The following is a 70734-nucleotide window of genomic DNA, read 5'->3' as shown; positions in this document are numbered from 1 at the left end:
TGGAACTGTTCACAGTGGTGTGTCTCTGGGAAGGGGGACTGGGTATCAGGGTAGAAGGGAAACTTACCTATCTCCATGTAGCCTTTGTACTGTAAAAAAAATATGTTTTTTTCTGAGTGTGTGTGTGTGTAATCTTACTCAAAAAATAAATCAAAAGCAAGAAAAAATATTCATAGCTAATATTTATTGGGCATTTATTATGAGCTATGCTGCTTGTCACAGTGAACCCTTATGATTAATTAAGGTGAGCCAGTCCATGAAAGTGGCCAGCAGCGTGGCCCACACCACCCAGCCAATGCCTTTTCTTCTGTTGAGCTGCCCCAGGTGGGAGAGTGGAGAGGCCCAAAGTAGGCATAAAAGAAAAAAAGGGCAGAGCTACCAGCCTCACAGCCGTTGGATCTCTGAACCACATCCCCAGCCAGACTTTGCTTTATCCAGTTTCTGCATTTTTGCCAGGTGAATGGATTTCAAGCAGTGTCTCTTTGCTATTTTAATGCAGTCCCATTTTTCTGATTTCTAATGGGTTGAGGATCTCTTAATAGAAGGCAGGCTTTCTCAGCTCATAATCATTGTGCTGGACAGTGCCCCAGTGATGGCTCTTAACTGAAGCAACAGAGGCCAACTCTACCTAATTTAGGGATTATCTGATAAGATGTTGGATAGCTTAGAGACTTGTCAGCAAGGCTGGAGAACCAGGCTTGGAGAATAAATGAAGCTGTGCAGCCAGGACCACATTAAAAGTCATGCCTTTGACCCAGTCCAATGAGGATACAGGAGCCCTTCCCCCAAACACACACACACACACACACACACACACACACACACACACACACACACACTGAACCTTGGGCCCCAGAGCCACATTCTGTTCACACCACTACTGCCTTCCTTTTCTGTACCACTTTGTAGCCTCAGATTCAGAATTTGGACTAAACATAGCATAGCAGGGCTGCTCAGAAAATAAGGGCCCAAAACTATCAGCTTCTCCAGTGGGAGCTGGGCTCTGCTTCTCACCAAGATTCAAGATTTGTATATGGGCGGTTTCCTAAACACGGGAAGGGTTTCAGATGCTAGGCAACCAAAGGATGACCAGAGGCTTACAGCAGAGCCTCTCAGAGGTCAGGATGGTCCAGACCACTTCCATATTTAGAGGTTCCCAGTATATGAAAAAAAAGTGGCAAAATGCCCAAATGGGATTTAATAGTGGGGCAGCATTCCTAACAAGAAATAAGAAATATAATTGTACCATTCACAAAATAGGTTTCGGATTTTGGTTTTTTGACGGAATTCTTCACAGTATAGAGCCAGAAATGGGCCACAGGTTTAAAGATGGGTCCTGTCAAGATATTCCTGCAACTGTGTATTTATCTTATTAAGTGTTCACATCAGAAGAGTAAGTATGAGGCCTGGGCCAGATGCCCTCCAGGCTGGCACTTCCACAGGCCCTGGTGCGGGCAGATGGTCCAGAGCTGCTGTGCTCCAAGTACAAGATCTGCTCCCAGTAGCAGCTCCTCCCTTCAAGGGCAATCTGGTCGTGCCGGCCTCAGACAAGAGCTGCCCTAGATGCTGTGCAGAGGCTACACACCAAAGACGCAAGTTACTGCGCCCTGGGGCCATCTAAAGTGAATATAACCATGTTATTCAATGAGCTGGGCTTGACAAGCTCGAGTAAACCTTAACTTTATTCTTCCCCTTCACCCCTTCCTCCTATGGCTAACATGGCTCCTTGGGTGCCATGGCTTCTTCAGACACTCTTAGACAATGACAAGTCCAGTCCAGTTAAATAATCTCATAGCTCCAGGCGAGTGTAACATCAAAATTCCCAATTCTGTTTTTTTTAACAGATTTATGTTATGTTGTGTTATTTTATTTATTTATTTAATGGCTGCATTGGGTCTTCGTTGCTGTGCGCGGGCTTTCTCTAGTTGCGGCGAGTGGGGGCTACTCTTCATTGTGGTGTGCGGATTTCTCATTGCGGTGGCTTCTGTTGTTGCAGAGCACGGGCTCTAGGCATGCGGGCTTCAGTAGTTGTGGCTCGCAGCCTTAGTTGCTTCGCGGCATGTGGGCTCTTCCCGGACCAGGGCTTGAACCCGTGTCTCCTGCATTGACAGGCGGACTCTCAACCACGGTGCTACCAGGGAAGCCCTCCCAATTCTACTCTAAGTAGCACTTCTCCCCCCAGCTCTGCAGTGCCTCGGGCTCATAGCCTGCAGAGGTGGGCCGGACACGGTCCTGTTTCTCTTCCTTCACTCCACCTTCTCTCATCTTCTCTCCTACTTGTTAGCTCTGCTTCAGATCCACTTAGGGTCCCGCCCTGTGGGCAGAGAGGAGGCGCTAGGGGCGGCAAACGTCTGGCTGGCGTGGTACATTTATGACCTGGAGCAATGCCCTCTGGATGGGACAGACATCTAGTGCCAACTCATTCTCCCATAGGGACCTTTTGCAGGTTCTTGGACCTCCCTGGTCGGCACCTTGGATGGGGGGTGCCTCCCCCCGCCTTGGCCACATTTGACCCATTCTCAGCCCCTGGGTATCCCCTCTGTAGTATTGCATTGCTCCTCTAGGCTGACCCTTGGATAGGATCATTTATAAAATGACTTTAGGCTGGTTTCTCAGCAAAGGGCCTTCATTTGGTCCAAGGGAGCCACACACATTTAAAGGTCCCATTGTTGGTAGAACAGCAGCTCACTCCAGTGTAGCCTACTCTCCCGTTTTGCTCTGCCAGACCCAGCGAGCCTCTTAGGTTTTGATTTCTCCCAGCAAGCATCTGGCACTAGCCCTTGTACCCCCTAAACTTCAGGGGCATATCCAGCTCTGCCAGTGGCTGTCTTGAAGTCCCTCTATTGTTATTTCATCAGTGAGTAGGAAGCTCCCCCTCTTCTTGACACTGGGGTCAGAACAGGGCGCACTCACAGCTCTCCCAAACAGTCCTCACTGTCTGCCTCTTCCACTTCCCAGCTCCTGGTATTTGGCCAGGGGTGAGTCTTGAGCTACCGCTCACGAAACCAGTTTCCAGAGTCTGCATGGAAGGTCTAACACCATCGGGCTGTGGCGATACTTGGTATCCGTTGATGGACTTTGGCTGAAACTGAAACAGCTTAGGTCCTCCTTTTTATGCCCTGTATTCAACTCATAGGTGTGATCCTCCATTCTGTCGTCTGTAAAGAAAGCAGAATGATGCCAACCCCTCAAGATTATTTTACAAGTTAAAGAGATCATCCCTGGGGGAAAGCTTTACCAAACTGTGAAGCACTCCACCTGCTCTGCTGTTGTGCTTCTTTGCCAGACAGCCTCACAGGCTAGGGCAGTGCTCTCCATCTTTTTTGGCCACACTGTGCAGGAGGAATGACGCTCCTATCTGTATGTAACACCTGCCTTCAGGGAGAACAGTTTTGAGCAATCCCTAGTGCACCAGTTATAACTTCACCTCTTCTCGCTCACTGAAGAGTGAGCCAGACTCTCGGCACTTACAGGGACAGCCTTGGCTCTGTGCGTTTTTTTTTTTTTTTTCCTAAGTTACCATTTTAAAATTCCACTATCTAGCTGTTGTGATAGGAGGCTCCTCCCCCAAAAGCACGACACTGTACCTCAGAGGCTGTTGCCATGCATCTCAAGGCTTCACAGGAGCCCTTTAATTTGGGGGAAATCCTGTGCCTGCTCTTTGGGGGCGCCCAGAGACCAGTCTGGGAAGGGACCGATAGAGCATGCCAGAAACCTGATTGCCTTTTGAACTCATTGCTGATGATTCCGTGTGACTGTTCCCAGGAGACAAGGCAGACAGGGCTCTGTCTGGGTGTGATTATCCTGATACTCACCCTGGGGGTGCATTTTCTATATTATATCAGTGGGAGAAATGGCGGTGCCCAAGGGCATGTGCCGGCCCCTCCCCGCACAGGAGGTAATGACCCTCCCAACACACATCTCCTGTGCCTCTGCCCTGGTGGTCGGATTTTTTTTTTTTTTTTTTTGCGGTACGCGGGCCTCTCACTGTTGTGGCCTCTCGCGTTGCGGAGCACAGGCTCCGGACGCGCAGGCTCAGCGGCCACGGCTCACGAGCCCAGCCACTCCGCGACAGGTGGGATCTTCCCAGACCGGGGCACGAACCCGTGTCCTTTACATCGGCAGGCGGACTCTCAACCACTGTGCCACCAGGGAAGCCCGGTCGGATTTTTAATGGCCTGCCCTGCTCACATTCTCCCAGTGACACCACACCCATTTTTCTTAGAGAAAACACTTCTGCCTTCCCTGCTTGAGGTTTGAGAGCAGCGTAGCCACTTCACCCCTCCTCACTCCAGGGGTGGACACTTGGAGGCCTGAGTGGGTGACATGATCCATCCCCATAATCCCAGCTGACCTCACAGTGGCCCTTGTGAGTTTTCAGGCAGCTTGAATCTCTGCGCCCTCTTCCCTGTTCTAGCTTGGTCAGAATCAATGTGATGAATGTTCTTCCAGTACTATTTCTTTATTTTAAAAAATTGCATAATAATACATGAATATATTCTTATTGTAAAAGAATCCAACAATACAGAAGTAAAATGTGAAAGGCAGCTTCACTTCCCCCTGACACTTTTCCCTTCCTAGTAACCTCTTTTATTTATACCCATATGTGTACATATATAAATATATAGTTCTAAAAAGTGCATAAATGGAATCATGCTATATGTAATGTTCTGAAACTTCATGTTTCACCATGTAATATGCCTTAGTAATCTTTCCATGTCAGTACGCATAGATCTACTGTATTCTTTCTGATAGTTACATGGTATTTTATTTTAGGACCATCCTATAATGTATGCAGTCATTCAGGGTCCATTTTCACTTTTCAGTTCCTTTGTTATAACAGATAGTGTTTTGGTGAATACCTATCTATCTATCGACCTATCTATCTATCTAGACCCGTGTGAGTATTTTGGTTAGATGGAATTTTTAGAAATGTAATTGATATAATTCCTGGGTCGAAGAGAGGCACTTCTTTAAATCTTTTGATAGATATTTTCATATTACCTTCATGAAAATGTTCAGTAATGTACATTCCCACCAACTGTGTATGAGATTACCCATTTCCGTGCAGCTTCTCCAATACTGGATTTTTTTTTTTTGGCCGAACTGTGCGGCATGTGAGATCTTAGTTCCCTGACCAGGGATTGAACCCGTGCCCCCTGCAGTGGAATCACAGAGTCTTAACCACTGGACTGCCAGGGAAGTCCAACACTAGATATTTTGAATCTTTAACATTTTTGCTCATAGGATGAGTAAGAATGATGGTATCTTGTTGTTTCCGTTTACATTTTGAGGATTCTTTCAACTTAGGTGGTCCAAGTCCATTTCATATAAATATGGGAAATGATGGAGTATTCGGTAAATAATACTGGGGTAGTTGACTGTCTATTTGGAAAAGTTACAAATAGGCAACAAAAGTAAATTCAAGTGTTTTAAAGATTGAATATATTTTTCAAAAATATAGAAGCTGTATAGACATTCTATAATTTCTTAAGCTTTGGAAAGGAGAAGGCTTTTTCCTAGTGTGATATAAACATAGAAGTCATCAAAGAAATGACAACCATGAGCACATTAAAAATATAAAGCTATGGAAAAATTATTCACAAAATAAGACCACTGTCTTTCTACATATATAACTGATAAAGGGTTGATATACTAACATTCAAAGAACTTCTGCAAATCAAATAAGAAAAAACCAAGTATAGAAACATAAATTACTGGACTTCCCTGGTGGCGCAGTGGTTAAGAATCCGCCTGCCAACGCAGGGGACATGGGTTCGAGCCCTGGTCCAGGGAGATCCCACATACCTCAGAGTAACTAAGCCCGTGTGCCACAACTACTGAGCCTGTGTGCCACAGCTACTGAAGCCCACATGCCTAGAGCCCACGTTCCACAGCAAGAGAAGCCACTACAATGAGAAGCACGCACACTGCAATGAAGAGTAACCCCCGCTCGCCACAACTAGAGAAAGCCCGTGCTCAGCAACAAAGACCCAACACAGCCAAAAATAAGTAAATAAAATAAATACATTTATTTTTTAAAAAAAGAAAGAAACATAAATTACTATATACAATATGTAAATATTTTCTACCTCAATTTTCATCCAAGAAATTAAAATAGTATTGAGTGTGATGTTTGATTTTATGTTTTCCACTTTTCTGGGCCACAGTGCCCATATATTTGATCAAACATTGTTCTAGATGCTTCTGTGAGGATGTTTTTTGGGTGAGATTTAGGTTTAAATTGACAGACTTTGAGTAAGCAGATTCCCTTTCATTAATGTGGGTAGGTCTCTTCCGATTAGTCAAAGGCTTGAATAGAATAAAAAGCTGACCTCTCCTGAGCAAGAGGGAATTCTCCACCAGACCGCATCTGCATCATCAGCTCTTCCTAGTTTCCCAGCAGACAGCCTTTGGAGTTGAACAGCAACTTCTTCCTGAGTCTCCAGCCTACTGGCCTCCTCCATCAGATTCTAGACTCACCAAACCACCACAGTCATATGAGCCAACACCTTAAATAAATCTCTTTCGATGTATATACACTTTGGTTCCATTTCTCTGGAGGGCCCTGACTAATACACTGATTTATTCAATTTTAAATGTTAATTTTTTTAAAAAAATTAAAATATATTTTTCCTTGTTGGCAGGATTATGGAGCCTCTTATAGACTATTAGGAGAGAGAAGGTTGATTCAGCCAGGGAAGGTAATTGGTCAATATTTATAAAAATTTCAAATGTATATACTATTTAATACAGCAGTACCACTTTCAGGAAATGTACAAATGCACAGCATTTATGTGAAAGGATGTTCCTGGTAGCATTATTTATAATAGTGGAAAATCAGAGGTTCTTTTTATTATTCATTCATTTATTTATCAAATACCAAATGCCTGCTCTGTGCTAGGTTCAGTTTTAGGCACCTGGCTATACCGTAATGAGTAAAACAGGCGTGATGACTGCTGTCAAGGGCTTCTCGGTCTGGAGGGAGGAATCACAGGCGAAACGAACAGACAAGTATGTAAGTCAAACTGTCACAGCGCCTCAAGGGGGTGAGGGCTACTTGAAATGGGGTGATCGGGGAACGTCTCTCTAAAGAACGACACCGGAGGGCCTCCCTGGCGGCGCCGTGGTTGGGAGTCCGCCTGCCGATGCAGGGGACACGGGTTCGTGCCCCGGTCCGGGAAGATCCCACATGCCGCGGAGCGGCTGGGCCCGTGAGCCATGGCCGCTGAGCCTGCGCGTCCGGAGCCTGTGCTCCGCAACGCGAGAGGCCACAACAGTGAGAGGCCCGCGTACCGCAAAAAAATAAATAAAATAAAATAAAAATAAAGAATGACACTGGAGAGAAAAACTGAAAGAAGGGGGTCAGCCAGCCAAGCAAAGTGTGAAGGAAACTGTGTGCAGAGATTAAGAGCTTGAGGCCAGGCCAGCAGATTGATATCAGAGAAGGCATCGCAGGAGCCTGGAGAGAGAGTCAGGGCCAGATGGGCCCAGGGCCTGGTAGGCCAGGAAGCGGGGATCAGAACAGGAAACCAGTGAAAGGTTTTATTCAGGGCAATGACATGATCTAGTTTATGTTCTTCAAAGGTCCCTCTGGGGGCTTCCCTGGTGGCGCAGTGGTTGAGAATCTGCCTGCTAATGCAGGGGACACGGGTTCGAGCCCTGGTCTGGGAGAATCCCACATGCCACGGAGCTACTAGGCCCGTGAGCCACGACTACTGAGCCTGCGCTCCGCAACGAGGGAGGCCGCAACAGTGAGAGGCCCGCGCACCGTGATGAAGAGTGGCCCCCGCTTGCCACGACTAGAGAAAGCCCTCTCACAGAGACAGAGACGCAACACAGCAAAAATAAATAAATTAATTAATAAAAACTCCTACCCCCAACGTCTTCTTTAAAAAAAAAAAAAAAAAAAAAGGTTCCTCTGGCGTGGTGTGAACTGATCGGGATGAGAACAAAAAGAAAGACTGGGTTCGAAGCTTTTGCAGTAGGCCAGGTGAGAGGTAATGGCTGCCGTGGAGTTGGAGAGAAGTAGATTCATACAAGATATATTCTGGAGACAGAACCAGGAGGACTTGATGGTGAATTGTATGTGGGTGGTAAGGGAGAGGACATCCAAAATGGCTTCCTGACCACTCTACGCCTATCGAGAGGGCTAAAATAAAAATGCTAAAACACCCCCAAGTGCTGACAAGGATGTGGAGCACCTGCATCTCTCATAGATTGCCAGAGGGAATGCAGAGTGGTACAGCCTTTCTGGCCAACAGACTGAAGGTATCTTAAAAAGTTAAACATACAATTACCATATGACTCAGCCATCCTTCTCCTGGAGATTTGACCTAGAGAAATGGCAACTTATATCCACACAGAAACCTGTGCATGAATGTTTAGAGCAGCTCTGTCCATGATTGCCCTAAACTGAAACAACCCAAGTGTGCTTCAGTGGGTGTATGAATAAGCAAACTGTGGTGCAGTCATACAGTGGAACAAAGTACTCAGCAATAAAAGGAAACAAACTGTGATAGTATCAGCTGGGGTGAATATCAAAGACCTTATGCTGAGTGAAAGAAGCCAGTCTCTAAAGGTTAAAATTATAGGATTTCATTTTCGTGACATCCTTGGAAAGGTGAAACCATGAGGATAGGGAGCAGATCTGTGGTTGTCAGTGGTTAGGGGTGAGGGGAAGATGGGACTCCGCCCCCTTTTTGTCTTGATCGTGGTGGTAGTTATTGGAATCGATGTGTGTTAAAATTCACAGAACTGTACAGCTCTCCCTGAAAAAAGTTCTTTTTTAAAGTATGATTATTTTAAAAATAAGAAAATTAAATTGTTAAAAAAAAATGACTCTCGGGTTTCTGGCATGGGCAGAAAGGTAGATTCCACCATTTACAGAGGTGGAATAGGCTGGGCGGTGGGACCAGATTTGGGGGATGGCATGAAAAGTTCGGTTTGGACTTGTGAAGTTGGGATGCTCCCTGGACACAGCTGGATACACAGGAGTCTGGGGCCGGAGATAGAGATTTGGGAGTCATTAATGATTAAAGCCATGGTAGTGAATTAGAACACCTGGGGAGGACTTCCCTGGTGGTCCAGTGGCCAAGGCTCCAAGCTCCCAATGCAGGGGGTCTGGGTTCGATCCCTGGTCAGGGAACTAGATCCCGCATGCATGCCGCAACTAAGGAGTCCGTGAGCTGCAACTAAGGAGCCAGTGAGCCGCAACTAAGACCCAGCGTGACCAAAAAAAAAAAAAAAAAAAAGAACACCTGTGGAGAGGGTGTAGGGCAAGAACAAAAGGGGAGAACCTTCCAGAACAATAAACAATGCCTTCCAGAGAGTGGGGGCAGGAGGAGGAGCCAGGGTCGAGATGGAGGGATCCGGGGATCGTGGGGTGTTAGGAGTGCGTCTCCTCTGACTATCCTCCAGGGACCTTCCCTGTGAGGAGGGCTGCTGAGGTAGACAGGGACTTCTAAATGAGAACGAGGGACTCGTAAGAATGATTTTAGAAAGTCAGCAGGTCTTTGTGGCTGTTTGCCATCAGATCTGGGAAAAATTTTCTCTGAGCCGCGCTTGTGGCAAAATGACACTTCCTCCTGCTTCCTTCCCTACCCATCCATCCTCAACATCTGAACCCTCCTCAACCTCCACTGCTGCAGAGGCCATAAACCGGGAGCCTAGGAGCCGTCCACAGCCCTCAGTTCTGGTTTGTTTTCACCACACACAATCCTTTCACATTTTGAATTGGTTATCAGCTTAAAAGAATATAAAATTTCAAAAACAGCAGCAACAGCTGGATATCCAACTTGAAAAACTGGAAGGTATGGCAACATGGAGTCCACAGCCCTGCGTGGTACCAAGACAGGAGCTGAAGTCAGATGGGCCATGCACTCTCCAGGCGGCCATGGTCCTTACTACTCCCTGCGGATCTCCAGCATCAAGAGCTGGTTGCCATTTATCACCGGTTTGCACCATGGTTTCTGCCCTTTTGTGTAACCTGGGTTGTTCCACAGCCGTCCAAACTTCTGCAGAGTGGCACAGTAAAAGCAGACACCTGCTTGGCTTATTGAAACTTGAGAAGATTTTTTTGATGATGGTATGTACATCTATCATATGGGCCCAGAGGTAAGGTGTTACCACATTTTTAATCAACTTCTTTTTATTGAGGCTTAATTTGCATTTTAGCATCCATTTTAAGCATAGAGTTCACTAAGTTTTGACAAATCTGTGTGACTCCTACCCCAATCAAGTTATAGAAGATTTCCATCACCCTAAAATGTCCCTCTGGTATCCCCCCAACCAATCCCCTCCCTGTCCCATCCCCAACCCCTGACAACCACTGATATGCTTTCTGTCACTTAAAGGGGTTCTTGTACCAATTCCAACCTGGGGTGTCATTTCCCCCACATCACCAAGCAGTTCCCCTGATACCAGCTGAGTGTCCTACAATTCAACTCAATTCTGATACTGTCTACCCAGAGAGCGTGAGTCACTTCCATGCCCTTTCCCAGAACACCGCTTTCCCCAAGTTGCCACCCAGAAGCTCTCCAAAATCCATCCTTTCTGGTTTTTATGGTGGCTTCATTTACAAAGGTAAGATGGATTAAATCATTGGCCATTGGTGACTGATTCAACCTCTAGCCCCTCTCCCATCCCTGGAGGTGAGGGGTGGTAGGACTGAAAGTTCCAACCCTCCAATCACATAATTGGTCCCACTGGCAATCAGCCCTCATCATTAGGTGGGGATCCAAAAGTCACCTTATTAGCATAACAAAAGACACCTTTGTTGCTCTCATCACTTAGGAAATTCTAAGGATTTTAAGAGTTCTGTGCCAGAAATGGGGATGAAGACCAAATATGTATTCATTATAAATCACAATATCACAGTCAGAGGCTATACTGTTATCTATATGGGCAGGTTGCTACTTTTTATTGCCGAGTAGTGTTCTGTTGCATGGCTACATCACAGATTTAAAATCCATTCTCTTTTGATGGACTCCTGGGCCGTTTCCAATTTGGGGCTATTATGATTAAAGCTGCCCTGAATATTTGCGTGCAGACTTTGTGTATATAGAGAGGCTCTCATCCTCCTGAGTAATACCTAGGAGGACCCTGCTGCTCGTAACCTCAGAAGTGATGCCTCCAAAGCCCTCCTGTGTTTTTGAGCTGGGCGATTCCTCACCAGGCTGGTTGGCATGTGGTCGGCACGCAGCAGCAGGGGTGCTGCTGGTACTGGCAATCGGTGCCAAAGCTTGCTGGCCTGTTTGTTCAGTTCACTTTGCAGTGAACTTTCCTGCTTACATTTTTTTTTTTTCTGGCTGACCTCTTGATTTATAGCAAATAATTTGATTGTTTTCCAAAGGATAAGCAAACAAGGAGTTATTTTAGTGGAGGCTTTTAGGGAACACCCTAGAAGAGTGGGTTGTGCTCTAAGCATAGAGAACTGCTAGAAAACAATGATTAGGAAGGGGGGAGGGGACAAGGGAATCAGTGACTTGCAAGCCCATGATTGTGCATAAATTATAAGTAGTAAATTAGGCATCCAGGAACACATCTCCTCATCTTCATATGGGCAGGGCATGTGTGATGGTGACTCCATGGGTAGGAAGACTGGGTTGCTCTCCTGCTTCTAAGAACACTGCGCAGGGCCAAGTACCCTTCCACAGGGCAGCATCGTTCATGATCTCCACCCTACTCATTCAATCCTCTCTCTCTTTTTTTTTTTTTTTGCTGTACGCGGGCCTCTCACTGTTGTGGTCTCTCCCGTTGCGGAGCACAGGCTCCGGACGCGCAGGCTCAGCGGCCGTGGCTCTCGGGCCCAGCCGCTCCGCGGCATGTGGGATCTTTCTGGAACGGGGCACGAACTCGCGTCCCCTGAATCGGCAGGCAGACTCTCAACCACCGCGCCACCAGGGAAGCCCTCAATCCTCTCTTGTTTCCATGGCAATCAAGATCCCATATTGGAGAACAGTATGGAGGTTCCTTAAGAAGCTAAAAATGGGGCTTCCCTGGTGGCGCAGTGGTTGAGAGTCCGCCTGCTGATGCAGGGGACACGGGTTCATGCCCCGGTCCGAGAAGATCCCACATGCCGTGGAGCGGCTCAGCCCGTGAGCCACGGCCACTGAGCCTGCACGTCCGGAGCCTGTGCTCCGCAACGGGAAAGGCCACAGCAGTGAGAGGCCCACGTACCACACACACACACACAAAAAAACCAAACTAAAAATGGAGCTACCATATGATCCAGCAATCCCACTCCTGGGCGTATATCCATAGAAAAACATGGTTTGAAAGGATACATGCACCCCAGTGTTCATTGCAGTGCTGTTTATAATAGCCAAGATATGGAAGCAACCTAAATGTCCATCAACAGATGAATGGGAAAAGAAGATGAGGTACATATATACAATGGAATATTACTCAGCCATTAAAAAGACTGAAATAATGCCATTTGCAGCAACATGGATGGACCTAGAGATTATCATACTAAGTGAAGTAAGACAGAGAAAGACAAATATCATATGAAATAGTTTATATGCGGAATCTAAAAAAATGATTCAAATGAACTTATTTGCAAAACAGAAACAGACTCACAGATTTAGAGAATGAATTTATGGTTATCAGGGGGGAAGAGGGGGTGGAGAGATAGATTGGGAGTTTGGGATTGACAGGTACATAGTGCTATATTTAAAGTAGATAACAAACAAGGACCTACTGTATAGCACAGGGAACTCTGCTTAGAACTCTGCAATAACCTAAATGGGAAAAGAATTTGACAAAGAATACATACATGTGTATGTATAACTGAATCCCTCTGCTCTACACCTGAAACTAACACAACATTGTAAATCAACTATACTTCAATATAAAATTTTTAAAAATCTGATAACAAGCATGGGAATTTTTATCAATAAAAGGAGGAGAGCTTGCAGTGGAGACTATCAGTCAGATGATACTCGACCTTAGAAAGTGCCCATCCAGTAGTCTGTTCTTTGTCTTGTAGTGCTATGTCCACGTAGCCCCAGCCAGCCAGCTCTCAAAAGCCCCTTTCTGAATGATGGGGTGTCCCAATATTTTGATGCCAGAGCTACTGACTGGAACCATAAGAAATCTCCCCTAAGTACAGCCATAATAGGTAGGATAAACACTAAGATTTCATAACTCCTACAAAGCAAATAGAGTTTAGAAATTCCAGGATCATAAAACAATTTAAAATAAAAGAAGACATCACTGGGTAGTTTTCAGTAGGATATAGGATGCTGAGGTACAGCATCTTATCCATTAGAGTTAAGATGCATTTGGCTGCAAGTTAGAGAATATCTGGCCAATAGTGAGTCAGCCATAGGGATGACTGAGGTGGTAATCCCAGCTCAACAAGCTCATCAAGGGCCCAGGCCCTTTCCATCCTTCTTCTCTGCCACCTTTAGCTTGTTACCTTTCTTCTTCAAGTATGTGGTCTTATGGCCCCCAAACGGCTGCTGTAGCTCCAAGTATCATATCCTCACATAAAATCTTCCAAACCAGGAAGGGAGAGGGCAGCTCCTCACACATCTATCTCTTCTATTAAGAAGGAATATCTTTCCCAGAGACGCTCAGCAGACTTCTTACCATTTTTTGGCTAAAATTGGGTCATGTGTCCATCCTGAGACCAGTCACCTATAAAGGGGAACAAGATTGTCATGACTAGTTCCAATTACGATTCAACCCCTGGGGCTGGGGGATCTGCAACAGGGGATGATTGATTTAGTTTTCTCATTGTACCCTTCTAGTCCGAATTCAGTAAAATCACTCTCTTCCAAAAATATTTCTCTACCCCATTTCCTCTTCTGTAACATTTTCTCTCCCCTAGTTCCGTGCCTCCGTGGGGATCAACTTCATGCACCTTCCCACTTCCAACAGCGTTTATCAGATTTCATTCATTCTAGCCCATTCTTCTTCTGGTATGTGACCCCAGCATCCTTTTCCCAGAACATGGGCCACCATCTTGATGCCTTGATCTCCCTCCATATGATTTTTCAGAATTGGCCTTAAAGGGAACTCAGCAAGCTTCTCACTTCTCTTTGCAGAGTTTTAGCTGCCACAACTACCTGTATTGCTTTGGTCTTTTTTTTTTTTTTTCAACCAGAGGGGTCACATCAGAGAGAGGAAGGTAAAAAGTTGAACACTTTCTCACACTATTTTACTCTATTTGTTCCCCCCCACCCCGCCCAGCCTCTGTCTTTCACCTCTGATTCTCCTCTCACAGAATCTATGGCCTGACTTTTCGACCACATCTCTTTCTACTTCTTTTTTTTTTTTTTTTTTTTTTTTTTTTTTTTGCGGTACGCGGGCCTCTCACTGTTGTGGCCTCTCCCGTTGCGGAGCACAGGCTCCGGATGCGCAGGCTCAGCGGCCATGGCTCACGGGCCCAGCCGCTCCGCGGCATGTGGGATCTTCCCGGACCGGGGCACGAACCCGTGTCCCCTGCATCGGCAGGCGGACGCCCAACCACTGCGCCACCAGGGAAGCCCTCTTTCTACTTCTTATTGGTACTCTGCTTCTTCCCTTAGGATGATTCTTGCAACTAATTTTGCAGACTCCCAGTCTTCTTGTTCCTAATACCCCCATCTGTTCTTCACCTTCCACCCCCGTCCCCCAACCCTAACCTGGTCTACTTTTTGCCCCTTCCCAGGGTCCAAGTGAAGCAGATTTATTTCTCCTGCTTTGCATCACAGCTTCCCTTGCCCCACCAGGCACAAACACAGACTTGCTAAACTATCCTGAGATTCTGGTCACAGGTGATGTATTCAGCTCAGGAAAAGTTATCAAGTCAGCCACCTCCCTGTGCCTCCCTGCTTCCTGCCTGCCCCTCTGCCCTACTCTGACTGACACTGGTTCATGGATAGTCTGAGCTGCAGTGGTTTCAACACTCACTACCTTCAGTCAGGCTGCAGTGGACCATCTTTGCCAATTTCTTAATGACTTCTTGAGTGGCTTCCCTAGGTTTCTGGTCACGCTTGGTGATTTAAAACTCCTAGCCTCCTCCCCATTCTCCTACAAGCTGAGACTTGACCTGTGGCCCAGGGGACCTATGGCAGAGATTAATGTAGTCTACACTTCCTCCCATCCTTCTGGGTTACACTGCCCTAGGTTTTGGGGGGGGACACTTCCTCCTAAGAGGGAAAGGTTCCTACTCCCATGGCCATCAAGGACTCCCTTTTATAAACCTTTAAAAACTCGTTTTGTTAATTAACAAAATTTTACTGCTAAGGAATCTAGTTCTCTAAAAATCACAGACTGGGAACTCCCTGGTGGTCCAGTGGTCAGGACTGCGCACTTTCACTGCCGGGACCCAGGTTCGGTCCCTGGTCAGGGAACTAAGATCCCACAAGCCGTGTGGCATGGCCAAAATAATAATAATAATAAATTTAAAATAAATAAATAAAATAAAATCACAGACTCTCAGAAACGTGGCTGTTTGAAATCCCATCAGTGAGAATGGAACATTCCTCTGCTGCTTGCAGGCTCTGGGCAGGAGCCTGTGACACAGAGGAGCAGCCTTGCTTTTCAGCCCCCAGAGCTTCAGATAAGGAGTTTTCAGGCACGAAATTCTACCTTTAACTTTATTTTGTGTTTTCCAAAGAATCGGACCCTGGGTCTGCTTCTCGGCCCAGGCCTGAAATTGACCTCTTTCCACCCAGGCCTGCTGTGCTTTGAGCCCATCAAATACTACTTCATCAAAGCATCACCTAAACGTCACCCTTACCCCAAACCTCTAATAACCCTGTCTCTTCTTTCGTGAGATGCCCCACGCTTCCTCTGGAATGTGGTCTCCTTTGCTCCAGCAAGAAAATAAACGTAACTTTGTTGGGCTGCAGTTGTGTGAGACAGGCTTCATCACTCTGTGAGTGAGGAGACCTGTTATCTAGCTCATGCGTTCTCAGCACAGGCAGTATTGCTCCCAAAGATGTGAAAATTAGTTCTGGAGGAGCCCAAAAGTCTTACAGTGGTTTGTGGCCTTCCAAAAGGCACACACATAAACAGATACATAGTATGTCTGTTGTACTAAAATTTCATGGGCGGGCTTCCCTGGTGGCGCAGTGGTTGAGACTGTGCCTGCCAATGCAGGGGACACGGGTTCGTGCCCCGCTCCGGGACGATCCCACATGCCGCGGGGCGGCTAGGCCCGTGAGCCATGGCCGCTGAGCCTGCGCGTCCGGAGCCTGTGCTCTGCAACGGGAGAGGCCACAACAGTGAGAGGCCCGCGTACCGCACAAAAAAAAAAAAAAAAAAAAATTTCATGGGCAGGGAGGGGAAGGTACTGAGTAGAAAGGCTCCTTGAGGGAACAATGATACAAAAACTTGAGAAACAGTGCTTTAGCTAATACTGAATAGCTTTTGGTGTCTGCTGTGAGTCAGGTACCCGGGTTCTGGCTCTCTTTGGCAGCTAGAATTGAGTTCTTCTGACCTCAGTCTTGGGAGACCCAATCTGGTTCGACCTCTCCCAGCACTCCAGAACTCCCCCACTCAGCCCTGTTCCTGCAATGCCCTCATCCATGGGAGCCTCATACCTGCTTTCTCTGCCAGATGGGGAGAGTGCCTGGTGCCCCGTCATTCACACATACGTGCCCACACCGTCTCTCTGCCCGTCTCCCTCCTCTGCTTAGATGGGCACATGGCAGCTGCCCCAGAACACGTGCTCCACTCCTTGAGCACCCCTTTCCCTTGACTTCCGAGAGATATGGAGAACACCACAACTCTGCCCTCACCGCCACCCAGCCTCTGATGACTTTTCACCCTCCCCACCCGTCAGCCTTCAGTCCACACAGGCTGGGGTAGGGGTGGGGTCCTGGGTGACGGCTGGGGGCAGCAAAGCCAGCTGAGTTGCCTCTTCTTCCTCGGTGTAAACTCTGGGGGAGGAGTCAGACTCCTGTTCTTCATGGCTCTCTCTGGAATGCGGGGTTTCCAACTCCTCTCTGTCCTCACTCGTGGGCCCTTGCTACCACTCCTGGAGCTGCAAGACTCCACGTCACCACTGTGCCCTTTCTGCACCACGCAGACCCACGTTCACATCAAGGTCTGAGTGCCTTAGGACAGACAGATGAGCCATGGGACAGAGGGACAGCTCATGCCTTCATCTCTGTACAGAGACGATGTCTCTGTCCCTCCACCTGAGACCCAGTCCCCATCCACAGCCAGTCCTCATTCCCCAGCGACCTTAATCTCAGGAAGAAAACAGATGCTAAAGACATTAGTATTGAAATCCCGGAAGTTCTGAGCACAGCCATCTGCACACAGTAAGTGCACCGTAAATGTTTTCGAACTAAAGCTGACCGGGACTTCTCTGGTGGTCCAGTGGTTAAAACTCGGAGCTTCCACTGCAGGCGTCGCAGGTTTGATCCCTGGTCAGGGAACTAAGATCCCACATGCTGTGCGGTGCAGCCAAAATAAAAAAATAAAGTAAGAGACTTCTTGGTTTGTCATTAAAAAACAAAAGCAAATTAAAAAAGGAAATAATAAAGCTGACAGTGCAAACAGGTGCCAGCATTTCTCTGGTTGCTTTCCCAGGGGAGGAGGCCCTGACCAACTCTTTCTCATGCACCACCCCTCAGTGGAAAATGAAAAATTACTAAGTGATCACAGTTTGATAAAAATAGCTCTTAAGAACACACATTTGTCTTTGTAGTAACCCGAAGTCAACTGGGCTAACTAATTCTCTTCATTTATTTTTTTTCCAAGAGGGTTTCTTTACTGGGAAGAGGATGTATCCACACAAATAGTCGATCTGCTTTGCATCTAGTTCTGTTTCTCATTGTGGCCTGTTTACATTTGTCCTGGTCAGACTCCCTCAGCCGACTCTAGAAGTTTGACTGGGCCCAGTCACGGCAGATGACACACAGCTGGTGGCAGAGTGGCTCAGGGACCCGAGTTTCAGAGTCAGCTAATTTCAGCTTCCAGTCCTGCTTCAATCACTTATTGGCTATGGGATCTCAGGTGAGAGACTTCACCTCGCCGGGCCCATTCCCTCACCTGTAAAATGGGAATAGTAATAGCACCTGCCTCACGGCTACTGAGAAGATTGAAGACAATGTCAGGCGAAGCCCTTAAGATAGGTTAGCTATTATTTTTATTCTCCCAATCCAAATCCTCTCCCAGCAACTAGGCATCTTATAGTTTAACACTTTTCCTTCAGAGTCTTCGTGTTTTATCCTTCCATCCATCAGCACCACCTAAGATACACTCACATACACCACCCACACACACCATAAAAAAAAAAAAAGATTAAGAAAAAACCATTCTCTTTTGCTTGCTACCAAATTTATTTAGGTAATTTTTCTTCTGTCATTTTTCATAAATGTCCCTGAAAGTCTGAATTTATTGAACAGTGGAAACTTTCTGGAAGAGCGCATGTGACAGCAGGATGCTCCCTCATTCCTGGAGTCCTGTGTCCCCATTTCTGCCCAGCTGAGTCAGTAGTTCTGAAGGACGGATTCTTCCTCTCTCCTGTCCCAAGTCACTGGGCAGCTCCCTCAGACCCTGGACACTGCTGTCAACCCCTCCTTCACCTTCAGCAAAGCACAGGAGCCCGCCTGCTGCCCTGGGGAGCTCCTTATTCTCCAGAGTTCTCTCTCACCTCGACCGCTCCCTGAGCATGTTGGGGGACGCAAAGGGAGGGCAGTGTGGCGAGATCAAGAGCTGGGCTCTTGTGGGCACATCCTGAGGAAGCCTGGGTACCTGCTCTGACCCAAACAGTGCCAGTCCCCAGTCTGCCTCTCCAAGGTTCTGCCTGACTTGAGCTTGGAACTGCCCCAGGGATGATCCGCTTTGCAGGCCAGTCCACCTAGCCACCTGCTCCAGAGCCCTCCTAGAGTTCACTACCTGGCCTCTATGTTAGACAGCTCCTGTGGCGGCCCCTCTCCTGCACTCTTCAGTGTCACGCTGCCTTCCTGCCACCAAGGGCCACAGGCTCCAGTCAGCCTCCCCAGCAGCCCCTGGAAGTCAGCTTGGAACCCAGATGATGAGAAACAGTAGACAAGGGGGTCGACACAGGAATTCAGGGTGTTGAGGGGCAGCACGTAACTTCTCCACTTCGGGCTTTCACCCTGGCTGTAGCCCACAACATGGGACACGTTGTAGGGCCCAGAGCAGATGAGGAAGTTGAGCAGCATGGCTGCTGCGAGCCTGCCACCCTCTTCCGCCGGCGCTGGCTGGCTCCCTTACCAAGTATGCACGCCAGGCGGCTATAGCAGTAGCTGGTGATGAGCAGGGGCACCCCAAAAAGGACCGCAGCCGTCTCCAGCTGGACGGGCAGGAGAAAGGCCAGCTGATCCTTTCGGAATTCCAGGTAGCAGGTCCCGCCAGCTGATCCTTCCAGAATTCCAGGTAGCAGGTCCCGTTGATACCCTGGGTGGGGGAGGAGCGCCCCGAGAATTCAGTGACATAGACCACCCTGCAGTGAGCGGCGGCCAGGAGCCAGCAGGCCCCGCTGACCAGGCCAGCCTGCCCCGGCCTTGGCCGGGTCTTGTACCAAACCGGGTAGGCCACGCTCAGGAAGCGCTCGTCGCTCACAGCTGCCGGGAAGAGGGATGTGAGACAGATGGTGGTGAAGAAGAGGAACCTGGAGATGGGGCAGACGACGAAGCGCGGGGACCAGCGCGTGCCACTCGCTGCCTTCACCGCGCGGAACGGCAGGAAGAGCAACAGGGAGCGGGGCCGATAGGGTCAGGTTCAGCGAGAACATGCGCACGGCCGCCGGACAGCGCTGCAGCTTGTCCACGAGGATCACCAGGGCCTCCAGCTTGAGGGGAAGCCCCACGAGGAAGGTGACGAGGTACACGGAGAAGTAGAGCCCGTGATCGCCGAGGAAGAAGGACCGGCCTGAGCTGGTGTTCACGGTCGCGGCCACTAGCAAGAGAGGGACAGAGATGGCAGTCTGGGTGGGCATCTTGCACCATCCGCTTCTCAGAAGGGAACATCGTCTCCAGCCTCATTCCCTCATGCCCCCAGTGCTCTCCCCAGCGGGGTCAGCCTGCCTGTCTTCCTGGTCATAGCCTGTCTCCTGTCCCTTTCCTGTCCCTCTCTTCCTGGTCACACCCTGTCTCCTGTTTCCTTTCTCTAAGCACCAAGGTGCCGTCCACAGAGCCCCTCAGGGTCCCGCGCTTACCTGTTGGTTTGAGAACCCAAGTTCTCTGCCGTTCAGCAACTTGCTGGCTCCTCCAGAACAAGTCCGGTGAGCTATGATCTGGCAGAACTGATAAAAACCTGGCAGTGCCCATGATGTCACTCGCTGCTGAGCAATGGCACAAAAGATGCCTTTAGCTCTGTTAGCAGTGCCGGCCCAGTCCACAAAATGAGGGGCAAATTCCACGACTGCCTGCGTGCCTTGCTCCCCAGCAGCCTCAGATGGGATGAGCAGACTTCGTCTTCTTCTCTCTGATCATCTACTTGAATTTTATCTGCTCCTCTAGAATGGCACTCATCCAGTTTGCCTTGTTGTAAGGGTAGGAAGTGTGATACAGTGATGTAGAGCTTGGGCTCTGGAGCCTGGGCTTGGGTTCAATGCTGGTCCTATCACTTACTGACTCTGTGATTTGGGGCAAGTGACTTAAGCCCTCTGCATCTCTGCTTTCTCGTCTATAAAACAGGGATAATCATAACCAATCTCATAGGCTTGTGTACATTAAAGCGTTAATACGTGTCAAAGGCTAAGTTAAGTGGTGACTATGGTGAGCCCTTGACAGATGCCGGCTGTCACCACAGATGCCGGCTGCCAGTCACTCGTGTGGGCTTGTCTCTGGGCTGATAGTTATAATATTAACATTGGTGGCAATGATGATGACAGCTACCTTTCAGTGGGCACATAATCCATAGCAGACCCACTGCTTCTCAGGACGTCACCTTATGTCTTGAAATCCTCACAGTGGGGAAGTGATTCACTCCAGGTAATACAGCTTGTTAAGTATTGCCACCAGGGTTCAAACCTACTGTCCAGCTTCAGAGAGTATTTATTTATTCGTTCAAATATTTATGGAATGCAATGAGATACCATTTCATACACCCACTAGAATGGCTATAAGCAAAAAAAAAATCAGATAATACCAAGTGTTGGTGAGGATGTGGAGAAATGGGAATCCTCATACATTGCTGGTGAGAATGTAAAATGATGGAGTCACTTTGGAAGGCAGTTGGGCAGTTTCTTAAAAAGGTAAACATAAATCTACCACTTAACCCGATTCTGATATAGGTATCTACTTAAGAGAAATGAAAACATATGTCCACGCAGAGACTTGCTCATAAATGTTCATAATAGCATTAGTCATAATAACCAAAAAGTGGAAACATCACCTGGTGGTCTTATGCCAATGAATGGATAAACCATGTGGCATAGCCATACAATAGAATACTATTTGGCAATGAAAAGGAATGAAATACCCATGTCTACCCATGTATACCATAACACAGATAAACCTAAAAACATTGTGCTAGGTGAAACAAGCCAGACATAGAAGACCATGTATGTTTCCATTTTTATGAAATGTCCAGAATAGGCAAATGTGTAGAGACAGAAGGTAGATTACTGGTGGCCTGGGGACTGAGAGTGGAAATGGGATTAACTGTAAGTGAACATGAGGGATCTCCCTGGGGTGATAAAAATGTCCTAAATTGGATTATAGTGATATAATATAATCCACACCTTGGTAAATTCACTAAGGATCATGGAATTGTACATTTAACGTGGGTGAATTTTATGATATGTAAATTTTATCTCAAATAAGTTGTTAGAAGTACAGCAGTGAACAAAACAAGAAGTACAGCAGTCTCGGGGGGGAAGTACAGCAGTCTCGGGCTGGTGGTCTGAGTGGTGGGAGGATAGTAAAGACATCAGTAACACAGAGGCTGAGAGCCCCTGGAGCAAACAGCGCAAGCAGAGGGAATGGGGGGCGGTGCACAGGCTTGACCTGCTAGGGGCACTGGTAGAAGGTTCAGGGCCCAAGGAGCGAGGGTCACCAGAGGATGCTGGGGGTGGGTCGTGCGGGGCCCCAGGGGACCCAGGGAGGAACTGAAATCTCCCCTAAGAGAAGGAGGCACAAGTCACTGGAAGAAGTGGCCCGGCACCAGCAGGTGCTCCGGTGCTGTGGAAGGGAGAGTGGTTCTCGTGTTACAGGAGGAGTTGCCTGGGCTGGAGTTCGGCCTTCGGCTGAAATCCTCTGATGTCACCACTGCGCAGAGAACGTGTTTCTGGCTTCGGCAGAGCCTCGGACAAGTGACTGAACTTCTCTGGCCCATTTCCATATTTTTAAACAGGGATAATAAGACTTTTTTGGAGGGCTGTTATGAGCATTCACTCATTCAGCAAATATTAACTGCAAGCCTACCGTGTGCTCGGCTCTCTGCTAGTTGCTGAGGATGTATCAGCAAATGAAACAAAAATCCTTGCCCTTGTAGACATTTTTCTTTTTCTTTTTGGCCGTACCACGCAGCACGTGGGATCTTAGTTCCCCGACCAGGGATCGAACCCGTGCCCCCTATAGTGGAAGTGCAGGGTCTTAACTGCTGGCCCTCCGGGGGAGTCCCCCCTTGTAGACATTTAGGCACGAAAAGAGATAACTTGTGTTATCTCAGTTCGTGCTTGTCAGGCACGTAGCTACCACTTTTTTGCTTCTGTGTGTTCATGTCTTTATCGTCATTAGAGGAACAAGTCTGTTTCCTACTCCTCGCCTCAGAGCAGACGCCCAGACTTCTGGCTCTCGTGGCCACTGGCCTCTGCCCACTCTCTCTCGGGTTCAGGGTGCTACCATTCACCTTCTCAAAAGGGACCACAAGGACAGGCGTTAACCCTGATACCCCAAGTTTTCCAAATGTCCCCTGATCCTCCTGGAAGGGTCACATCCTATGTCCACCCCTTCTTTGCTGTAGGGCCTCGGGTATATTTCTAAACCCTGCAAAATGAAGATGATAATCATACCTGGTTCCAGCACCACAGCCAACTTATGTAGCACCTTAGTGCAAATTAGGAAAAGGTACACCCTGCAGGTGAGCACAGCCCAGCACCAGGGTGCACTGCTTGAGGAGTGCCTTTGTTCAAATTAGAATAAGTTGCTGCTTCCCCTGGTTGGAAGCAGCCCCATGCCAGGCCCACGGCTTGGTGAGCAAAGCACAGGGTAGAATTTAGTTGGTGTTTGCCCCTCTGCCTGATACCCTCTTGCAGTAAGCAGTCTGCTCGTCTGTACAGCAGCCGCATGGCCAAATCAGAGGAATGTGGGAGGATGAAATAAGACAACAGTTGTAAGGCACTTGGCATGGTGACTGTCACGTATATTACTGGTGTTGCTAGTGTTTTCCCTTCCCCCCCACCCGGCATCTTTTCCTACCAGCGTCCTGTTCACAGTTCTAATGCTGCTCCCTTGTGGGTGTCAAGTGGTATAACAGTGCCATTACCTTGCCTCCGGCCTCTTATTCAGAAATTCAAAATGGTCTTTCCTAGGAAATGATTTTGGAGTAACATCTCCCGAAGTATACCATCAGAGTGGTGGCAGTTCCTGTGGCTTAGAAGCAAACCTCCTTCCCTCCTTCCCCACAGGGCACACTGGCAGTCAGGCCAGTCAGGACTCGGGAGAAGAGAAACGGACAGAGGTGGGAAATCGCGCAGATGTGTGCCGAGGCAGCTTACCTTCCTCCTGTGACCCAGCTCCAGGCCTCCATTCTTTCTCCACCTGGGATGCCATCTTCTGCCGGACTCAGTTCTTCCCATAAGTGGCTCCGGGGATGCCCCCCAGGCAAAACCGCCCCGCAGCTCCTTTGGAGCAGCCCTCACCAAGCGCCTGGAGAAGCAGTCTGGGTCTCCTGCTCCCTGCCCCTCCCCCCCTGCAGTGATGACTACTTCTGGGACGGCCCCCCTTTTGTTTTTGCCCCACGTGTTGTCCCCCGGCCAGTGCCCCCTCCCAAGTAGCCGGTCACCAGTGGGTTGAGCACCACGCTCCACGCACCTGTAATGAGCCCCAGCTTCCGCCAGCAGCCTCCGATGCTGGGGTGCAGGAAGCCAGCCACGTTGGAAGCATTGTAGGGTCCCAAGCAGAGCAGCAGTGTGAGCAGAGCCCCACCGGCCACCCAGGCCGCCTTTAACTTCCGTCTGTGGCTCAGGCCCGAGCGGGCCAGTGCCCGGAGGCAGCCCACGTAGCAGAAGGCCGTGATGGCCAGGGGCAGAAAGAAGAGCAGCAGAGAGAGGCTGAAGCGCGCAGGGCCCGCCCAGGCCGGGTCCCAGGCCTCCAGGCAGACTGGAGAGCCGTTGACTGGCGTGCTGATGCCCAGCGAGCTGGTGGTATTGTCCAGCCAGCCTCCCGGAGCCTCCAACCCAAAGACCAGCCCCAGGTGACAGAGGACAAGGGCCCATATGGCCGCACACACGCCCCAGGAATAGCGCGGCCTCCGGGCAGCTTGGTAGCCCAAGGGGAAGGCGGCTCCCAGGTAGCGGCCGACGCTCAGGGCGGCCAGGAAGCCCGCGCCCGCGTAGAGCGGAGCGAAGTGGACCAGGGCGAAGGCAGGACAGAGTGAGGTCGGCAGGGGCCAGGCTCCCCCGGCCAGGGCCTCCGCCGCCTTCAGGGGCAGAGACGTCGCCAGCAGGAGGTCAGAGCAGCCCAGGTGGAGGGCATAGACCAGGCTGGGGGTGAGGCGCAGCCGGGCGTGGGACACGGCGCCTGCGATGGCCAGGGCGTTGAGCGGGAAGCCCAGCGCGAAGGCGGCCATATAGAGGGCGAAGGAGAGCTGCGGGGGCAGGTGCATGGGGCCGCTCGTGCGCACCACTGGCTCCCTGCCCCCAGATCTCAGGGCCCGGAAAGGGGGCTCCCAGAGTCACAGACTGGTTTCAGCACTTGCTCAGGGTGCGAGAAGCCATCTAGTGGGATAGCTGGGGAGACAGACGCCCGTAGGGGGAGGTGGCCTGGATTAGAAGCGAGGACCACTAGCCGTCAGTCCACTGTTTTCTCTCCACCATGTGCCCCCTTAAAATGAAGCGAGCGATCGTGGTGTAACGAGAGGAGATGGAACACAGGCGTGCAGGTCCCAGAAGAAGGAAGGTCTCTTGATTTCTGAGACTCTGGGGAGACAAGTGGTGGAGAGAATTCAGAACAGAGTTGAGGGACTTCCCTGGTGGCCCAATGGTTAAGACTTCGCCTTCCAATGCAGGGGCTGCGGGTTCGATCCCTGGTTAGGCAGCTAAGAGCCCACATGCCTCGTGGCCAAAAAACCAAAACATAAAACTGAAGCAATATTGTAACGAATTCAATAAAGACTTTAAAAATGGTCCACATCAAAAAAATCTTTTAAAAAAAGAAGAAGAAAAAAAATGAACAGAGTTGAGCCCCAGAGTATGTATTTTTCTCAGGAAAGGAAGCTAGATTCCTGTGTTCGCACCCCTTCCCCAGTTCCCTGGAAAGAGAAGGAGCTGTTCCCCTACAGCAGGCAGTGCGGGGCTGGTGGCAACGCCTAGCCGAGGGGAAGTCGGGGTGTAGGTTGTAGCAAAGGGCAGGAGAAGGAGGTCGTCCGGGGAGAGTCCAGGGGTAAGCCAGGTCCCATTGGTGTCACAGGGAATGACTTTAGCCAGCTTCAGGGGTTCCCCCTAAGCGGAGGCATCTGGGGATCTGGGGAAAAATTGTTACGGGGAGAGAAGCCACAGGAAGAGGGACTCACCTCTTGGTGCTGCCAGGTGTCTCTGAGGCTCAGGAGTCCCCTGAGGGAGGGTGGCCAGGATGGGCAGTGAGCCGGAAGGGAGAGAAGGGCGGGGAGGCAGGGCCATTAGCCTGAGGCACTCACAGCCTGGATGAGCAGCTAATGGGGCATCTCAGAAGGAGGTGAGGGTCCAAGATGATGCAAACACAGGAACGGGAGAGGTTAGCAATGTGGGCTTTTCCTGGGGGGAGTGAAGAGTGCGTAGCCAGCACTTTTTTAAAAAAAATTTTTTTATTGAATATAGTTGCTTTACAATGTTGCGTTAGTTTCTGCTGTACGGCAAAGTGAATCAGCTATACGTATACCTATATCCCCTCCTTTTTGGATTTCCTTCCCATTTAGGTCACCACAGAGCACTGAGTAGCGTTCCCTGTGCTATACAGTAGGTTCTCATTAGTTATCTATTTTATACATAGCAGTGTATATATGTCAATCCCAATCTCCCAGTTCACCCCACCGCCCCTTTCTCCCCTTGGTGTCCATACATGTGTTCTCTACGTCTGTGTCTCTATTTCTGCTTTGCAAATAGGTTCATCTGTACCATTTTTCTAGATTCCACATATATGTGTTAATATTCGATATTTGTTTTTCTCTGTCTGCCTTACTTCACTCTGTATGACAGGCTCTAGGTCCATCCACGTCTCTGCAAATGGAACAATTTTGTTCCTTCTTATGGCTGAGTAATATTCCATGGTATATATGTACCCACATCTTCTTTATTCATTCCTCTGTTGATGGACATTTAGGTTGCTTCCATGTCCTGGCTATTGTAAATAGAGCCGCAATGAACATTGGGGCGCATGTATCTTTTGGAATTATCAGCACCTCTAAAGAGCAGGGTTGGTGGTACAACCAGGACACACCTTTATTCCATCCCCACCCCCGCCAGCCCGTTCAAACCGGCTCTGAGGGCTTAGTCTTCTCTACTCCTGGATGAGCTTGTGGGCAGGCCCAGGCTCACTCCCAGATAATAAGTCCCTCTAGTCACCCATACCACCTCCACTTGGCATTCACTATGTGGGATAATGAGATCATCATTCCCAGTTAGAGCTTCTACTCTCCCCCCACCTGCACAGGCCTTGGGCTCCTCCACCCTCCTCTCCTTTCCCCTCTGACCTGATGACAGTGGTTTATGACCCTCCCTGTGTTGGCAGGAGGGAGAGAAGAAGAGACCTGGAACAAGCAAAGTCGAGTTCGGTGGCACTGAAGTACCCGGGCTATGGTCTCCACCCTGCCTCTCTCTGGGCTGCATGGATGTCAAAAGGGACTCCTCCCTGGGGCACTTGTAGGGACGTCAGGTGCCGCGTGCCTCCAGCTGGTCGCTTAACTTTCCTCTCAGGCCCTGAGAACTTGGTCGTTCACCTCCCTGTTGGGGTCATCCTGCCCTTCTAAGGAGACCTCCTGAGATTTAAAGTGGCCCTAAGCTGTCTCTGTGATTCTCTCTGTCTGTCTCTGACTGTGCACGTGTCTCTCTATCTGTCTGTCTCTCTCCTGCCTCAGGCTGACAGTATGGTCTCTCTGGACTTCAGCTTTCTTGGGTGTGTGTGTCAGTCATCAGGCCCCTGTGTCCTCCCCCAAATCCAAGTCACCCAGAATAAGCTTCTCTGAGTGGTTCCCTGGAAGCGCTTCCCACCAGGCTTCCAGAGCAGGCAGCCTGAGATTCTCAGCATATGCACGGCTCCCTGCAAAGAAATCATCTCATTTCCTTTTCATACCTCAGGAGCCAAACTGATTCTTGGTCACCCCCCTTCTAAGTCCTACATGTGTCGTCCAGCACCCCCCTTGGGAATGTAGAAGAACTTGCAACTTGTTGTCTAGTATTTTGTCTTTGGGAAACACTGAGAAACTGACAGAACTGAGGAAAAGTCAACAGGAGTGCCATCTCACCTCTTGTGACAAGCATTTGGTAGATGAGCAAAGCTGGGTGCAAAGGGAGACAGCGGGGGGCTTCCCTGGTGGTGCAGTGGTTAAGACTCCGCCTGCCAGTGCAGGGGACACGGGTTCGAGCCCTGGTCTGGGAAGATCCCACATGCTGCAGAGCACCTAAGCCCGTGCGCCACAACTACTGAGCCTGCGCTCTAGAGCCCACGAGCCACAACTACTGAAGCCTGCGCACCTAAAGCCTGTGCTCCACAACAAGAGAGGCCACCGCGATGAGAAGCCTGTGCACTGCAACAAAGAGTAGCCCCAACTAGAGAAAGCCTGCATGCAGCAACGAAGACCCAACACAGCCAAAAATAAATAAATACATTTATAAAGGGAGACAGCGCATCTTCAAGCTCTTCTCTGTTGGGCCCTCCTACCTGGCAATTCAGGTGTCTGCCCAGTGTCCCCTCCCCAGAGGGCCTCCCTTGATCCCTGCATCCAAACGGGCCCCTCCCCTGCTCCAGCCCCTCTGCTTTCATCTTGCGTTGTGGTTTCTTCCAAGCACCCACGACTCTGCAACGTCAGATTTGCCGGCTCCTCCACTAGAATGTTGGCTAGTGAAGGCAACGCTTTCTGTGTGCTTTGTCCACTGCTTGTTGCATACATAGCAGGGACTCAGTGAGTCAGACGAATGGTCAATTGTCTAGGCTCCAAGTGGACGGTGAGGTCCGGGGCTGGGTCGGGGGCTGCCTGTGTTCTAGCCCCAGCGCTGCCCAGTCACCTGCTGTGCACACCTCAGCAGGGCCTGAGGACAGACACATCTCTCGGGCAACTGGTCATGAAGTAGGCTGATATCAGCAGTCAGGCTCAGGTCCAGGATGGGAAGTCACCCGCTGGTTGCCAGGGAGCCCGTGCCAGGCCTCATCAGGCTGGCGGCTGCCTTTAGGTCCTTCAGCTCCTAAAACCCTCTGGACGCCTAGACTAGAGACCCCCAAGATTAGGACCATGTTGTATCTTTTTTGTACCCCAACAACTGGCTCTGTGGTGGATGCAGTGGGAGGTGTTCAGTAGATGTTTGCTGAATAAATGGTTGAATGATACTGGTCCCCAGACCCTTGCCCTCTCATTTCAACAGTTCTCGAAGCCTTCCCTTTCTCCAGAAAAGTGGATGGTGCTCACAACAATTCAAACCAGGGAATTCCCTGGCGGTCCAGTGGTTAGGACTTGGCACTTTCACTGTCGGGGCCTGGGTGGAATCCCTGGTCGGGGAACTAAGATCCTGCAAGCCACGTGGTGCAGCCAGAAAAAAAAAAAAAAGACGTCAAACCAGGAACAAAGTAGGTTGATGGGGAAATCAGTGCCCCACTCCTTGGGCATCCCAAGGACAACCTCTCAGAGAGCATCTGGATCGAGCAGACGGGAAAGTAGGGCAGCTAAGGAAGGCGGTGCCTTCAGAGCGCCCACCACAGGCCAGGAATTTGACTGTCATCTTTTTGTGTGTGTGTGTGGTACGCGGGCCTCTCACTGTTGTGGCCTCTCCCGTTGCGGAGCACAGGCTCTGGACGCGCAGGCTCAGCGGCCATAGCTCACGGGCCCAGACGCTCCGTGGCACGTGGGATCTTCCCAGACCGGGGCATGAACCCGTGTCCCCTGCATCGGCAGGCGGACTCTCAACCACTGCGCCACCAGGGAAGCCCTGACTGTCATCTTGATGAATGATTAACCACAGGTTCCTGCCCTGAAGGAGAATGGGCCTTGGCCCCTTGGGAGAAGCAGGAGAACAGGTGGAGAGAGAACAGACGGAGAAGCAGAGGAGAAGCCGGAAGCGCCTCCCTGGCAAGTCGGCCAGGGAACATACTAGAGAGCTAGTGGGGGTCACGGGGGGAGGTAGAAAAGCTGAGAGTTTCCTCAAGGTAGCTGGCCTTCGAGAAGGCAGGCAGCTGTGGGTTGTGAAATGATGCAGCAGGGTCACTTTTGAGAAGTGCTGTGAGTAATGCATTGGCTTCCCCTTTTTATAGTCTTCAAGAGATGCAAATCAGATGGGAATGTGGTTTTTAGGGACTTTTGGCTATCGTGTTAATCTTTTTATAACGTGACATAAGGTTATACCTCACTCCCTATCTCGAACCACCTGCATCTCCATGTTACAGACGAAGAGACTGAGGCTCAGAGAAGCCGGTGAACTTTGCCCAAGATCATTCGGCTGGTTAAGCAGAAGAATCGAGACTCAGCCTCTGTCTGTGACGCCAGCGGACTCTTGGCAACAAGACGATGGACCCTCCGATCTGGTGATTTGCTCATGAAGTCACCTTTCCCCTCTCCCCAAGCCCCAGGATACCTGCCCCATCTCCCTGTCCCCATTCAGACTCTGCAGACTGGAAATCATTCACTGGCTTTTTGACGTGTCATCTGAGCCATGTTTATTGTGTAGCTCTGTGTCTGTTACACGTTTGTCCACATCAGTGTATGTCTCAGACCGTGAGACCCCTGAGGAAAGGAGCCGCAGCAGCATAATCCTCCCCACGGAATGCCTCTTAGAGAAGAAACCAGCCCAGGGCAGTGTCTCTACCTCATTTTTGTTCCTCTTTCCCTGGGCTTTGCCCTGGAGTCAAAAAATTACGCATAAGATTAGTGAGTGCAGTTATCGGAGCAGGGGTGAGGTGTCCAAGGGATGGGGAGAGAGAGCAATAAAAATAATGACCAGCTGATCCCCGCAGGGACACAGCCAGCTGGGGAGTGGGGTTTGGGAGTGGGTAGGTGGTGGCAGATGGCTGGGAAGGAGCAGGGGGCTTTGTACAGCTCAGGATAGGTATTTCGATTAATTTCTGGGTGAGAAGGGGAGTGGAAAGGACCAGGACCAGACCCTTTGGAGGGTCGGGGTTACCAGTGCTAAGAAGGAAGACTGTCTCTGGACCATGTACAAAGTTCTCTGCACCAACTGGGGTTGCAGTAACTGTGACCGTGTGTGTGTGCTCGTGTGTGTGTGTGCGTGTGTGTGTGTGTGCGCGTGCATGCATGCATGTGTGTGTGCGCGTGCATGTGTGTGTGTGTGTGACTTCGTAGCTGAACAGAGGAGGCTGAGAAAGTTCCAGAACCACCCTGGCACCTCCACCTCAGCTGATTTGGCCCATCAGTGCTTGAGGGTCACGTATTCCACTCCTTCCTGGGCCAGCGGCTGCTCCCCAAACCCAAAATGGACCATCTCCGAGTAATGTATCCCCTCGTCTTCTAGGACTTCTGGAGTCACGTTCTCATAGTCGCCCTGAGAAAGCCACATGGTGGTGAGCGTGGCCTCAGGCTCACCAGCCTCTCACAGCCCGCTTTCCCTGTCCCTTCTCTCCTCGGCTCCGCCTGGGGGTCCAAGAGCCCGAGCAGGAGTCCCCTTGTCTGGAAACTGGCTGCAGCCGGCCTCAGACTGGGAGGTGCCTGCCCTGGGTCTGACCTCACCGGGGTCTGGGCAGCCCTCCCCACTGTGCAGCCTCTGCCAGCACCGAGCCCACCCAGGCTCTGGAACTCACAGCCGAGGCCAGGTCCTGTCACTTCCCCACCTTCCATAGCCCTGCCCTCTTACCACTTGATGCTTCTGCACCACAGAGTAAGTGACCGTGTCGCCCCCGTTTGGGGAAAGTCCCCGCGTCTCTGAGGTCGCTGCATCTCTGAGAGGGAAGGCAGAGAGATGACCACAAATGAAGACTTTTGCATGAAATCTGCTCCTTCTTCCAACTCCCCTAGACCCTAAGAGCACCCCCAGCCTCTCAGCCCCTTGTATCATGCCTAGTGCACACAGCAGGGGCTGATGTGTCAAATGAGTGAATGTATGTATGTATGTATCGCAAAGTCCCAACCCTGGTGATAGAGACCGACTCTGGCTGTGCATGCTCCTGGTTTGCAGGAACAGATCCAGTTCCCGGGACCGTTACCAGGGGGGTTGTTACAGAGCAGGAATGAGGAGATGAAGCACGGGTCTGGCACAAAGAGGGCAGGCGAGACACAAGCTCTTCCCCCCACATCCCTCCCAGGGTGCAGGTGTCACCCCCCTGGTGCCCTCAGTACCCAGGTGTCGGTGCATCAGTCTCGCCAAGAGGAAAGCGCAAGGCAGCGTAGCTGACGGCATCTTCCATCACTGGATTGTAGCACCCCAGGGAGTGGGGGCCTTCAGCTTGGGGGATCCTTCGAGCCTGAGAGGAAGACAAGGCTTCGGCCCTTACCACTCCTCTCCCCACCCTAGCTCCCCTGCCCCTCTGCTCTTTACCACCCCTCTCCACTTTGTTTCTTTTTTTTTTAAATTTGACACATAGTTGATTTTCCACTTTGTTTCTTGACTTGAAGCTCTGCCCTGCATTTCATCTTTCTCCCATCCTACCTTTACATTTTTCACAAAGAAGCTCTGTCCACTGGAACTTTCCTGAAGCCCCTGCTGTCCCCGAATCCTCTTCCAGCTGAGAAATAAAGACCTGCTCAGGGAGGATGAGGGGCCTGGGAAGAGGACCCTGTGGACTCGGCCTGCTGGGGGCTGCAGGACTGAGTAACCGGGGTCGTTCCCTGGGATGGGCGGAGGGGGAGCAAAGTGGTGGGCAGTGGGAGAAACTCACCTCCGCAGAAGCTTGACTCCCCAGATCGCCAGGAGGAAGATGGCCAGGCAGAACCCCACTCCCAAGGCCACTCGCCGGCTGATGGTGGCTGAGCTGTCTGATAGAGAAGGGAGGTACGTCAGCTGACGACACTGCCTCAGTCGGGTAGCAGGCCAGCTCTGCCCTGTGATCTTTGCCTGGGAGGCATCCTTGGCTTCTCTCTGCATAGCCACGGTCCTTCTGGCCCGTGCGACATCTCCTCCTTGCCCAGGGAGTGTGGTACAGAGAAAGAGGGAGAAGCCAGCCCTGCCCTCTGGACGTCTCCTTAGTGGGGAAGAGCAGCTCTTTCTCAAGAGGAGTTCCTGCTGTGTGACAGACTCGGGCACACACTGAACACGTCACCCTCATAAATGGTGCCGCCTCTTCAGAAGGCAGCTTGGCCATGCTTAAAATCACTTGTCCTTTGAGCCAGCCAGTCCACGTTGGAACCTAGCCTACAATTCTCTTCGCAGGTGTGCCCAGAGCAGGAGACTGCACCCAGCCTTGAGGAGGGCAGTGGGCACATAGTTATTCGACATCCGTACACGGGACCGCAGTGCACCCTCAGCAAAAGAGTCAGGTCTCCAGGGTGCCTGCAGAGGGGAGACCCAGGGGACATGTTTTTATACAATGTGTAACTTTTCCAAATGACACCCTCGGGCTGGCTCCCTTTAGCACCAGCTCTGCCAGTGACAGTCCTCTAAATTTAAAACCATGGCTCCAATCATTAACCTGAAAAAAGCACAATAAATAAATTAAATATTTTCCCCTGTGTTTCCAGACTCTTCAGACACCCTGTATATGCACAGATAGAGAACAATCTCCAAGTGCTGTTATTACATGGAAGAAAGGGAAGTTCAGGGCAACGTGTGAGCTCTCCCACCGTCTGAGCAACAAAGAAGGGTGTATGGACATAAATCTCTATAGGCCTATGGTGCACGTACAGAAAAATCTCTGTGAGGGGCCATATCCAGCTGCCAACAGTGAAAGCCTCAAGGGAGGGAGGGGTAGAGTTGTCGGGGAGCAGGAAAGGAGAGGTATCTGTCCTTCCACTATTTACCCTGTCGTGCCGTTTTAGTTTTTTTTACCATGTACTTGTATTGTCTTTAAAAAAAAAAACAAAAAAACCACTACAATCTCAAAAGGTAGAAACAAGCAGCCTATCATGGGTGAGACAGAGAGAGAGAGAGGCAGAGAGAGGGAGCCAGGAGGAGCTCAGGATGCCTGGAAGGTAGGGGCAGCCTGAATCCTCCTGGGGTGGCGAGAGACTGATCGGGGAGGAGGGAAGACAGGGGAGCTGTGCGTGGAGAAGGGGCGCCTCTGAGCACACAGGCTGCCCACTCCCCACCCTCCGTGCAGGAGCGGGGAGGAGGTCCGGAACGCACGCCGCAGGAGTGGCCAGGGCTAGAGAAGAAGAGGGAAGGGCCCTTACAGTAGACAGTGAGGGTGGTGGGCGGCGACTGGCCCCGGCCCAGCCTGTTGGTCCCCTGGCACCAATAGGCGCCTGAGTGCTGCAGCGTCACAGGGTCCAATCTCAGCATCTGATCATAATGGCGGAGGTCTTGGTTATTCCAGTCAAACCATGCGTAGTGGGAGGTGGGTGGGTTGGCATCACTCTCGCACGTCAGGACTGCCTTCTTCCCTTCCACCACTCTGTCTTTTGGGCTGATGGACACATGCAGGCTCCTGGGTGCATCTGTAAGTAGAAGCGAAGTCAGGATCCGGGTAGCCAGTCACCTGCCCATCTCTGCTCCCAGCCTCTGGCTCCAGCCACTCACACAGCACTTGGAGAGCCCAGGGCTTAGACAAGGTCTGTCCTACGGAATTGTTGACCAAGCAGTTGTAAATTCCAGCATCTTCTGGAGAGATGGCATCAAAGCTCAGTTTCTTTCCTTCCTCCAGAAGGATTCCATTTTTCTTCCAGAAGAAGCGGACATCCTTGGGGCGGCTACTTAAGAAGTCACATTGGAGGAGGACCGGGTGCCCAGAGCGGATCTCATTGTGGGGAGTGACCTGGACACTGACATCTTTGGGGGCATCTGGAGAACAAGGACCTCAGGCTGACCTCTTGGGTCTCTTCCCCTCTTCCTGTTCCCCGAGAATTCCTCTCCCCTTGGCCCTGAGGCCTGACTCTCATCCCTCAATTCTCTGTGAGGACTGTGGTTCAGGCTTCGGTCTCTTCACCCTTAGAGCCCCGCCCCCCAACTGGGCCACCCCCCAGCTGCCCTGGCCCAGGGCACTCACACTGGACATCCAGGTTGACAGGGGGAGACCACAAGCACCACTGGTTACAGGCTGCGCATGTGACTGGCCCTGTGTCCCAGGCAACTTTTAGAATCGTCAGCTTAGCAGGTAACAGCTGGTCCTGGAAGCCTAGGTGATTCCATTCATATCGGGTAACTTCGGGATTACTGGAATTGTAGGTACAGGACAGGATCACACTGTCTCCTTCTCGAATCGGTGTGGGGTTTTGAATCACTGTGATTACCTCCTTGGGGGGATCTGGAAGAAAACCAGAGAGGTGGGTCAAGAAAAGTCAGCCTCCCAGGGCTTCCCTGGTGGCGCAGTGGTTGAGAGTCCGTCTGCCGATGCAGGGGACATGGGTTCGTGCCCCGATCCGGGAGGATCCCACATGCCACGGAGCGTCTGGGCCCGTGAGCTATGGCCACTGAGCCTGCGCGTCCGGAGCCTGTGCTCCGCAACGGGAGAAGCCACAACAGTGAGAGGCCCACGTACCGCAAAAAAAAGAAAAAAAAGTCAGCCGCCCATAAGACCTGTTCCTTCCTGCTTCCTCCTCCCCCTTCCTGTGCCCTGCATTCACGCAGTTTCCTCTATTAGCCAAGGGAAGGCTTGTGCTTCCCTCTTGCCTCTGAGGACAGAAACCCTGCCCTGGCCATTTGGCCTGGTTGTGGTTTGAGACAGGATGGTGCAGTGGTTAAGAGCACAGCTCTGGGCGGAGTCCATGTGGTGCCGTGCAAGGCAGGGGCCACTCTTTGTGGGTCTCTGCACGGGTCTGGGACGCGGAGCCGGGTCACTACAGTAAGGGCATGAATTTGAAAAACAGAAAGAAAAGCATAGCTCTGGATCCAGACTGCCGCAACCTGCCCCTTGGAGTTGTGTGACCATGGGCTGCAGGCCTCAGTTGCCTCATCTGTCAAATGGGGTCCTGTGAGTAGCTAACCTTGTGGAATCATTGGAGGATGGAGTGAGAGGATGCTGTTAGAGCCCTGTGGTGTGTGGTGAACACGCAATACATGCTGCTTCTGCTGCTGCTGTTATCACGTATCCGGTGTCTAGATTTCAGGATTTGGGCATCCACATCAGAGTATCTGGCCCCGACTATGACATCCCAGTGTCCAAGGATCAAACCTAGGGATTCTCTTTGTCCTGGGCTCCCCTCAGTGTGAAGACTCACTGTGTTAAACAGGGTCTGACAACCGAGAGGTAATGAAGCATTTTGCCCCAGTTCTCGAAAACTTCAGGACCCCTTCAGGGACTCAGCCACTGCCGAGTGACGCCAAGTCTCTGCATCCCTCGTGGGACCCTGGCATCTTGCCATTCATTCAAGTCAACAAGCATCTACTGAGCACCTCCCGCGAGCCAGGCCCTGTCTGGTGCTAAGGACACAACTGTGAACACGACACTCCCCCCAAGAACCTTATCTGCCGGGAGCCCCTGGTTTCTGCTTGCTATCCCTTCGCGGGCTCGTCTGCCTTCCTCCTGCCCCCAGAGTCATCTCCTCCCTCCAGTAGCTCTGTGACTACTCACAGTGGACTTCCAAATCAGCTTCCTGGCCAACCTGTCCAGGACCAAGACTATTTTCCGCCAAGCAGGAGTACTCTCCGGCATGCCTGAGGAGGACCTCTGGGATCTGGAAGGTCCTGTCCGTCTTTCCAGGCATTTCTAGCCCATTGTAGTACCAGGTGTAATTTGTTGGAGGAGGATTGGCCAGTGATATACAAGTCAGCTCTACTTTATTTCCTTCCTTAGTTGGCGAGGAGAGGATCTGAACCCTGGAAGGTTCCGGAGCATCTGGAAGAAGAGGCCGAGGCCGGGGGGTTGGGGGGGCGGGCAGTGAGCAGAGGCCTCGGGGCTCCCCTCCCATGGCCTGGAAGGCACCCCTGCTGACCCCCGGCCTGGCCCTTCCCCAGCTCCCAGGAGGCTCACAGTGCACTTGGAGGTCCACTGCTTCCGACTTTTCTGAGCCCACATCGTTGTGGGCCTCGCACTGGTACTGCCCACTCATCTTCCTGGTCACCTGGGGCAGAGTGAGCGTGGGCGTCTCCTCCCCCACCAGCGGGTGCCCGTCCCTGAGCCAGGACACACTCTGGAGCCGTGGGTTGCTGCTGACAATCTGGCACGTCATGGTTACAGACTCTCCCTCTGTTACAGTGGCTTCTCTGGGACTGACCTGGATCTTCAACTTTGGCGCATCTGCAGGAACAGAGGGACAGTGAGGGAGGGGATGGGGAATTCTCAGAGGCTGTGAAGTGCTGACAAGTTGCAGGGCTTTTATTCTGATAAAGCAGCAGCCTATACAGAGCGGGCAAGCGTGTGTAGCCACTCACTGTCACCCTTGTCAACAAGGGTGGGCGGGTCCAAGCACCAGGTGACTGACCATCACAGCCTCCCAACTCGGTTCTCTGCTCCCCACACCCCAGACCCCGAAGGTCTGGTCTCCACCAGCAGCCAGCTGCATTCCCAGGACTGTCCCTCAGACCTTGCCACTCTCCTGCTTGAAACCGTTCAGTGGATTCCACACTTAGAGAAAAATCCAAAACCCTCACTGCAGCCCATGAGATCTAGTGTCCTGGTCTCTCTCGGCCTTCCTTTCCTACTGCTGGGCCCCTTGGACGCAGTGCCAAGCTTGCTGGCTCCTTGCTCTGAGGCAGACACACCAAGTTCCTACCTCAAGGCCTTGGACTTGCTCTTTCCTCTCCCTGGAATGCTCTTCTCACAGAGCTGTGCCTGCCTCAGGCCCTCCCTTCACCCAAGTCTCAGCTCAAGTTCAGCCTCCATCCCTCACTCTCTCTGTCCTCACCCTGCTTTATTTTTTCGCGATACACTTAGCACCACCTACACATATGTTCTTTATTTCCCTTTACACCTATCTACTCTTTGTCTCCCTGACTGCAATGCTAGTTCCACGTGGGCAAGAACTTTGCTCACGGGCTTCCCTGGTGGCACAGTGGTTGAGAGTCCGCCTGCCGATGCAGGGAACACGGGTTCGTGCCCCGGTCCAGGAAGATCCCACATGCCGCGGAGCGGCTAGGCCCGTGAGCCATGGCCACTGAGCCTGCGCATCCAGAGCCTGTGCTCCACAACGGGAAAGGCCACAACAGTGAGAGGCTCGTGTACCGCAAAAAAAAGAAGAACTTTGCTCACTGCTCTATCCCCGGCAACCATAGTAAGGCCTAGTAGGTTCACAACAAATATTTATTGAATGAATGAATGAATGAATGAGGCACAAAAAAATGATGTGCAAAAATTCTTCACCCCGCCCCCCAGAGGAACAAAAAACCCTTAACCAGGTGATCCCCAAATCAGGTCATGGTTTGAGGATAGATTATTTTATTCTGAATCAGGTGTCCCCTGAAACACCAGAGCTGATGATGGGAATGTTGGAGGAGGGGCCGCGGCTCTGCCCCTACCATTCCCAACAGCGGGTGCCCACAGACCCATCACGCTCCCCTCTGTGTGGGCTCCTGTTACCCTCTGCGGGGGTGAAGAGATGACAGGCCCCTCGGCCCTCCCACAGAAGCACTGGGGAGACTCACGCTTCACATCCAGCCACACCGTTTCCTGAGAGAGTAACTGCTGTTCCGTGGGGTCCCAGAGCTGGCAGGTCAGGTTCTTGCCGTGGTGAGTCCACTGCGGCTGGAACGTGAGAGTGCTCTGGGTGGAGACAGTCTCAGTGGACAGGGAGGTGGAGGTGACCGCAGGCTCCTCCAGGGACCACTGCAGATGAACCTGGTACTCAAAGCAGGCGAAATTCAGCAAGCAGGTGACAGTGACGTCGCGGAGCTCCCGGATATCTGGAGGGAGCTCAATGTGGGGTGGAGGAGCCGTCTCTGCAAAAGAGCAGGGGCCACGCTGGAGGCCTGGGAGCCTGGACCAGCTTTAGGTGCCCTGCCCCAAATAACCCATCAGGAATCCCTGGCCAGTCCCGTCCACCTCTCTCCGGGCCTGCCTTTCTCTGCTCGGCCGAAACACCCTCTGAAAGGTCTGTGAAAGCTGATCCTCCTTAGAAACTGTGTTTTATGTTTTATGGTTATTTCGTTCACACCCCCTGGTGTTTGCTTTCTAAATGTTTTCCAGACCACTCCCCCGGCACTCCTCAGTGGATTTTACGAGTTTAGTTCAACACGCTTAGCTTGGAGGACAAACCTGTATCTGTTCAAAGGCCTCAGTAGCAGAGACCTCCCACACAGCACTCCTGGAGGGGATTCCTTTAGCGGAGGGGCCTGTGTGCAGCCAGTCCCTGCTCTCCCCGAGGCTGGGCCGCCCTCAGATTGCAGCGTCTGAAGCTGCATCTCTCACCCCAAACATAGGGCTGCTTAGAACCACCCACCGAGTAAACAGGCCGTGGAATGGAGCGAGCACACTCCCTGGGGTGGAGGCCCCAGACCTGTGTCTGGTTCACACCCTATCCGTGTGTCGTGTAGCCACGAAGGCCTAATTAGAATTAATCCCCCACATTAATACATTGGGAGATTTCCCTTGAAAATTCAGATTTCCATCTCTGGAAAAGCCAGGCAACCTGGAAGCCAGATTCTAGAATGGGCAGAGGCTGAGTGGCAGGGGAGATGCTCAAGGAGGGATGAGTGCCCATGCTCCAGTCTGCCACGGGCACCACTGTCCTGTGGCACCCCGGTCGCTCACTGGCATCCCTGTCTGGCCTCTGCAGGCAACCTGTTTTGTGAGCTGTCCCAGGAGTCAGATGTTTCCCACCTTCCTCATTGCCGAGACAAAGGAACCCATCCTCAGGGCCTTACCAGAGATGTTGAGGCTTATGGGCTCCATCCATTTGTCTTCCCTAGACGTCATCCTCAGCCCCAGCTGACCGCTGTCATTGACTTTCACGGGATTGATGAGGAGGGTGCAGTTGTTTCTGTTGTCTCCCAGGAATCGTACCCTTCCCTGACGAGGAGGAAAATCCCTGATTTTTAGGTTCTTATAGAGGATGGTCCCATTGTAGCTCTTGATGGAGTTGTCGTACTTATAATTGTGGTACACGGTCAGGTTATCTATCGAGTGCCCGTTTAGGATACGGTAGCGGCAGGGAATCCAGACGCAGGCTCCATCCCAGGCGTAGAGGGTCTTGGGATGTTCAAACATCCAGGAGGCTGAGTCAGAGAAAGCCAAGGATTCTGGAACCCACCAGAGTGAACAGAAAGCATTACTGAAGGACAATGAGAGCATTCTAAAGAATTTCCTCTGAAGAGACGGAGGGTGGGGGGGAGATGGGGGAGAGGCAGATACACAAAGAGAGAAGTATACACACACGCACACACACGCACACACATATACACTGACCGTCCCCACCCTGCCCCAAATTTACCCTTCTCCGCCCCCATCTTTCCTCCTCCTCCTCCAGCTCCCACAGTCATCCCAGACCCAAGGATCTGCCTAGGCCACCATCCTTACCGAGAAGCAGAAGCAAGGGACCGAGGAGATGCATGGTGCTGTGTCTAGGCAGGAGCCTGGGCCAGGAAGAGTTTGTCTTTAAGCCATCTGGTCACTTACATCTTCCAGACAGCTTTTCTTGCTCACCCACTGAGCTCCAATCCCTTCTCCCTGATTCCGAGAAGACCGTGTCTGCTTGCATGGCAGGATATGGAATTCTGGAAGCTCACAGGGTCTTTTTCTGGATATGCTGTGCCTCTCCCATCAGCCCGAGAACCATGTAAGGCTAGTCTCTCTCTTCCCAGCACTCCTTCCTTTCTTCCATCCATCCATCCAAAATTTTATAAACTTGCTGCCCAGCTCTCAGGCTTTGGGTGGCACCAAACTACTGAGCACCTCGAGTGCCAGGCCCTAGGTGACCTGGAGCTTACCTTGGGTCAACTAGCGAAGGGTTTCACATAGGGGAGAGACACGACCAAAACTTGATTTTAAAGACCAGGAAAAAAATAACTCTGAAACCAATCATTAAGTACGATGCCAGGAGAGCATTTAGAAGGGTCTGAAAAGACTTAGGAGAATGTGATCCAAGGGTCCCACTCAGATGCCCCCATGGGCTGGTTAGGAAACAAATCAACCAGGTGGGGACACGTCTTGAGTAAAGGCCATGACTATCTCAATTCCAGTCAAGTGGGAACGTGGGCTCAGCACTGCCTGATCTTCTACTGTTTTAAAATAAGTAAGAAGCCAGTTTCATGTGAAATGACCTGCTTTGAAAAAAACAAATAAACACGGTGCTGGTCAAACAAAACCTGTCTGTGGGCTAGAGGTAGTCCAAGGGCTGCCGATGTGCAACCACTGCCCATCTCTATGTGTGGGCGCACGTGCGGTGAGCTGGACCGCCACCTCACTGGACTTGTACATAGAGTTACATTTACATAGAGTTAAATTAGATCCCAATTTACATGGTCGTGCCCTGAATGCCTGTCCCTGGGGAGCCAGCAGGACGTGCCAACAGAGTGTGTCTCCTGTCTCAGCACAGACCTGCGTCTCTCCCGCCTGCCCAGCCAACAGTTCCCACACATCGGCGTCCCCTCCCCAAGCCCCTCTGGCTGGCTGTTTATCTCTTCCGGCTGCACGGCTTATGCTAAAGGACCGCTGGGTGTCCAGGACCGGTGTGGGGAAAGCTAGGCTGCTGGCTGAAAGTAGGAAGGGGGTCTGTCCCCAGGCATGGCGGCCGTGCTGGTCTGGCCTGGGCATGGATTAGGGCAGACTCTCCATGCAGAGCTCATATAGCCTTGCAGGTGCTAATAGTGTTACACAGAAAAAAGTCCTCAAGGTCACATCCATTTGAGAGAAGCTGGATTTTAAAAAGTGAAATAGGAGTCTTTAGTGCAGGCCTTTTCAAACCCTTTAACCAGCTGTATGTGCATCATGCATCTCCCAGCGTGGGGGCTAGAGTAGAGTACACGACCCACACTTCTTTAGCCATGGGAACTATTTTACGTTTTCCATGAGAAACTTGGCAGGGCTGCAGGGTCAGTGTTCTGAGGGATGCACTTTGGGCTCCCTCTGGGTCTCCACAAGGGCTATGGTCAGGGCCAGATTCCATTCCCCGTGGCAAAGACTAGCCTCCAGCAGCTGGGCCAGGGTACTCCCTCTGCCAGCAGCCACCAGTCACACCCTCATTGGGGACCAGCTGGAGAATGCCAAGACCAGTGGAAGAGGGGTGCTTCTCAGAGCAGGGCTGCATGCTTACCCCACGGAGCTCCAGGCAGTCTCTGGAGCACAAGAAGTGGGCCCCAGGCCTGCACATGGAAGGCAGCTGAGGCAGGATGGGGCATGGAACGCTGGGAACAGTCGGCATTGGGCACAAAGGCTCTGGACCCGTGGTCTGCTCAACACGGGCCTGTTTAGAGCCTTGCAGAACCTCAGAGCCAGCCTCCTTGAGTCCATTCTTCCCTCCTGGGCACCCAGTGATGCCTCCTGCTCTCAGAAGACATGCCAGGCCTGGCAAGGGAGATGCTCAAAGACCGGGGATTACTACCTGTTGTCACACAGGCAAGAGAAAGGGAGGGGGGTCCCACTGTGCTCCCAGCCCCTAGAATTGTGCCTGGCACATGGCAGCAGCTCCCTACTTGCTTGTTGAATGCAAAAGAGAACAAAATAGTTTTTACCTGTTTCCTCATGTGCCTTCTGTCTTCAGGGACCCTGGTAGCATCTAAGAGTGAAAGGGGAAGCACAGCAAAGTCGTCAGTGACTGATTTTCACTCTTCTTGGCCACACCCCCACCCCAGCTCTCTTTGGCAGCAAAGCCACTTCTGGGTATTTATCTGAAGGAAACAAAACGTTAACTGGAAAAGATATCTGCACCCCAATGTTCCCTGCAAACATGCAAGCAACCTGAGTGTTCATTGATGGATGAGTGGATAAAGAAAACGTCTACAAAAGAATATTACTTAATAACCAAGAGATCACTGAAGAAATCAAAGAGGAAATTAAAAAATACCTAGAAACAAATGGCAATGAAAACACAATGACCCAAAACCTATGGGATGCAGCAAAAGCAGCTCTAAGAGGGAAGTTTATAGCAATACAATCCTACCTTAAGAAACAAGAAACATCTCAAATAAACAACCAAACCATACACCTAAAGCAATTAAAGAAAGAAGAACACAAAACCCCAAAGTTAGCAGAAGGAAAGAAATCATAAAGACCAGATCAGAAATAAATGAAAAAGAAATGAAGGAAACAAGGGCAAAGATCAATAAAACTAAAAGCTGGTTCTTTGAGAAGATAAACAAAATTGATAAACCATTAGCCAGACTCATCAAGAAAAAAAGGGAGAAGACTCAAATAAATAGAATCAGACATGAAAAAGGAGAAGTAACAGCTGACACTGCAGAAATACAAAGGATCATGAGAGATTACTACAAGCAACTATATGCCAATAAAATGGACAACCTGGAAGAAACGGACAAATTCTTAGAAAAGCACAACCTTCCATGACTGAACCAGGGAGAAACAGAGAATATAAACAGACTAATCACAAGCACTGAAATTGAAACTGTGATTAAAAATCTTCCAACAAACAAGTCCAGGACCAGATGGCTTCACAGGCGAATTCTATCAAACATTTAGAGAAGAGCTAACACCCATCCTTCTTCCAAAATATAGCAGAGGGAGGAACACTCACAAACTCATTCTATGAGGTCACCATCAATCACCCTGATACCAAAACCAGACAAAGATGTCACAAAGAAAGAAAACTACAGGCCAATATCACTGATGAACATAGATGCAAAAATCCTCAACAAAATACTAGCAACAGAATCCAACAGCATATTGAGAGGATCATACACCATGATCAAGTGGGGTTTATTCCAGGAATGCAAGGATTCTTCAATATACACAAATCAATCAACGTGATACACCATATTAACAAATTGAAGAATAAAAACCATATGATCGTCTCAATAGATACAGAAAAAGCTTTTGACAAAATTCAACACCCATTTATCAGAAAAACTCTCCAGAAAGTAGGCACAGAGGGAACCTATCTCAACATAATAAAGGCCATATATGACAAACCCACAGCCAACATTGTCCTCAATGGTGAAAAACTGAAACCATTTCCACTAAGATCAAGAACAAGACAAGGTTGCCCACTCTCACCACTATTATTCAACATTGTTTTGGAAGTTTTAGCCGCAGCAATCAGAGAAGAAAAAGAGATAAAGGGAATCCAAATCAGAAAAGAAGAAGTAAAGCTGTCACTGTTTGCAGATGACATGATACTATACATAGAGAATCCTAAAGATGCTACCAGAAAACTATTAGAGCTAATCAATGAATTTGTTGAAGTAGCAGGATACAAAATTAATCCACAGAAATCTCTTGCATTCCTATACACTAATGAAAAATCTGAAAGAGAAATTAAGGAAGCACTCCCATTTACCATTTCAACAAAAAGAATAAAATACCTTAGGTAGGAATAAACCTACCTAAGGAAACAAAAGACCTGTATGCAGAAAATTATAAGACACTGATGAAAGAAATTAAAGATGATACAAACAGATGGAGAGATATACCATGTTCTTGGATTGGAAGAATCAACATTGTGAAAATGACTATACTACCCAAAGCAATCTACATATTCAATGCAATCCCTATCAAACTACAACTGACATTTTAAACAGAAATAGAACAAAAACTTTCATAATTTGTATGGAAACACAAAAGACCCCGAATAGCCAAAGCAATCTTGAGAAAGAAAAACGGAGCTGGAGGAATCAGGCTCCCTGACTTCAAACTATACTACAAAGCTACAGTAATCAAAACAGTACAGTACTGGCACAAAAACAGAAATATAGATCAATGGAACAGGATAGAAAGCCCAGAGATAAACCCATGCACATATGGTCACCTTATCTTTGATAAAGGAGGCAAGAATATACAATGGAGAAAAGACAGCCTCCTCAATAAGTGGTGCTGGGAAAACTGGACAGCTACATGTAAAAATGAAATTAGAACACTCTGTAACACCATACACAAAAATAAACTCAAAATGGATTAAAGACCTAAATGTGAGGTTAGACACTATCAAACTCTTAGAGGAAAACATAGGCAGAACACTCTATGACATAAATCACAGCAAGATCCTTTTTGACTCACCTCCTAGAGAAATGGAAATAAAAACAAAAATAAACAAATAGGACCTAATGAAACTTAAAAGCTTTTGCACAGCAAAGGAAACCATAAACAAGATGAAAAGACAACCCTCAGAATGGGAGAACATATTTGCAAATGAAGCAACTGACAAAAGATTAATCTCCAAAATTTACAAGCAGCTCATGCAGCTCAATATCAAAAAACAAACAACCCAATCCAAAAATGGCCAGAAGACCTAAACAGACATTTCTCCAAAGAAGATATACAGATTCCCAACAAACACATGAAAGGATTCGCAACATCACTAGTCATTAGAGAAATGCAAATCAAAACTACAATGAGGTATCACCTCACACCGGTTAGAATGGCCATCATCAAAAAATCTACAAACAATAAATGCTGGAGAGGGTGTGGAGAAAAGGGAACCCTCTTGCACTGTTGGTGGGAATGTAAGTTGATACAGCCACTATGGAGAACAGTATGCAGTTTCCTTAAAAAACTAAAAATAGAACTACCATACGACCGAGCAATCCCACTACTGGGCACATACCCTGAGAAAACCATAATTCAAAAAGAGTCATGTACCACAATGTTCATTGCAGCTCTATTTACAATAGCCAGGACATGGAAGCAACCTAAGTGTCCATCATCAGATGAATGGATAAAGAAGATGTGGGACATATATACAATGGAATATTACTCAGCCATAAAAAGAAACAAAATTGAGTTATTTGTAGTGAGGTGGATGGACCTAGAGTCTGTCATACAGAGTGAAGTAAGTCAGAAAGAGAAAAACAAATACCGTATGCTAACACATATATATATGGACTCTAAAAAAAAAGAAAAAAGAATAACTAACTAACTAAATAAAAATGGTTATGAGGAACCTAGGGTCAGGACGGGAATAAAGTCGCAGACCTACTAGAGAATGGACTTGAGGACACAGGGAGGGGGAAGGGTAAGCTGGGACAAAGTGAGAGAGTGGCATGGACATATATACACTACCAAATGTAAAATAGATAGCTAGTGGGAAGCAGTCGCATAGCACAGGGAGATCAGCTCGGTGCTTTGTGACCACCTAGAGGGGTGGGATAGGGAGGGTGGGAGGGAGGGAGATGCAAGAGGGAAGAGATATGGGGATATATGTATATGTATAGCTGATTCACTTCGTTATAAAGCAGAAACTAACACACCATTGTAAAGCAATTATACTCCAATAAAGATGTTTTTTTAAAAAAAGAATATTATTCAGCCATAAAAGAAGGATATCTTGCCGTTTGCTACCACATGGATGGGACTGGAGGGAACTATGCTAAGTGAAATAAGTCAGACAGAGAAAGACAAATACCATATGGTCTCACTTACATGTAGAACCTTTTAAAAAAATGAAAATTGACTCATAGATACAAAGAACAGATTGGTGGTTGCCAGAGGCAGGGAGTGTGGGCTGGGTAAAATGCGGGAAGGTGGGCAAAATGTGCAAAATTCTTGTTATAAAATAAATAAATCCTAGGGGTGTAATGCACAGCATGGCGACTATGGTTACTAATACTGTACTGTATATTTGACAGTTGCTAAGGGAGTAGATCTTAAAAGTTCTCATCACAAGAAAAATTAATTCTGTAACTATGTATGGTGATGGATGTTAACTAGACTTATTGTGGGGATGGTTTTGCACTAAATACAAATACCAAATCATTATGTTATACACCTGAAACCAATATAATGTGATATGTTGATTATACCTCAGTTTTAAAAAGAAAGTAGGAGTGGCTATAATAATAATAGAAAAGTGGATTTCAGAACAAAGAAAATGACCAAAGCCGGAGAGGGATATGTTATAATAAGGAAAGGGTCGATCCATCAAGAAGACATAGCAATCTAAATGTGTAAGTACCAAAGAGCAGACCTACAAAATGTGTGAGGCAAAATCCAACAGAAGTGAAAGAAGAAACAGGCAAATCCACAATTACAGTTGGAAAATTCAACACCCACCCTCAACAACTGATAGAAAAACTAGACAGAAAAGCAGCAAGGATATATAAGAACTCAACGACACCATCAACCAACAATATCTAACTGACATTCATAGAACACTCCACCCCAAACAACATAATACACATTCTTTTCAGGCGCCCACAGAACGTATACCAAGATAAACCAAATTTAGGGCCATAAAACAAGCCTCAAAAATTTGGAAATAATTGAAATCACATAGAGTATATTCTCTAACTACAATGGAATCAAACTAGAAATCAATAACAGAAACATCTCCAAACACTTGAAAACCAAACAGCACACTTCTAAATAATCTATGGGTCAAAGGGGAAATCTCAAGGGAAATTTAATAATACATTGAGCTGAAAGAACATGAAAATAGAACTTATCAAATTTGGGGGGACACAACTAAAATACAAGGGGGAAATTTATAGCACTGAGTGCTTACATTAAAAAAAGTAAGTCTTGGGAGTTCCCTGGCAGTCCAGTGGTTAGGACTCGGTGATTTCACTGCCGAGGGTCCTGGTTAAATCTCTGGTTGGGGAAAGAAGGTTGTGCAAGTCAAAAAAAAAAAAAAAAAAAGTAACTCTCAAATCAATAATATAAGATTCCAGCTCTAGAAACTAGACAAATAAGAGCAAAAAGCAGGCATAAGGAAGGAAATAATAAATATAAAGGCAGAAATCAATGAAACTGAAACAGAAAAATAATAGAGGAAATAAAATACCTGGTTCACTGAGAAGATCAATAAAATTGACAAATCTTTAGCAAGACTGACAAATAGAAAGAGAGAAATTGCTAATATCAAGAGTGCAACAGAGGATATAAGTACATATCCTGCAGACATCAAAAAGATAATAAGGAATACTATGGAAAACTCTATACACATAAATTTGGCCACTTAGACTAAATAGATCAATTCCTCAAAAAGTACAAACTACCACAACTCAATCAATATAAATCAGATAATTTGAATAGCCTTATAACTACTAAGGTAATTTAAAACATGAAAGAGAAATGTTCAGGCCAATATGGTTTTTACTGGAGAATTCTACCCAACATTTAAAGAAGAATTAACACCAATTCTACATAATCTATTATGTAGAAAATATTACAGGGAATGCTTCCCAACTCATTCTATGAAGCCAGTATTACCCTGAAACCAAACCAAAGCAAAAAAGACAAAGATGGTACAAAAAGGAAAACTACAGACCAATATTCCTCATGAAAATGGATGCAGAAGTCCTTAACAAAATATTAGCAGATAGAATTCAGCAACATATAAAAAGAACTATACAACTATAACCAAGCGGGGATTATTCCAGGTATGCAAGTCTGGTTCAATATTCGAAAATCAATCAATGTAATCTCACATTAATGGGACAAAGAAGAAAAATCACATGATCATTAAATTGTTGCAGAAAAAGCATTTGACAAAATTCACCACCCTTTTATGATAAACTCTCTGAAAACTAAGAATAGAAACTTCTCAACTTGACTACCTACAACTGACCTACGAAAAATACAGCTAACATATTTAACACTTAGCAGTGTTAATACTTTCTCCTCTAAGCTTGGGAACAAGGCAAGGATGTCCACTCTCAATCACTCCTACTCAGTATAATACTGGAAGATCTAGACAGCATAATAAGACAAAGAAAAGCAATAAAAGGCATATAGATCTGAAAGAAAGAAATAAAACCTATTTACAGATAACATAATGGTCTATGTAGAAAATCTCAAGGAACCTACAAAAAAAATTCTAAAACTAATTAGTGAATTCAGCAAGGTTGCAGAATACAAGATGAACACAAAAATTAGTCACATTTCTTTATATTAATAATGCATATGTGGAAGCTGAAATTTAAAATATAATTCTATTTCCAATGGCTTAAAAAAAGAAACACTTAGGTGTCATAAATCTAACAAAACATATGTAAGACTTGTATCCTGAAACTACAAAACACTGCTGAAAAAAATCAAAGAAGACTTCTTCAATAAATACCATGTTCATGAATTAGAAGACTAAACATAGTAAAGATGTCAATTTTCCCCAAACTGATATACAGATTTAATGCACTTACTATCAAAATCCCAGCAAGGTTTTTTGTAGATATAGACAAGATTATTCTAAAGTTTATACAGAAAGAAAATGAACTAGAATAGAAAACATTTCTGAAAAAGAAGAACAAAGGGAGAGGAATCACTCTACCTGATTTAAGGCTTATTATAAAGGAATATACAATAGTCAAAACTGTGTGGTATTGGTGGGGGGATAAACATGTCGATCAATTGGACAGATAAGAGGACCCAGGAATAGCCCTACACAAGAATAACCAACGGATATTGGGTAAAAGAGCAAAAAATGATTCAATGGAGGAAATATAGTCTTTTCAACAAAGGGTGGTAGAACAATTGGATAGCCATAGGCAAAACATGAACCTCAACCTAAACCTCATACTTCATACAAAAATTAACTCAAAGTGGATCATAGACTCGCATGTGAAACATTAAACTATAAAACTTTTAGAAGATAACATAGGAGAAAATTTGGGGTACATAGGGGATGATGAAGAGTTCTTAGACATGAGATCAAAAGCATGACCCCTAAAACTCAATAAACTAGACTCCAAAATTAATTTTTTCGGCTCTGGGAAAGAGTTTTCTAAGAGAATGAAAGGACAAACATAAACTGGGAGAAAATATTTGCAAGCCACTTATCTGACAAAGAATTCATATCTAGAATGAATATGTAGGGATTTCTCCGGTGGCGCAGTGGTTAAGAATCTGCCTGCCAATGCAAGGGACACGGGAAGATCCCACATGCCGCGGAGCAACTAAACCCGTGGGCCACAACTAGTGAGCCTGTGCTCTAGAGCCTGCGAGCCACAACTACTGAAGCCGGCACACCTACAGCCCGTGCTCCGCGACAAGAGAAGCCATCGCAATGAGAAGCCCGCGCACCACAACGAAGAGTAGCCCCCGCTCGCCGCAACTAGAGAAAGCCCGCGAGCAGCAACAAAGACCCAAGGCGGCCTAATTAATTAATTAATTTTAGAAAAGAAAAAAATAGGGCTTTCCTGGTGGCGCCGTGGTTGAGAGTCCGCCTGCCGATGCAGGGGACACGGGTTCGTGCCCCGGTCTGGGAAGATCCCACATGCCGCGGAGCGGCTGGGCCCGTGAGCCATGGCCGCTGAGCCTGCACGTCCAGAGCCCGTGCTCCGCAACGGGAGAGGCCACAACAGTGAGAGGCCCACGTACCGCCTAAAAAAAAAAAAAAAAAAAAAGATGGGCAAAAAAAAAAAAGAGGTGGGTAAAACGCATGAAGAGATATTTCACTGGAGACGCTATATGGATGGAAAATAATCACATAGGGACTTCCCTGGTGGTCCAGTGGGTAAGACTCTGTGCTCCCAATGCAGGGGGTCTGGGTTCGATCCCTGGTCTGTGAAATAGATGCCGCATGCATGCCGCAAGTAAGAAATCTGCATGCCTCAACAAAGATCCCGAGTGTCGCAACTAAGACCCGGCACAGCCAAAACAAATAATAAATAAATAAATAAAATTTAAAAAGTAATCCAATAAAAAGATGTTCAACGTCATTAACCTTTAGAGGAATGCCAGTTAAGATCACAATGAGCTATCACTCCTACACACCTATTAGCTAAAATTAAAAAATAGTGGTAATAGCAAATGCTGGAAAGGATGTGTAGTAATGGAATCTTTTATACATTGCTAGTGGGAATGTAAAATTGACCAGCCACTTTGAAAAACAGTCTCAAGACAGTTTCTCCAAATGTTAAACATAGAATTCCCATCTACCTCTGTGATTCCACTCCTAGGGTATATACCCAAGAGAAATGAAAACACACCCACCCAGAAATTTGAACACAAATGTTCATAGCACATTATTCATAAAAGCCAAAAAAATGGGAACAACCCAGATGTCTATCAAGTGATGAACGAATAAAGAAGATATGGTGTATCCATACAACGAAATATTATTTGGCAGTAAAAAGAAATGAAGTACTGTAGAGATCCTGCAAAATGATGAACTTGAAAACATTAAGTGAAAGAAGCCAATCACGAAAAGTCACAAATTGTATGATTCCATTTCTATGAAATGTCCAGGAAAAGAAAATCTGTAGAGACAGAAAGTAGATTTAGTTGTTGCCTAGGGCTGGGGTAGCGGTGTCAAGAGGAAACAAGGAGTGACTGCTGATGGGCTCGGGTTTCTCTGGGGTGATGAGATGTTCTAAAATTGACTGTGGTGATGGTGGTGCAACGCTGTGAATATACTTAAAACCATTAAAGGGTACACTTTTTTTTTTTTTTTTTTCTGTACGCGGGCCTCTCACCGTTGTGGCTTCTCCCATTGCAGAGCACAGGCTCCGGACGTGCAGGCTCAGCGTCCATGGCTCACGGGCCCAGCCGCTCCGTGGCACGTGGGATCTTCCCGGACCGGGGCACGAACCCATGACCCCTGCATCGGCAGGCGGACTCTCAACCACTGCGCCACCAGGGAAGCCCAAGGGTACACTTTAAGTAGGTGGATTGTATGGCCAATTAGAAAATGGGCAAAAGACAAGAAAAGACATTTCACCGAAGAGTATACACAGATGGCAAATAAGCCCGTGAACAGATATGCTCAGCTCCACTAGCCATTAGTGAAATGCAAATCAAGACCATACAAATCACTGCATACCAACGAAATGGCTAAAATAAAAAATAATAACAATATCAAATGCTGGTGAGGATGCAGTGAAACTGGATCATTCATGCATGGCTGGTGGGAATGTAAAATGGTACAGCCACTCTGGAAAATAGTTTGTAATTTTCTTGAAAAACAAATGAAATATTCCTACCGAATGACTCAGCAATTGCACTTCTAGGCATTGATGCCTAAGAAATGAAAATTTATGTCCACACCAAAGCCTGTACACGGTTGTTCATAGCAGCTTTATTTGTAATAGGCCCAGACTGGAAACAACCTACACATGCCTCAATAGTTAAATGTTTCAACAGTTGTGATACATCCATACCGTGGAGTACTGTGTAGCAATGGAATGAAGTATTGAACAGGCAGCAACTTGGAAAATTCTGAAGGGCATTTTACTGAGTTACAAAAAACCCCAGTCCTAAAGGGTCATGTACCATATGATTCCTTTTATGTAATATTCTTGAAATGACAAAAAGGTAGAGATGGAGAACAGATTACTGGTTGCCAGGGGTTAGAGACAATAGAGGAAAGGGAAGTGGATGTGACTACAAGGGTGATCTTTGCGGTAATGGAATAATTCTGTATCTTGACTACAGAGTTACATACATCTAGACAAGAGATAAAAGGACTTAGAACTACACACAGGTTGTACTAAACATAATTATGTAACAAGTAACCATGGGAGGAAACTCAACACAGCGCTCGCCAGACTTCTCTCTTCTATCTTTGTCACTTCCTGTAAGTCTATAGTTATTTCAAAATAAAAAGTTTAAAAAAACCCCAAACCCCAGTGATCTCAATGGGGGACTCCCAGGCCAAAGGACAAGATCCCAAAAGTCTTCTGGGACCCACTGGGGACCCACAGTCCTGCTCACTGCCTAGAAGGAGCGTCTGAGGCCTCTGCTGGCACAGTTCCAGGCATTGCTGATGGTCCTGCCACAGGAGGAAATTGAGCAGGGGGTTCATGGACGTGCCTTGATTTCTGGAGGCCAAGGGCCACATGGAGGAGGAAAGGGTGGGGAAGCAGGACTCCTGAGAATGTAGCTCTGGTGCCCTTCACATCTTTCCCTCCAAAGAGGTAGATGGTCTCTGTTTTGGGTCACTTGGCTTGGCTGTCCCCACCCTGCCCTGGAAGCAGTGGAGCCAAGCACCTGGGAGCATCACTGTGAGGCCTGGGTTGCCTTCCACACCTAGCTGTGTGCCCCCTCTGAGCCCACTGTCCAGGCTGAAAGATGGGGATGACAGTGCCTTTCTCACAGGGTTAGTGAGGTCACACACGTGCTGCACTCAGCTGCATATGAATGACAAGCACCTGGTAAACAGACCTGGGCTCAAATCCCTGTCCTGCCATCTGTCAGCTGTGACCTCCCTCAGTTTCCCCTCTAAGGATGATGCAGACACTGGCGGTTCTGACTTCCTGAGTGTGCCACGAGCAACTGCAAGCATGTAAAACGCTTTGCAGGATGGCCGTCATGAAATGAGCACTCTGTAAAAGTCAGCTGTCATTATTACCAACAGTCCCTTGCTCGGTTTGACCAATACTTCATGGTGACATCACGTCACATACCTTTGGCTGCTCGATTCCAGACTGAGTTTGACAGAGAGGCCCTTTGAGATAAAACAGTGGTTCCCCTCCTGCTCTCCAGCGAAGATGTTCCAGGCAGACCAAGCTCTGGGGATGGGAGGGGGTGGGGGGAGCGGTCTTCTCTTCGGCTGCTGCCCTGCCCATGAGCTGAGGTTGTCACCTCCCCTCCAGGGAGCAGACGGGAACTGAGAGTGAGGAAGGTGGGGAAAGGAGGAGGCTTGGATCCTCCCGGGAAGAGTTGTGAGTCCCCCCCGCCCAACCCACCGCAGAGGAGGAGACTTGGAGTAGCCAGCATGGCCTGGAGCCCTTTCATTGATGGGGATAATGGAGCCGCCCACCCCAGGCACTGGTCCTCAGGACAGCGTGGGGGGGCGACCAGGAATGGCTCTTCTCGGCCAGGAGCGACCCAGGATGTTGGAGGGAGGCGAGGGACAAAGTGGTCCATGTTGTCATGCTTGGTGCCTGGCCATCCTCCCTCCTGCATCGGGTGGCCCATCCCTCCCGACAGCTGCAACTGTGAGACCTGTTCGCCTCTATTCCAGTGCAGCCAGACCTCTTCTCTTGCACGTGTCCCCGTCCCTCTGAGTCATTCTGACTGACTCTTCCTCAGCTTGAAACGTCCCCAGGGAGGGGTCCCATCAGCCTTGCCTGTCTTTGAACGTGCTGAGCAGAGCATGCTGTGTTCTCCACCAAGTTAGTTCCTTTCGACCTCTCCAGCATGCAAGGAAGTGGCCTTAGATCTAAGCATCTAAGCATCTCAGACTCCTCTCTTCCTTCCCCTCTGTACCAGCCAGTCCCATAAGCTCCCCCTCTAGAATAGGTCCTGATGCTCTTCCCTCTCACATCTCCACTTCTCCTCTCTCTTGTACAAGAGCCGTGGCCTCCTGAGCCCCTTGCCTGCATCCGCTGATCCCCTGCATTCACTGTCCACACAGCTGCCAGCAGGGTCTCTGAAACCTCCAGCCCCTCCATAACGTTCCTCTGCATATAACTCTCCAGCAGCTCCCCAGGTCATTCAGAGTAAAACCCTGAATCCTGACTGTGACCTAAAGCACCCTCTGTGATCGGGCTCCCTTGGGCAACCACTCTGGCTCCTACATCCCACTCCACGCACACTGGTTTCCTTCTCATTCCATGAACATAACAAGTACATTCCCACTCTAGGCATTTGTACCTGATCTTGGCTTTCCCTGGACCCACATTCCTCAGAAATCGACAGAGCTCCCTCCCTATCTTCCTTCTGGTCTCTACTCAGATGACCGCTTTCTAAATCGGCAGCTTTGTGAGCACACTGTCCTTCTATCTCTCTTAGTTTCCTTCTTAGCACACTCACTATCTGACCACGTGTTTACCTGGTCTTTGTCTATCTCTTCCACAGGATGTCAGCTCCACCAGGTCAGAGCGTGGTTCTTTTGGTCAGTGCGGCATCCCTAGAGCCCAGCACTGGCTTGGCACAGGGTAGGTGCTCAGTAACCACGTGTGGACAGAGCGGATGAATTCTGGGGGGTCCAGGTGCTGGGCGGAGTGTGATAGCTGAATTGTGGGTCATCACTGAACGTTAGTCCCTCCTACGAGATGGTCTTTGTGTCAGATCACATCACTGCTTTCCAAACTTTAAAGGTTTGCCTGTGACCTTCAGGACTTTTATCCTGTCTGTGAACCACCTGAAACACTTTTATTTCATACATTTCTTTAAATCAATACACTTGATTGGTTTTTAAACTCAGCCTCATCCTAAGCTTTCATCAAAAAACAAAAAATCATGTTTGGTATGCTGCCTTCCTTTTGCTCTGATACAGACTAAATAAAGCATGACTATTCATGTAAACGTCGCTCCACACCCCTCCTGGGGACACCCAGCTCACCCGGGCGGCGCTCAGGCTGCACCGCGGGCAGCACAGGGTTACTCTGACTGTACGTCCCTGATTATTGACACTCCTCCGCCTCTCAGGGTGAAGTCCTTAGGGTCATTCCTCCCAGGCCAGACCTGCTGGAGCCAGGGCCTGTTGTCGGGGGACAGGTGTGTCAGGGCGGGGCCCCTGCACGTGCGCAGGAGCTCTGGTCGAAATGTCTAGTGTGGCTGCTATGAAGCCCCTGCTGTTCTCTGCCACCCTCTCTGACCACTCCAGCCTTGTTTCAGGTCCTGGAACTTTGCCAAACACATTCCCACTTGGGGCCTTCACACAGGGCGCCCCTGAGTGACTTTCCTTCCATAGGGACGCCTCCCGAACCCCGAGACCCTAAGTCACACTTCCATTCCAGGCTCTACCAGCCTTCCCTGTGCTTCTCCTTGGGAGCAGGGGTCCCACTTTGCAGCCAAGCGTTCTGCCTGAGGTCATTTATTTAATGTCCTTCTCCCTGCATGACTGCCAGCTCGGTGAGGAAAGGGCAGGCCTCAGGGTGGGGTTCCGCCCCGCTGCCCACAGCCCTGTTACCACGCACCTCTCTTCCTTTCTCATGCACGTGGACATCCCACTCCAGCCGAAGCGGCCTCGTCACCTTCCTTTCCAACACAGTTTGGTTATTTCTGCCTCTAGACCTTGACTTTGGCCTCTGTTGTATCCTCCGCCCTCTTCAAAAACCAGGGCAGGACCACCTTCCCCAGGAACCTCGCTGGTATCGCCCTCAGCCCTGTGGCTCTATTCTTACCACCCCCTCGGCACCTTCAGACCCATGAGCTCCCGCTGCTTCTCACTGAAACGGCAGTGACGTACAGTGGTCAGCGCGGGGGGCTCCAGAGCCAGGCCCTGGGGGCTCAAGTCGGGGCTGCAGCTGGAGGACCTCGAGGAAGTGATGCAGCCTCTATGCCTCGCCTCCTCCAGATTCTCAACGTCATGCATCAGAGTCACCAGGAGGATACATCAAAACGCAGTCTGCTGGGCCCCAGCCCAGAGGTTTTGATTCCTGCAGTCTGGGTGGGGCCTGAGAATCTGCCTTTCTGACAAGTGCCCAGGTGAGGCTGCTACCGCTGGTGCAGGCACCCCACTTGGAGAACCACTGTCGTAGTTGTTAGGGAAAGCAAATGGAGATGAATTCATATAAACCAGGTAGAACCACATGGCACGTAGTAAGCGCTCAACAAAAATGTTAGCTGTTGATACCAGTTCATGCCAGTGAGTCTGGCCTTCTTTAAATTCAAGAAGACCTGAGTCCAGGGTCTGGCCACACCGTTTCCTGGCTCTGGGACCCTGGGAAAATCACCTGGCTTGCCTGAGCCCCAGCGTTCTCATCTTCACAGGACTGTCCTGGAGGTCCCTTCCCAGGATAGCCTGAGCTTCCTAAAGGGCTTCAATACGCACCTGATGCCTGATGGATATTTCTTGAACCAAGTGAAGTTTGAAAGACTGGGAATTCCCTGGTGGTCCAGTGGTTAGGACTCTGCACTTCCACTTGCAGGAGGCACAGGTTCAATCCCTGGTCAGGGAACTAAGATCCCACATGCCGCACAGCATGGCCAAAATAAATAAATAATTTTTTTTTTTTTTTAAGGAAAAGAAAAAAGATAGAAGCTGCAGAGTACAGCATGAATATGAGGCACGGTGGTCAAACCGACACAGGCTCAGGAAACACTGAGACCTGAGGCCCCCCCGCCGCGACCCACAGGGTACAGGGGGGATGTCAGTGAGTGAAGCCAGCCAGGTGTGGGACAACAGGAAATGGTGAGCAGTGTGGCAGATCAGGAGCCAGGCCCCTTCAGAAGAAGCAGCCACCATCTCTGTCAGTGAGATGTGGCAGTGTGTAAGCGCAAGCCCGGGGCTGTCAGTTGCTCCACCTGTGGCAGGAGCAGGAATGAGGGCTGTGATGTGAAATCACCCAGCCGTCAAACATGACCTACTGGGGACCAGAGCAAGCCCACAGCTGCCAGCTCAGAGTGGAAGCAACTTACGGGCGGCTAGCCTGGGCTCAGGGCTAGGATCCCTGAGGACCCAGGGAAGGGCAAGGAGCGGGGTGTGGCAGGGTCCCCAAGGACGGGTCTGAAATCATCAGGATCTAGACAGGTGTTTGGCTTCAGGGCGTTTATTTCAGGTTCCTCCGTACAGGCCCTGAGGCCAGATATGGGGACAAGAGACCAGGCAGGGGTAGCAATAAATAACACGGACAGACGGGCTCCCCTCCAGACAGATGAGGTTAAAGGAGGTTACAGGGGAGCCACAATGCGGAGCTGGGGCGCTGGCAGGGCGGGGGCAGCTGGGAAGGAGGGGGAGGCCAGGCCCCCAGGACCTCACTGTCATCTGCCCCGTCCCTTTCCTGCCCCAGCCCCCGCCACTTTGGGGAGGAAGGGAGCCCACAGCCAGTGGGGGCCAGTGAGGGTCCTGAAGGGGTGGTGGCCATCCGGGCCGCCCCCGGCTCCCTCACTTGACGCGGATTTCAGCATACTCGGCTAGCTCCTCCGTCAGGGTGTAGCTGTCCTTGGTGGGTCGTTTTCCCAGGTCCGAGTGAGAATAGCTCAGGTCCAGCTCTGGGGGTTCCCCCCGAAGGCCCAGCAGCCTCCTCTCAGATCCCAGGCGCCTGTCACTCTATGAAGGGAACCAACCCATTAGAAGGTCCTGTTCCACCCTTGCCAGATGCAAAGGCTGGAGTCGCTTGCACCCCCCAGAGCTGAGTCCTGTGTGAGCCTCCTTCCTTAAGGACCGCCAGCCCAGCCAGCCCCACGGTCCCCGGTCCCCGTCTGGAGCTGTTGCCTGTGCCGATGCCCCTACGCAAAACAACCTCCTCGCTGCCAAGCCTGAAAGTCGCCCACAAATTCAACGTCTCCAGGAAGCCTTCTTCAACATAGGAATTTGGTGGGGGGGGCACTCAATTCAGTCCATAACATGCTCTGAGATTAAAACCACCTGGTCGGGTGCCCACCTTCCCCAATTTTTGTAAATGCCTGACTCAGTATGTTTGGGTCTGGTGTGGTGCCCCTCGTCAACCTGGGAGATCCTGCGGGTGCAACTTTGGCTTCCCTGTCACGTTTTCCATCCCTGCCCCCCACCTTTGGACACACACACACACACACACACACACACACAGGACAGTGGCCACAGACACACAGAGGAACAGCAATGGGACAGAATAGACAAGGCCAGGAGTGCTGGGCAGGGCCAGACTGAAGTGAGGACCAACCTGGACGCCTGACGGGGACGCACACACATGCACACCAACCCCAGGGCCCAACAAGGGCCCAGAGGTGGGCACACTGAGGCCCCCGGAACCTACCTCCTGGGGTGCTCATTCCAGGGTAGAGAGCTCTCTGGACTATTGGAGAAGGAAATGCAGTCATAGACGCAGGCGGGGTGGATGAGGGCTTCTCTTGGGCCCCAAGCTCCAGAGCCCCCCGCCAGGTCTCAGCCTGAGCGTCCCTTCCCAGCCCAGGGCCAAGCCAGCCCTCCACACGACCCCTCCTTCCCTTCTGCGGGGCCAGCTCCCCCTCTGCCCCTGGGTCTCCCAGGCCCCCACCAGGCCCTCGGGGTCCCTGGCACACAGGATCTCCAGCTAGCCTGGTGCCACAGGGTTCAGGTCTCACCTCATATTTCTCCGGCACCCCAGAGATGCGGAAGTCACTGCTGAACAGGACAGGGGGTTCGTCCCCTGCTGAGAAGCTGGGGCTCTCTGTCACATTCTTTCTGCGGGGCAAGACATGTCAGCTCCAGTGGGACCCCCAGGTCCCCCCACTCCCCTCTCTATCTGCAACCCCATCTACCTAAGGAGTTTGGCCCAAGGGACCCCAGAGCTGCTCCCACCCGCCTCTCTAAGATGGGCAGCCAGCCCCTTTGGTGGGCAGCCTCTTCCTGTCCACCACTGCCCACCCCTCCTCTGCTTCACAGCTGAGGATGAGCCACCCGGGCCCTGGTCTCTGCCACTTTCAGGACCCCAGCCTGGCTGCTCTGGGTTCTCCTCATTCGCTCTGGGGCTATCCGCAACCCCTTGCCGCCAGGATGTGGAGCGGGAGATTAATTCATTGTCAGGAGAGCCGATGTGTGCGCACCACAAGGAAGAAAAATAACAGCAGCGCACTTGTGGCAGGTGGATGTGGCTTGGGACTGGGAAGCATTTTGTTTTGTTCTGTTTTTTTAAGATTTCTTTGATGTGGACCATTTTTAAAGTCTTTTCATTAAATTTGTTATAATATTGCTTCTGTTCTACATCTTGGTCTTTTGGCCACGAGGCAAGTGGGATCCCAGCTCCCCGACCAGGGATCAAACCCGCACCCCCTGCCCTGGAAGGTGAAGTGCCAACCACTGGACCACCAGGGAAGTCCCTGAGGAGCGTTTTTGATACCACAGATACGTGTAATCGTTGGGGCTTCTGGAACCAACTGTGACTGATGTTCTGGCTGCAAGCCAGGGGTACCGGCTCTCCCCATCACACTGGAGTGGCAGGAGGCCACAGCACAGGATGCGGGGCACAGGTATTAACTGGTGAGAAGTGCTCGGCCCAGGCGCTGGCATGCGTGACCCGACCACGGCGGCCCATGTTAGCCAGGGCCCTCTCTCCTCCATCCAGCTGAACATTCTCAGAGCAGAATCCGCCCTCCCTTGCCCACCCCTAGCCTCCAACTGCTCTTGCCCCTGCCCTGCCCTTGGAGGCCACCCCACCCCGCCGCAGCTCAGCCCCGAAGGCCACTCACTTTCTGCGTGTCTGGGTGATGTAGCAGATGATGGCAATTAGGATGGCAAAAGCAACCACCGCCCCCACGGGCCCGATCTTGGCCCACATCAGGCGATCTGAGGAAAGAGAAGACCCAGGCGCCCTCAGGGCTGCTGGTGGGAGTGAAGACACCTGGGTTCTTAGGAGACAGGCTGGGGCAGGGGTGAGAGGGAAAATATTTACACCGCTGGCATATCCTTGCACTGACTGGCTAGCCTGAAGGCCTTTGTTGCTGGAGGGGCCGGTAAGGTACAGGCAAGCTCGGGGCAGCCTCTCCTAACTGGCTGGAAAGGGCATCTTTACCACCCGATCCACTGCGCAGCCTGACCCACGCGCAGCGGCTGGTGATCAGCCTTGGGGAGGGGAGCTTGGATCCAGCAGGGGTCCTGTCTGTCCCTTGACTCCCAGCCCCAGGCCACACCACTCACGGGCTCCCTGGAAGGGCAGCTCCAGGCTCTTGGTGCCATAGAGGTTGTGGGACGAGCAGATGACCCGGGGTGGGGCCTGGGCCTGGCCCCGCAGCGTGAGGATGCTGGTGAGCAGGAGGCCGCTGCGCTCCGAGTACACGAACTCGCGCTCCGTCTCGTTCACGGTCACGTTACGCGAGGGCAGCTCGAAGGCCACGGATGGCTCTGGGTTGGCTTTTACCACGCACAGGCACTGCACCGTGTCACGGGCCGCCGCACAGTGGGACTCCAGGAGGATCACGGGGGCAACTGCAGGGGCAAGACCAAGACCCCGCGGGCTAGAGACAGGGCCTCGGGGGCTCCTTGGCTGTCGCAGAGATGACTGCCTGTTCCCCTCTGCACTCTCTTTTACGTCCTCCCTAACTCTGCTTACCCTGTGAAACATAAATCAGATCACGGTGCTGCCTGCCCAAAGCCCCCCCTCCAATTGCTCCCCGTGTCACTTAGAATAAAACCCCAATTCTTTGCCTTCGCCTGCAAGGCCCCGCAGGACTTACCCACGCTCTAATCTCTTGCTGTCGCCCTGGCTCATTCCCTTCCAGCCACACTAGCCTCCTTGCTTGTTTCTCATACTTGTGGAGCTTTTTCCAACAGCTGGGGTGGGGGAGGGGGGGGGTCTTGCGTTTCTCCCTCCGCGGGGAACACTTCCCTGACACCTGCCAGACTCATGCCCTCACTCCAGGCAGCTTCTGCACAGACCATGTCTATTTCTCTGACCACCCCATGTAAGTTGCACCTCACTTCACTAACCATTCACTCGAGTTTTCTCCCCAGCACTTATCCCTACCCGGGTTATACACTGATGTGGCTGGTCTTGTATTTCCATCGAGACAGGCTCTTACTCAGTCTCCACTCTGTCCCCCACACTTAGAACATGACTTTCTTTTTTTTTCTGCCATACCACACGACATGCAGGATCTTAGTTCCCTGACCAGGGATCAAACCCAAGTCCCCTGCAGTGGAAGCGCAGGTTCTTAACCACTGGACCGCCAGGGAAGTCCCTAGAACATCCCTTTCACCCGGCAGGAGCTCTGGGAAGACTTACTGGATGAACTACTGCGTTCAGCCAGGTCCCCTTCCAGGCCATCCTACAGATGCCCCTGCTCACTCCCTGGAGCCCCCTGCATCCTGACCCTCCCTGCGTCACAGGATTCCCCATGGTACCAGGTACCACCCTCCACCCAAGATCATTTTGTTGAGCTTTGCTTTGCTGCCATTTAAATTACAAAAACGATACTGGTATTTTTTTTCCTTTCATTTTCCAAAATATGAAATTATAATAGAATACTGAAAGTTGTTTTTTAAAGTATGTTCTCTTTGCCTCATGGAGAGTCTGGCACTCCCCTCTGCTTGCTCTAGACTGACCTCTGGTTCTCAGCCCTGAGCAAAACCCACTTCCACATGGGCAAAAGATCCTTGACCCACCTACCCCACTTATTTTCAATATGCAGGTAACAGCGAGGGAGCTGGGAGTCACATGACCCATGTATCTGCAATAGGGATCATTCCATTTGGAACCTCAATGTCTACATATCTCTACGTCTAGTAAATTAACAGTTAAATATTCCAAATTCTGTTGAGGCAGATGCGCACTATGCTTGCTGAGGTATTAACAAATTAACACACCACAGAGTAAATTAGTAATGACAAACCTGAACGGACAGTGATTAATTTTTTTTTTTTTTTTTTTTTTTTTTTTTTTTTGCGGTATGCGGGCCTCTCACTGCTGTGGCCTCTCCCGTTGCGGAGCACAGGCTCCGGATGCGCAGGCTCAGCGGCCATGGCTCACGGGCCCAGCCGCTCCGCGGCATATGGGATCCTCCCGGACCGGGGCACGAACCCGTATCCCCTGCATCGGCAGGCGGACTCTCAACCACTGCGCCACCAGGGAGGCCCAGTGATTAATTTTTTAAAAATCCTTTCATTCAAGACTGCACCGCTGGTACTGTTGTGACAGTGTTGCGGGAACGCTGACACCCTGTTGCATGTGCTCAGCATCTTTGCAGCATTTCCGGCAGCCTCGCGACCTATGAAACCCTGATTGACCCTACTAGATAAACCCCAGGTCCCACAAAGGATGGGGAGTTTGGGGTGGGACAGCTTTGGCTCGAGTCTCAGCTCTGCCATCTACTGGCTGGTGGCCCTCATCAGGCCACTCAGCTTCCTGGGCCTCCGAGATGGACTTCTCATATGCGCACAGAGGGGTAATGGTCCTTGACTTGCAAGGGGCTACAGGACTCTGTTTTGAAGTGGGCATATGAGTGTGTTGAAAAGAAAGCGTAGGGGTGCTTCCCTGGTGGCGCAGTGGTTGCGAGTCCGCCTGCCGATGCAGGGGACACGGGTTCGCGCCCCGGTCCGGGAAGATCCCACATGCCACGGAGCGGCTGGGCCCGTGAGCCATGGCCCCTGAGCCTGCGCGTCCGGAGACTGTGCTCCGCAACGGGAGAGGCCACAACAGTGAGAGGCCCGCGTACCGCAAAAAAAAAAAAAAAAAAAAAAAAAGCTTAGGGACTTCTCTGGTGGTGAAGTGGTTAAGAATCTGCCTTCCAATGCAGGGGACGCGGGATCGATCCCTGGTCTAGGAAGATCCCACATGCCACAGAGCAACTAAGCCCATGCACCACAGCTACTGAGCCTGCGCTCTAGAGCCCGCGAGCCACAACTACTGAAGTCCGTGTGCCTAGAGCCCACGCTCTGCAACAAGAGAAGCCACCGCAATGAGAAGCCTGCACACCACAACGAAGAGTAGCCCCCACTTGCCACAACTAGAGAAAGCCCGTGCAGCAACGAAGACCCTATACAGTGGGAAAAAGAAAAGAAAAGAAAAGAAAAAAAGAAAGCTTAACATTCCACCCAGGGATCGAACCATTCCAGCAGAGGAAGCAAGTGAGCAAAGCCTTAGCAGCAGGAAGGCAGGCGGATACCCAACCAGGAGTTCAAAGGAGAGATGAGTGGGAACCTAAGAGGATGTCTAAGACTTACGGGGCACAGGGGACATGTCGGGCACTATGGGCGCTCACCATAATTTCCTTAGCGTAAGATACTGTCATACCCGTTTTTCAGAGAAGAGAATCGGGGCTCGGCAAAGGTGAAGCCACTCGTCTGGGATCACACAGCACATCTCCATCACAAGATGGAGACAGAGCTGGGATTCGGACCCAGGTCGGTTCAGCTCTGTCGGGTGCTGGACACCAGTAACATTTCCGTTTCCTCCTATTAAACGGGGGAAGGGCAGTCCCTGCCCCCAATCGCGTTGTTGTGAGAATGAAATAGGTCAATATGCGCAAAGGGCTGAAACCAGTCTTCTAGTCATCACAAGGTCTCAGTGAGGTGAGTGCCCTGCAGGTCCCACGCTGTGCTGGGACCCAGCACCCCACCCCGCCCCCGCCCCGCTCAGGAGCACCCACCATTGTCAGCGAGCCCGGAAGCCCCGGTGCTAGGGGACGCAGACTTTGGGGACAGAGAGGGGCCTGAGGCCGGACACCCAGAGGGCAAGCACAGCGACACAGGCCTTGGAGCCCAGTGACCGGCTCAGCAGGGGTGGGGTGGGAGGCACAGCTGCTCCTCCCCTCCGGCAGATTGAAGGCCTTGAGTACCTTGGGTACCAAGCACTGCAGGGGAGATGAAGCAGCCAGAGGTTTAAGAACTGGGTAGACAGGAGTCCAGAAGAATCCTGGCACTGGCCAGCCTTCCAGCTGCATGGCCTTGGGGAATTCTGACCTTCAGTTTCTCCTCAAAGGGGATGACGATAACACGTAGCTGCTTCAAGGGGCGACCACAAGGGCTCAGCAAAATAACACGTGCTGGGGATGCAATCCTGGCCCAGAGTAGGCCCTTAATGATCATTTGCTGTCACCACTCTTATTATACAGGAGGGTCTGTGACTGAAAACATTCGTGAGCTGGAGGTGTGTGTATGATCAGAGGTTTCCATCAGATTCTCAGGGGGTTCTCTGACTCTACACCTAAGAACCCCTGGCTTGGGATATAGGTTTAACGGCAAAAAGCATGAGGCAGAAGGGTGGGCATGTATGGAGTAGGCGGGGTACCCGCACAACCCATATGCATGATCACGTTGGATGCTGCGAGCGAGCACAGACTGGGAAGGAAGGTGCCCAAAGAGGAAAGGTTAGCAGGGCAGTGGTGGCCATCACCTTGCCCTGGAAGATGGCACTCCAGGAATAATCCGTCCCTACTGACTACAGCCACATGCCATATTGAGTATACGGACTGTGCTCAAAACCTTCTGGCAAGCTTGTGTGGTAGGGACCATTGTAGGTGGAATAATTTGGAGACAAGTGCCAGAGGCCAGGCTGGAGCTGGGGAGGAAGCAGGGGGAATGGAACTACGAAGGTGACATTCCAGAGGGAGTTGCTGGACGAGGGGGAGTGGAAACTGCGACTTGGGAGCTATGACCCGAGTGACGGCCGGGGTGGGGGTGGGGTGTGGGCGGTGATGTCCATAGAAGGTTAGGAAGGGCTCTGGTTGGCAGTGGAACAATGGGCTTCATTCCCAAGACAGTTAGCTTTTTATATGCATCCGTCTCATCTCTCTGACTGTACTATTATCTGTTAATACGCTTGGTGTCCTCTTGGTCCTAACCCCCACCTCCCACTGAGCCACACAGTGCACATAACAACGGCTTGATCAATGTATTCTGATGTCATAACATAGGATGAGGTCAATGGGCAGTACAGAAAAGTGGAACCAGACCACTGTATTTGAATCTCAGTTCTGCCGTTTTCTGGCTGTGTGAGTTTGGGCAAGTGACATAACCTCTCAGGACCTCAGTTTCCTTCTCTGGAAACTGGAGACAGTCAAAGAACCTCCCTCATTGGATGTAACAAAAACGAAAGAGTGGGTCCCTGTACAGAGCTTCCAAAATTGCTTGGTGCCTAGCGATGCTCCACAAGGGTTAGAGGTCGTGGTTATTCTTTTAGTTAACGCAAAGGGGCTGTGGCCACAGGATTCAGAAATCTCCTTGGTCAAAAGCCCACACCAGGATGTGGGGATACCGTATTCTCAGGTGGGACTTGTATTTTCTTGCTATGGATTCCGCTTCCCTTGCTTCCTCATCCTCATCTGCTGGAGCGAAGCTGACCCCTGGTTGGGATGCATGGGTACCTCCCGGTAACCTGGGTGTCCCCCATTGAGCCGTCTACCACAGGGGTGGGTGGGCAGGAATCAAGCCTGGCTGCCCTCAGCAGGGGCAGCGGATGCAGGGGAGTACTCACACTCCACGGATAGGTTGAAGGCGGTGGCCCTCTGACCGTACTGGTTCTCGGCCACGCACCAGTACTCTCCATCATCCTCAGGCATGACGGCAGGCAGCTCCAGCTGCAGCTCGCTCTCATAGATGACCGTGGCCAGAATCTGCTTCTCCTTGAAGATGGTAAGAATAGGATCCGGGTTGCTCTGTGTGGAGCACAAGATGGAGACTGTCTCCCCCTCCACGGCCACCACTGTCCCGTTCACCGTCGGCTTCCAGGGTGCATCTGGGGGGCAGGACAGGGGGCCGATGGTCAGAAGCTCCCACCCCCAAATGTGACCCCCGACACCCCAGTCAGGGCACACCAGCTCAGGATGGCTCAGGTAACCCCAGGCCTGGCTGTCTCGTTTACGAAGACGGGGGCTCTGCAGCTACAGTGCTTGTGTTTGAACCCCGGCTCTACCCGTTCCCAGCTGTGTGCGGACCCATGTCTAAACCCCTCTGGGCCCCATTTTCCTTATCTGGAAAATGGGCTTAATAATATTCCCAACCTCATAGGGGTCACTGAGAACCAACTGCGACAAGCACTGTTTTAGCCTGAAAAAGGAGATGAAGATCCCTCCTCATGTGGACAGATGTTATATAAGGAAATCAAACATATAGTTGGCAAGATGGGGATAAGTGCTTTGCAGAAAACTAAAGGTGGGATGGAAAATCGGGGTAGTTGACAGGTTTTTTTTTTTTTTTTTTTTTTGCGGTACGCAGCCCTCTCACCGTTGTGGCCTCTCCCACTGCGGAGCACAGGCTCTGGACGCGCAGGCCCAGCGGCCATGGCTCACGGGCCCAGCCGCTCCACGACACGTGGGATCCTCCCGGACCGGGGCACGAACCCATGTCCCCTGCATCGGCAGGCGGACTCTCAACCACTGCGCCACCAGGGAAGGCCCATCACAGTTTTAACTAGGATGGTGAGGGAGGGCTGCAGTCAGCCTAGAAGGAGGTGAGTAGGAGCCAGCCGCGGGGAGGCCCCCGGGGAAGAGTATTTGTGGACGGCACTCAGAAACTGCTGAGTAAATGTTGGCCGGTGCTGTTATTTTTATTATCCCCAGCCCTGGGCACTTTGCCTCAATAAATATTTGTGAATGAATGAATGAATGAATGACCTCTCCTTGGCTCCTTGCTAAGAATCCTGTCTGACGGGCCCCCTCTCCCTGGGGCCCCATAATGTTCAGGGGCTGGGTGAGGCCTGGGTTCTCCTCAGCCCTCCCATCAGAACTGCAATGGGGCTCATTTTAAAATGCAGATTCCCGGAGCCAGGCCCAGCTCTACCCGCAGGAAACTGAATTTAACAGGCTTTCCTGGGGGGCGGGGATTGCCTGTCTCTTCCCATCTTGTCCTAGCGAGGACAGTGGTGCAGAGACTCGTGGGAAAAACGAAGGAACTCCTTAACCCGCAACCTCCTCTCCATCTCCACCTCAACCACGGGCATGGTGCCCACCGCCCCCCCACTGGGCCCCCAGCTCCGCCCCGGGCGGGGGCGGCGACTCACACATGATGCTGAGCCCCACGGTGCGGTTGTCCTGGCCATAAGCGTTCTCAGCCAGGCAGGCGTAGACGCCGTCCTCCGCGGGCGTCACCTCGTCCAGCTCCAGGGACAGGCTCTCGGTCACCGCCTCCCGGAGCACCGTGCCGTCCCGCATCCAGGTCAGCAGCGGCGGCGGGTTGCTGTCGGCCCCACAGAGCAGGCTGACGTGGGAGCCCTCGATGGTCTCCACCGAGGAGTTCATCTCCACGATCACCGGGGGGTCTGCGGTGCCGGAGACACAGGACGTCAGCGGGCACATGCCGCAGACCCCGCCCCCTGCCCGCACCCCGGCCCGCACCCAGGCTCACACTTGACGTCCAGGCTGGCGTAGCCCTCGAACTGCAGGGTGGTGTTGGGGAAGGAGGCCTGGCAGCCCAGCCGGTGGCCGTTGGCCTCCCTGGTGGGCACGAAATGCAGCAGCGACACCTGCACCCAGGTGCCCTCGTCCTCGCGGAGCCGCCCCAGCACAGCCGGCTCCCCGAGCCCCTCGTGGCCCAGCCAGCTCAGCTCCGGGTGCAGCTCGGGGCAGTTGTCAGGCACCATGCAGCTGACCTCCACTTCTGTGCCTGCCACAACCTCTGGGGGGACCATGATGTTGGGGGTGTCTAAGTGAGACGGGGAGATGGAGGGTGAGGGAAACAGCATCGGACACCTGCATTGTCCGACTCCAGTCCTGGTACCCGGTCCCCTCCCCATCCTTGGATGCAGAATTCCCTACAACCTTCTCTCCTCCTGGGTACCCTTCACCCAGAAGCCCTCCACAGATCCAACCGCAGATGTAATAATAACGGCAACAACAATATAGTGGTCTGAGGACTTTACTGTGTGTAACTTGCCAGTTCTTCCAGCCATGCCGAAAGTAGAAAGTGGGTAATGTTATTTTGCTCATTTTGCGGATGAGGAAACTGAGGCCACAGCTAGCATGGGGTAAAACTGAGCTTCCATCCCCGTCACTCTGGCTTCATCGTCTGTGCTCTGGACACTACATTATATTCCTCAAGAAACCTCTCTCCTTCCCATGTTTGCTTTGGTTTACCTTCCACGTGCGTGTGTGTGTGTATGTGTGTGTGTGTGTGTGTGATGTGATGTGTCCTGGAGCTGTCTGGCTGTGCCTGGCAGCGGAAGGGGGGGCTCTCTTTCTGCATCAGGGCTGTAATCTGGCTCCTCGTATAGACTCAGAGCTGATGGCAAACCTGAGTCTAAGGGTTCCATGCCTCTCAGGGCCTCTCAGAAATGAAGCAGTAGACCCTACTCTAATTGCCAAAACTGGCCCAGAGCTGCATTTTATTTGACCTAAATTTAGGGTATTTTTTAAAAAAATATCTGAATCAGCAGCTGATGTTGAAAGAACATAGAAAAGTACACAGTTCCCTTTGAAAATTCGGGAATTCCCTGGTGTTTCAGTGGTTAGGACTCTGTGCTTCCACTGCATGGGGCACGGGTTCGGTCCCTAGGATCCCGCATGCCATGTAGCACAGCCAAAAAAACCCCAAAACAAACAAACAAACAAATGGAAAACTCAGAATGCTTGACAGCAATGACCCTGCATTCTCACCCAGCACGACTTAGATAGAGCTGGGCGCCATGTGCCAGGCACTGCTTTGCCCACTTGACAACTATTCCCTCATTGAACTTTGAGTGCTGTTCTTAACCCCATTTTACAGAAGAGGAAAACAAGACCCAGAGAAGTTAAGTAACTTGCCCTCAGTAGCCCAGCTAACATAGGAATCCAGAGGCCTGACCCCAACCCGTGGGCCCCCTGCCTTTACCCCAGGTGTTTCTGGAAGAGTAAGAGCACTGCTTTCCTCTGAGAGCCCTGCTTTGCCTGTTTCAGTCATCTGTGTGGTCCGTGTGAGCAGGGGGGTTTGCACCCCTCCCCCCAGCCAAACCAACAAGTCCCTGGTCCTGCCAGCTAGACATCCCTGGAAAGGTGCCAGGAGGACTTCCTGCTCCCCCTGTGCCCCCTGCATGGCCCCAGCCCCACGGCATCTGCACACCCCCTGGGAACTCACTGATGATGTCCAGGACGCTGTGCTCGGAGAAGGTGTACTGGTTGTAGCCCCCCAGGTCCCCGCGGAAGTAGTACTTGCCGCCCAGCTCGGGGCTGAGGTTGCTGAGCAAAAGGGTGCAGTTGCGCAGGCCCAGGTCCCCCAGGAGGCGGCTGCGGCCCTGGAAGCTCTCGTGGACGACTTGGGTGCGTGACTTGAAGACCACTGGTGGGTAGTTTTTCGGGTAGGGGCTATTGAAGTACCAGACGCCGTGCACAACAGCTGGCCGCAGCTCGTCGGGGAAGTCGAAGCGGCAGGGGATGGAGACGCACGTGCCCTCGAAGGCCGAGATGGACGAGGGCATCCAGGCCCCCCAGTGACCCCCGCGAGAGGCTGTGGGCAAGCAGGACCGTTGAGGCTGAGGGACATGTCCTGCCCAGATGCCCCCAACCCCCCTGCTCCCATCACCTTCCACTGCCCTGCGGGGCGGGGGCGGGGTCCAGGGTCCCACAGAATCAACCCCAGCCTGCTCAGGGGCCAAGACCCCAGGAGCCCCAGACCCCCAGGCATTACCTGAAATCATGATCCAAAACAGAGGCAGCGCCGTGAGGAATATCATTTTGTACAGCAAGTGAGCAACAGCTGGATAGGGGAGAAGAGAGAAGAGGGTTAAAGGCCAGGGGAAGTGAAAAGGGTGCTTCTAGTAAGGCTTTAGGAAGCAGCCTGTTCAGATGTTAGCCACTGCTGCTATTATTATTTATAATCACAAACACATCTATGGGCATCAACCATGAACCACCCCCAGTACTTTACTGTACAGATTCATTTGATCTCTTTGAGGTAGGTGCAATGATTATCCTCACTTTGTAGCTGAGGTCCAGAGAGGTTGAGTAACTTGCCCGAGGCCACACAGCAGGTAAGTGGCAGAGCTAGGATTCAAGCCCTGTCTGCCTGTCCAGGTCTGCAGATTTCACCACCAAACTGTCCTGACTCTATGTGGTAGTGACGTGCTAATAATTATCTTCATCACCATCCTGCCCTTGGGGATCTCCAAAAAGTAAGGATAGAGGCAAGTTTGGACCAGCGTCAGGAAGCAGGGGAAGCCAGGAGGAAGGGGAATTTGTAACCCTCCCCCTCACCTCCGTCTCCCTGAGTTGGGAATGTCTTCTGGTCCCACCTGAAGCTGTCAGCCGGCCAACCTGGAACAAGAGTCAGACAGGTGCAAGGAGGTGGGGGCCTGAGGGTCCCCTGCCCCTCCCCGTCCCACTTTCAGGATCTACTGTGAGTAGATCCTGTAGGCTGCCCACATGGTCTCTGTTGCCCATGGATGCTTGGGACCCTCCCACACAGCCTCAAAGCTACTCTGTGGTCACCTCCCGAGGCGAGCTGCGATGGAGGAGAACTCTCGGGAAGAAAAGGGGAGTAGCAGAGCTTTGGGGTGGGGGGAGGCAGGGGGAGTGAACGCGGTGAGGGAGCACATGTCCCACGGCTGAGGCCTGGGGGTGGGAGGCAGGGACCCAGCCCCATCAATGACTGGGTTTCACAGCATCAGCATTCCCAACATGCCGCGTGAATTCCTGCCGCCCTCTCCCACCCTACAGATGGCCCCTGGTGTCCCCACCCTCCAGAGGCGAGAGCCCGGTACAAAAGAGCCCTGTTCCCTCAGGGTGAGGGTGCCTCATCCTGGGGGGCTTCTGGGGTAGATGGGGGTGAGGGAAGAGCTGGGCGAGCCTGGCTGGGCTCTGAGTGGAGCCAGGAAGGACCAGGGATTGGGGTTAGTGACTCCCTGGCACCCAGCTCCTCTGTGGGTCGCCTCAGGGTTGGACCCAGTGTTTCCAAGTGGCTGCTTTTCCTGGCCTTTGACACTCTCTTCCCACAGACAGACGCATGCAGTCAGATGCATGCAAATGCTGGCATGAAATGTGACAGATCTGGACCCAGCCAGAAGGAGCAGGCTCGCACAATAACACCGATCAGGGCTCTGCACACACCGACAGGCACCGAGACCCCCGTGCAGCAGACACACACACACCTGCATCCTCCTGCCCGCCACACACCTGGACGGGCATAGGCATGGCAATTGGGCAT

The 70734-nt window shown here is 50.6% G+C and overlaps 4 protein-coding genes across 6 annotated transcripts; all 4 read right to left on the bottom strand.

The window, feature by feature from the left end:
* Window positions 1-18842: 18842 nt before the first annotated feature.
* LOC308605740 (free fatty acid receptor 3-like) lies at window positions 18843-20243 on the bottom strand (the record flags this gene model as incomplete). The annotated part of the gene is given in 5 exon segments (XM_081216020.1): window positions 18843-19147; window positions 19150-19360; window positions 19363-19671; window positions 19673-19872; window positions 20132-20243. Coding segments are annotated over 5 exon segments (1137 nt in total).
* A 3601-nt stretch (window positions 20244-23844) lies between these two features.
* On the bottom strand, window positions 23845-24747 carry FFAR1 (free fatty acid receptor 1; the record flags this gene model as incomplete). Its single annotated transcript, XM_081215631.1, has 1 exon — window positions 23845-24747. The coding sequence occupies one exon, from the start codon at window positions 24745-24747 to the stop codon at window positions 23845-23847; it is 903 nt and encodes a 300-aa protein (XP_081071757.1).
* A 5941-nt stretch (window positions 24748-30688) lies between these two features.
* On the bottom strand, window positions 30689-39864 carry CD22 (CD22 molecule; the record flags this gene model as incomplete). The annotated part of the gene is made up of 13 exons (XM_081215595.1): window positions 39816-39864; window positions 39164-39538; window positions 37946-38239; window positions 36336-36602; window positions 35937-36200; window positions 34413-34670; window positions 33947-34207; window positions 33601-33864; window positions 32151-32247; window positions 31922-31997; window positions 31612-31736; window positions 31130-31214; window positions 30689-30820 (listed from the first exon to the last, which is right to left on the bottom strand). Exons 1-13 carry the CDS (start codon window positions 39847-39849, stop codon window positions 30689-30691), a joined length of 2532 nt encoding a protein of 843 aa, XP_081071721.1. The 5' UTR covers window positions 39850-39864.
* Window positions 39865-57117: 17253 nt separating this feature from the next.
* Window positions 57118-69265, bottom strand: MAG (myelin associated glycoprotein; the record flags this gene model as incomplete). Of its 3 annotated transcripts, XM_081215598.1 has the most annotated exons (10): window positions 57118-57282; window positions 58275-58374; window positions 59379-59475; window positions 59827-60114; window positions 65099-65359; window positions 66623-66880; window positions 66967-67084; window positions 67211-67263; window positions 68671-69039; window positions 69220-69265. In XM_081215598.1, the coding sequence occupies 10 exons, from the start codon at window positions 69263-69265 to the stop codon at window positions 57118-57120; spliced, it is 1755 nt and encodes a 584-aa protein (XP_081071724.1). The 3 variants fall into 3 exon arrangements, with proteins under 3 accessions (XP_081071724.1, XP_081071722.1, XP_081071723.1); XM_081215596.1 differs by having other exon boundaries at window positions 66967-67263; XM_081215597.1 differs by having other exon boundaries at window positions 58281-58374; window positions 66967-67263.
* Window positions 69266-70734: the final 1469 nt, after the last annotated feature.

Source organism: Mesoplodon bidens (genome assembly GCF_964165515.1).
Source record: "Mesoplodon bidens genome assembly, chromosome: 18".
NCBI classification, from domain to species: domain Eukaryota; kingdom Metazoa; phylum Chordata; class Mammalia; order Artiodactyla; family Ziphiidae; genus Mesoplodon; species Mesoplodon bidens.
The sequence above is the reverse complement of the archived record's forward strand: the minus strand, read 5'-3'. Positions and strand labels throughout refer to the sequence as shown.